The sequence below is a fragment of the Neolamprologus brichardi genome, chromosome 17 (genome assembly GCF_056152115.1).
Source record: "Neolamprologus brichardi isolate AB-2024 chromosome 17, ASM5615211v1, whole genome shotgun sequence".
NCBI lineage: Eukaryota > Metazoa > Chordata > Actinopteri > Cichliformes > Cichlidae > Neolamprologus > Neolamprologus brichardi.
In genome coordinates, this window is record NC_142120.1 from 13,399,048 (window position 1) to 13,459,995 (window position 60,948).

At 38.4% G+C, this 60,948-nt stretch overlaps 2 protein-coding genes and 1 long non-coding RNA gene across 3 annotated transcripts; 2 read left to right on the forward strand and 1 right to left on the reverse strand.

Moving 5' to 3' along the window:
- Nucleotides 1–41,036: 41,036 nt before the first annotated feature.
- lepb (leptin b) lies at nt 41,037–42,113 on the forward strand. The gene is made up of 2 exons (XM_006780761.3): nt 41,037–41,409; nt 41,555–42,113. The coding sequence occupies exons 1-2, from the start codon at nt 41,236–41,238 to the stop codon at nt 41,864–41,866; spliced, it is 486 nt and encodes a 161-aa protein (XP_006780824.2). The 5' UTR covers nt 41,037–41,235; the 3' UTR covers nt 41,867–42,113.
- A 3,869-nt stretch (nt 42,114–45,982) lies between these two features.
- On the reverse strand, nt 45,983–50,710 carry LOC102797687 (transmembrane protein 53-like). Its single transcript, XM_006780762.3, has 3 exons — nt 50,546–50,710; nt 48,475–49,106; nt 45,983–47,603 (listed from the first exon to the last, which is right to left on the reverse strand). The coding sequence occupies exons 1-3, from the start codon at nt 50,569–50,571 to the stop codon at nt 47,242–47,244; spliced, it is 1,020 nt and encodes a 339-aa protein (XP_006780825.2). The 5' UTR covers nt 50,572–50,710; the 3' UTR covers nt 45,983–47,241.
- Nucleotides 50,711–52,248: 1,538 nt separating this feature from the next.
- On the forward strand, nt 52,249–53,526 carry LOC148097875 (uncharacterized). The gene is made up of 3 exons (XR_015716657.1): nt 52,249–52,603; nt 52,767–52,947; nt 53,318–53,526. It is a non-coding gene; the product is annotated as an uncharacterized LOC148097875 (long non-coding RNA).
- The last annotated feature ends 7,422 nt before the right edge of the window (nt 53,527–60,948 follow it).

Below are 60,948 nucleotides of genomic sequence, written 5' to 3' on the forward strand. Positions count from 1 at the left end.
TGGAAGGGAGCATATGTTGCTCTAAAACCTGTTTCAAGCATTGATGGTGCCTTTCCAGATGTGCAAGCTGTTTATTCTATACTGTAGGAACTAAGGCACCCACTGTAATAATCATAACATGTTGGATGCTCCTTGTCCTCTTTAGTCCAAAGGACCAAGTGTCCATGTTTTCTAAAAGAATTTAAGATTTCGACCACAGTCTGACAAAACACAGACTGTGGTCAGACAAATAGTCAAAGTTTATCTAAAATGGACTTTGGCCAACAGAATTTGACAATGTTTCCTGATCATGTTCTGGATTTCTTTGCATTATAGAGCTTTAACCTGCATTTGTGGATGGTACAGTGAACTGTGTTCATAGATAATGATTTCTGGAAGTGTTTCTGACTCTATGCATCAATTTCAAATAGCAGAATTATTTCTGTTGGGAAGCATATCTGTAACCGGAAGGTCGCCGGTTCGATCCCCGGGCTCTCTGTCCTGGTCGTTGTGTCCTTGGGCAAGACACTTCACCTACCGCCTACTGGTGTTGGCCAGAGGGGCCAATGGCGCGATATGGCAGCCTCACTTCTGTCAGTCTGCCCCAGGGCAGCTGTAGCTACAACTGTAGCTGCCTCCACCAGTGTGTGAATGTGAGAGTGAATGAATAGTGGCATTGTAAAGCGCTTTGGGTGCCTTGAAAAGCGCTATATAAATCCAATCCATTATTATTATTAATAATAATGTCTTAGGACCAAGGAATGCTAACTTTCACCCTTGAGACAGAAATGTCTCCATTCTGTGAATTCTGTGAATATTTTGATATTGTGCACTGTAGATGGTGAAGTCAAAATTTTACGTTGAGGAACAATTTATAGATGCTGGGTTTTTGGGGGTTTCTTTGTTTTCTTGTTGGTTGGTGAACCTCTGCCATCTGTACATTTAAGAATCTCAACTCTCCAAAATGCTTGTTTTGTACCTAATGATGTTGATGACATCTTGGCAGTTAATCTAATTACTTTACAAAATGCTCCTCCAGCAGTATCTTCTTAGTAACACTTACTTTTTTCAGCGCCTACCCAACCTAAATAGAATCTGGGTTCATGAGATTTTCAAATCATTGCATTCGGTTCTTATGAACATTTTACACAGTATCCCAGCTGTTGAACTGAATTGGGCGTATTTGATGCTGGTACTGCTTTGAAATTATTTACCTTTGCTAACTTATTCAAGTACCAAAAACACAAAAAATGTGTTTTTGGTACTTGAAGCCCTGTACTGGATGTAAACTGAATACTCTTCCTTCTGAATAGCAGTCAACACAATTTTAATATGTGAGCAGCAGTCTATTAACTTCAGATTTTGTCAGAAATAAATTTTCTTCACACATTGCTTCTTCCCATCATTACTTTCTGCAGTGCATTCCTCCTTTTTCATTAAATTGCATGTTTGAAAAGAGGGGCAAGATATACCCTTTTCAAGAGCTGCACAGCAAACTGCAAACCTGTGAGAAGTGATAAAGTTCACAGAGTTTAGCCCACGCTCTACTCTCTAGTGTGCTTTCAGCAGGAAGGGACAACGCAGTTTGTTCTGTCAATGTTCACACAACTGGCTTTAGCACAGCCAGTGTGTATTGACTCTGTGGCCTTCATGTCCATTGTGCACACACTTTACTGACTCATCTCACCCACAGATGCATTCAAAGACATTGATTATTTCCGCCGCAGCCCATCCATTTTTCTCTTTCTCTCAGCTAGTTTCTCACCTTTACCCTTTCTATCAAAATGTTATATGTTTATACTCTTAGTCCAATTCTGTGAACAGGGACATTTTGCAAGTGAAAGCAGCCTCCATTCTCCAGCCTTATCTAGTCTTTCCTGTTCAGACTGCAGATCCCTGAGGTCTGATCCAAGATGGGAGTGTAGATTCAAGAACTGAACAGACAAGTTTTCTGGCATTCTCGGAGGGTCAGTAACGGATTAGGGGTTATAGCTTGGGGTTGGAGCGGGTCGGGGAATTGTTGCTGTGTCACGTAAGTCCAGACATACTCTACTTATTTGCTAGCAGCCCAAAGCTCCCAGCGGAGCTCCCCTCACAGACAGTATCCTAAATTAACATTCTGGAGCTGCAGACAGTGGCAGCAAAAAAACAGATACCCTGGTCAAAGCCATTGAAAGTTACACACAAGCACACACTGAAGTCTGAAAAAACTAGAAATGTAGGTTCACTCACAAAGACGAATTACGCTGCTCCCACAAGTGCGATAACTGAATAATTATATGCATTTATAAGGAAAACTGGCACAGGCCTCCAAGTGTGTGATGATATACTATTGCTACAGGTGTTGTCAGCATTCAGGGTGCCATTTTACAAATGCTATTTACAAAGCACTGTGTTTAAAAACACCTGCTATTCTTAAATTATTGATATGAAAAAATGTTTACCTGGAACACTGTAACTCCTAAAACCGATGAGGTGAGGTGTGATTGGAGGTGTTTGGATAAGTATGGAACTGTAAGTTGCCCACATTCTTGTGTACTAGGTGCCCACAGCCTAGTGCACAATGCAAAAATAAAGAAAAACAAGAATTCCGCTTGCCTTTTTATGACACCACTAAAATGAGCAAAATCAAAGGAATTATATTTTCAAGTCATGTCATCACTAAGTGAAAATTCAATATTAGAATTAAATAGAAAAGTGACTTTGAATATATTTTGCCTGTCCTACTGACATCCATAAGTTAGCAAAACAATAGGAACACAGTCCTGTATTGTTTCTACCACCTACACCTACTACAACAACCCTAACCTGCTCTTAAAACCTCAATAATAAACATAAATAACATTAATCACTTTTAATACAAACTCAAGGACTGAAAATGTCTAACCTTCTAACTATATTGGATTATATAATACCTGAGGAGGTCTCTGTCATAAAGTGCTTGCTGAATGCATATATCATAAACAGCATTTATCATGATGGAGGCAAACTGTAACTGAATGACCAACTGCTACCTTCTCTGAAACACCATGGCACAAAACCACATCAAGCATTTCACATAAGTTCTTTTTTTTAAATCACAGATTTGCAAACATTTGAAGAAATATATTTGTTTGGAGGATATTCATTATATAACACTTTTCTATTACAAACGTACCATATGGCGATGCAAAACAATACCAGCTGTGGATAGAGAAGGGTCAGCAAGCTGACTGCAGGGGTGAGCAGTGAAACAAACTGACTGTTAGATTTCAAGTTTTATCTTTGAAAAATATCCACTGTCCTCACAGAAGTTAAAACTGTTTCTCGCCAGGCAGGCATCAAAACAAACTACAGACCATCTTGCAACAAGATCGCACCAGCTGCTCTGCATGCTTGACCTTGACTACTTAGCAGTCATTACTAGATTATTACTGCTGTTTGTAGGCTCTCTGCGCTCCTCTTTTCTGTCTTCTCTCTCCCACAACTGGTTGTGCAGTTGGCTACCACTAACTGGGCCTAGTTCTGCCAGATGACTCTTTCTATTAAAAGGGAGTCGCCAAGCACATAAAGGACAGTTGGCCATTGGGGTTCCACCTCAAATATTGAGAGATTTTTCCTTTACCATATAAACTGCCTGTGAAGACTGTTGTTGTTCACTGGGGCATATCTTGAATACTCATGCACTCATTAACATTCATTTCTCAGACCACACCGTCTCCGAGCCACGTCTTATACAGTTGTGATGATATTGTCGACAAAAATCTGTCAGGCAGACTGATGGGGTTGGATTTTAAAAATGGACCTCAGCCCTGAACTTTCTCTATATAACCCATCGGAGATTCATGTGAGAATAAGTCTTTAACCTGCAAGCTCTCTAGTGCAAAGGTTGAGAGGTACCCGATGTGAAAATAGATAGAATAGATAATCGTCCAATGAATTCACAGTGATCGAGTGGGTGTCATGCCTCTCTACTGCACGCTCTACCCAGGCAGCTCCGTCATCCCAGCTAAACAGAGCATTTCTATTACTGGTGAAAATGTTTCTGAAGAGGTTCTATCTCCTGCTGTGTGCTACATGCATGAAAGGGCAACTTTGGAATGAATTTCTCCTGAGTTTGTGTGGAAAAGGCTAAATAAACACCTGCACCGCCTTTGTGGTAGTTCCAACAACTGTAGACGTCTCCGGGATTATATTTTCCCGAGATGTCACATAAATAAAGACAGACTGGCAGAAAGACTCACAAGGTGAAAATGATACCAGGCACACCATTGTTGCTAGTAATCACACAGATCAAAAACCTAGACACATGCTTATCAAAAAGAAAACGCACACACAGACACACCTGCTATCCACATTCTATGTAGCATGGTAGAGAGAATCAATGTGTCAACACAACAAAGCCAGGGTGATGGCCTCCTCGCGGCATGACAAGGTGGAAGATATTGAGTGCCTGCCCCCTGATCCCAGTGTTGAAGGCAGACCCTCTAGGGAGGAGAGAGAAAAAGGAAGCAAGGAGATGGACAGACAAGAGACGGCAAAAAGTATAGAGAGGGGAAGTAATGATGGGAAAAGAATGAGACAGGCAAGACAAAAAGTCTAAGAGGCATTGTGTAAGAGGCAGAGAAAGGGTGGGGGGAGAGATAGCCATGAGGTAAGACAAAGGTAGATAAACAGTACGTATGAGGGAGTGAGAGCAACTGATCATGATGAAGTTCAAAGAAAGACAGCGTGTATGTGCTTGGTGTATAGCTGTTCCTTCAGGTAATGGCCTGAAGTTAGGATGATGACAGACACAACACATATCACCAGAGCTTTTATAAATTACTGTAAAGTCCTTATAAAGCAAAGTAAAAAGAAGAAGTGGTGTACAAATTCATCTAAGACTTTTGTACCCAACATAGCAGTAATATAAAAGAAGTAATTACTGCAATACTGCAGTTAATCATCAACAGTTATAATGGCTAGGTTCCCCTTCTTTTCTTGGTTTGCCATAACACATTATTCTTGTTTTTGATGTTGTAGCTTAGAGTTCAAGAACAATGCACCAAACACAGGACACACGAGTGTGGTGAGCCGAACAAAAAAGGCGAGCGTTAATCACTAAAACATGGAGTTGCTGGCAAAACCTTGAAAAGAAGCTCAACAAAAAAAAGTTTGAAAAACCAAAAGTACAAACCAGGGCTGTTGAAGACAGCATTTAGAACATGGGCAATGCAAGGAAGAACACAGGGAACACAGATGAAGTGGCACAGGGAGAAACAAACACACACACATACACACAAACACTGAGGCTCTTTCTGTGCCTTGGATCTCTGTGATACAAGAAGAGCATTGCTGCTGCAGTAGGAATATACAAGTGCGCTATATCTAGATATCTATATGAATTTGCATCTGAGGGATATAGGAGCTCACTTCCCACAACAATACTGCATTGCAGAGGATTCCCCTGGAATCCCTCTACTCTGTCCTAAGCACACGTAAAGTAAAGATGCAACTCTCAACCAATATGTGCTTTTAAATGAAGACTATGAATTAGTAATTACAGTCATATATATCATATAGCATATATTTTGACTTGCATTTATTATTTAGTGTGTATGCCTCCATTGGTGTCAAAATTCGTTTCATGTAGAGTATATGCTTGATCGTGTATGCCTACAATATTTGTATGTTTGCTCTGGAATAAAAAGTGTGTGCGCCTGTGTGTACACGTGCCCATGTGTGTTCACTGAACACGGCTGGCTTCAGATCCCTGATACCCCTGCTCTGGGAAAAGAGGGAGGCAAGGATAAAAAATGAGCGGGTCCAATCCTCTGAAGTGAGGACTGTGTTTGTCAGAGGGAATTTATTTATCAGAGAAATTAGCATTGAAATGATTCTGGTGACAGACTTGCCCCGGATATCTCTGATAACAGACACCCAAAATGTTTATGTTTATGTTTACAGAACTTGCAAGGAGAGTAGAAAGGGACGGCGGTGTAACAAAGAGCGAGGGAGTTTTTAGAAAAAAAAAGACGACTAGGGGAGATAATAAGAGAGGTAAGATTAGGAAGCATAAAAGCCAGGACAAGAAAATTGGAAGGAATGCCGAAAAGAGATAAAATATGTACGAAGTCAGAGAAAAAGAACAAGACTCTAGAGGACAAGCTTCACTGTAGAAATAGTTGAATTGTGAGTCACACTTGATAAGGACTTCAGCTAAAAAAGAGTGCGCTCCTCCTACACAGAGGGAGTGAGAAAAGAAGAGCATACAAAAAAGAATAACAGAGAAAGATACTTGTCTTTGTAGGGGAGAGATATTGCCTGTATAGAAAAGATGCTATAAGAGACAAATATGTAGGGAGCGAGGGTTAAAAAGTAACGGCATTAAATGCATCAAAGAAGTCTGGAGAAGAGAAGCAAAGAAGCGTGGTCAATGTAGCTAAAGACCTCAAGATGAAAACTTGTAAGAGGACGTGACAGAGAAACCAAGGACTGGACAAATTAGGTTTAAAAAATGGTGTGGAAAAAACGAGGCAGGTGCATGTATATAAAGTATGTACGTCTTCTTTTATGTGCAGAGCAATTTAATCCCACCTATCAGCCTTTTATTATTAACCTGCGTATCGCAGTATGCCTACCTGCTGAGCTTCACCGCTGGCTATGGCAGACAGCTGAGAGACAAATGCAAAAGAATAACAGTGTCAGAAGAAGAAACAGATGAAGAGTTGAAGAAAAGGGAGGAGAGGGGGGAGAGAGAGGACATTTGCAAATTTGCTTCTGGAGAGTGTTGCCATGGTAATAGATACACTAGTGGCTATGTGTGAAAGTGTGCATATAAATTGATGTGAATTTCTGCTATTTATTATAAATAAACATCTCAATTGAATTTTCTCATTTATCGCACCTAAGCTTTTAATGTCAGGTTCTGTCATCATAATCCCCACCTCTCAACCACATTCATGAAGCTTATTATGTGTGCAGGCATCCCAGTCGGCATCAAGGCAATCTAATTGCTAAATCGAATGTGTGCTTTCATAGAAAATGAATCAAGTCAAAGTTTCTCTTAAGATTTATAAAGCTTAACAGAGTCTTTGGCTATGATTCATTAATAAGAAATGGAATAAAACTCTGCAGATAAAAGTTGAATTGCTATGATGTCTGACTGTGACTAAACAGGGAAAGATTGCAAAACATTATTCATTATAGGAGCTCGACTGTAAGCAAATCCATAGGGGATCTATGAAAACCTTATTAAATCATGCAATACAGCTTCGAATTAACTACTTAGCCTCTTCATTTGTGTTGATTATTCAAGAAATCAAAAGCTTCAACTAATGCTGTTTTGGGCCAGGCAATCAGGCAAGTAATTGTTTGCTGTACACTGGCCAATATCATCATCCAAATTTGCACTAATAACATAATCAGTGCACACGCTAATGCAGATTTACCCCAAACGCAGACTTAAAAGTGAAGCGAAGCCAACAAATTTTAAATGCTCGCACAGCACCGCATTAAGTATGGCTTCTTTTTTTTTTTAACTAATCATATCGTCTACATTTACCTTAGGTTGTTTTTAAAAGAGATAAAGCATAAGTAGCAAAGTAAACAATCTGGGCATATAATCTTCTGGCGCTGAGATGCTACGTAAATCCCTCACAGGCTCAGATATACAATTTATCCTTCTGTTTACCTCTGATTTTGCAATTAAGCAGCATAATAAAGAGACAAAAAAAACCATCTTGAATTGTTTTTATTTAAAAATGCATGCATAAATAAAATAGTACAATGAATAAACAACTCAAGGGGGAAAGATCCACGTAGTTTTTTTTCCCACTGCCTCACATTGGGCCTCATTTTTATTTATTTATTTTGTGGGTGCTGGAACAGAGGTAAGAAGTTGCATAAGCATTCTGCAAGTTTAACTCTGTGTTTTTTGGCCGTTCTCTCTGTTTATTTTCAGTTTCATTATGGTTGGCTAATTAACCGCTATCTTACGAGTGGAGGTTGGATGTGTAGTCACTCTCTCCCTTTCACTGCGGTGATTGCAGCAGTGCTTGGGTGTTGGGAAGAGGCGAGGATGTTTCTGGGTCACCAGCTGCCTATGTTTTCTGCAAACACAGCACTGCTAGACCTCACCAGCTGTTTTCTCTCACCATGTCTATCCCTTCGAACTTCTTCTCATTCTCTCTCTCTCTTTTTTTTCTTTTCTCGCTACATGTTTCTCCATGCTGGTTCCAGATGCCTGCCTGCGGCTAAAAGAAAATTAACTGTCTCCTCTCTTACTACGGCCCTACTACTGTGTGTAATTTTGTTTGCATAGTAGAGATAAGAGAGACTTAGGCAAGTCTGAAACATTAGGACACATCGATCATTAGTAAGTGAGTTCGGGAGAGAGAGAAGAAAAGAGACACACAGAAGAGAGAGGCAGTGGAAATGCCTCCTTTTGCTATAGCGTCATCGCTGGGGTGTGTTGATCATACAGACATTATGATTACTGTCTATTTTCTAATTCATTAAATAACAGCTGTCAAATGACATGGAGATTCAAAGAGAAAGAGAGGAAAAAAATTTAAAATATAGTAAGGAAGAAAAGGGGAGAGAGCATGAATGCAAATGAAGCTGGGAGAAGAATAATAAAAGTGCGATAAAGTGTGGTGGCACATGTGTGAAGCCACAGTGATAATAAGTGTGTTTTAATGTATGTCCCATAAAGGCTGATGTTTGATTATATACAGTCTGTGTGTGTTCTCGTGACCCACATTAGTTTCGTGGGTGTTGAGCAATTAAAATTTAAATGCCTCAACTAATGAATGTGGTTTGTTAGTTACTGCAAGTCTGCACTGCGAATGTAATCTTGATCAATAAGTTCTGGGCTCTGAGCTAATCTCCTCATGGGCCGCACGTAGAGTCCTATTCAATCTTTGTGTTTTAGCGATAAAAGATCAAACACTGTCACGCACGACAATTTATGCTTGGAGGTCACAGGCATCCCTCATACACTGATATCAAGTCAAGACGAGCACACATTGTTAGACCTCTTCCAAAAGCACACCAGTAGATTAATGGCTTCTCTATTTCTCTCTCCCTCTCTCTCATTTTATATCATTTAGAACACTATGATCAATATATACACACGTATACACACACAGAGGATAAAGCCATATGAAGTCATCTCACTCACTTGCAAACTTCTGCACTGTACACAGACACATGGAAAGAGGAGATAGTAATGCTTAAAGGCAACACTAAAGGCTGATTTGAATTTAAAAAACAAGCGATCAATCACTTCAAGCAAAGATTATCATTTCACTCGCACGCTCTGAGCCAAAGCTGGTAAAAAAATGTTAAGCACTCTGACAGCAGCCAATACGCCCTTGAACACACTTCACACTACCACAGTTCAGTATATCTACTGGGAACAGTTAAAGTGTGCTCCATCAGCCCCACCATACCATCACATGTATCAGCTCTTCAATAAAGAAATATAGAACTTTTTAACAACTCAATATCTCAACCACATCAAAGCACTCTGCTCCTGTGTGACCCTGAATACATATTTTCTTATCAGACTCAGAATTTCTACAGGTATTTTTCTGCTGAGATAGCGAAGGTTTAACACTATAGCTATTCATCCATCCATTATTTATAGTTTCCCTCTAGCCAAATCTTAACCAAAGAGGGTATTCATTAAAATGTGCATGTCTTTATATGATCTTATATAATATCCTACTTGCTTACAACTATATGAGAAAGCGAGTTGTATGTTTAGAGTTAGGTGCCTTCTATCACATAACTCTCAGATAAACATTCATAGCATTAAAGAAACATAGCAACATAGCATAGCAGACAAACATAGCATTAAATCAACTAACTGCCTTTTAAATATTTATGTATTATATACATACTTTACATTTATTTGTTCTCATGTAAATACGTGTAAAGGTGCATCTCTCTCTTATGCTGTCAGTGATTCTCATTCTTCACAACAGGTTTTAAGTCAGCAAATAGAAATAAACTGATTTACTTCTTTTTAGCTTACTAGATCTATTTTTTCATCCTTGTGTATTGCAGCCACTAAATGCACTTGTTTGTTGATATTCCTCTGCAAACATTTTTTTTCCCATTCTAACTTAAAGTAGTTTGGGCTTCACAATGAAGATGTATTCGCAGGGTTTGCTTTCACATCTGCTGAAGAGGGAAATAGAATTGCAATTACAGGAAACTTGAGTGATAATTTATTTTTCCCCCTATTATCACTGAATGATAGGTTACAATGTGAAAGACAAAACATGTCATAGAGAAAATTGTATTCTGAGTAGATACAAACTCTCTGGCCACTTCATTGGATAAACCCTGCTAGCATGTTAGACGACCTTTTGTTTTCAGAACTGCTTTAATTTTTCATGGCAAAGATTTGAAAAGGTGCTGAAATCATTCCTCAGAGATTTTGGTCCATATTGACAATGATAGCATCACACAGATGCTGACAATTTGCTGGTTGTTCTTCCATGATATTAGTCTATGTTCCACCACATCCCAAAGTGCTCTTCATATCAGATCTGGTGAGTGTGGAGGCCAATGCAGGAAACTCACTGTCATCTACAATAACCAGTTTGAGATGATTTGAGCTTTGTTACATGGTGTGTTATCCTGCTGGAAGCAGCCATCAGAAGATGAATATACTGTGGTGATAAAGGGATGGACAGCAGCAATAGTCAGATAGGGCATGCCATTTAAATAATGCTCAGTTGGTACTACGGGGCCCAAGAGAGTCGAAATGTGCCAACACCTGCCTAAACTGTTCATACAAGGCAGAATGGCTCCATGCTTTTATGATGTTTATGCCAAATTATGACTCTACCATGTTAATGTTTTCAATAGTTTTACTGTCCAGTTTTAGTGGGCCAGTGTAAATTGTAGCCAGTGCCGTTTTTAACTGACAGGACTACCTGATGCAGTCTTCTGCTGCTGCTACAGTCCATTTGCTTCAAGCTTCAATGTGTGCTGTGTGCTCACAGATTTTCTTCTGCATGCCTTGTTTGTAATGAGCTGTTATTTCAGTTATTGCTCCTACCAGTTCAAAGCAGTCTGGCCATTTTCCTCTGATCTCTGACATCAACAAGCTATTTTCACCCAGAAAACTGGTGCTCACTTGATAGTTTCTCTTTTTGGACCATCCTCTATAAACCCTAGGAGATGGATGTGCAGAAAATAGCAGTAAATCAGTAGTTTCTGAAGCACTGAGACCTGCCAGTCTCATGCCAACAACCATGTTTTATTCAGAGTCTTTATAGATCATCTTTCTTCCAGATTCGGATTCCTAGTTTAAACTTCACCTGGTCATCTTGACCATGTCCACATCCCCAAAAGTGCTGAGTTGCTGCCATGCGATTGGCTGATTAGATATTTGCATTACCCATCAAGTATACACCTCCATGCAAAAGTCTTGAGCCACTGCTAATTTCTTTATATATTACTTCCAAGGAGCTACACTTTTTGGTGGCCTTAAATATTCTTAAATATTTACTTTAATGTTGAAGAAGACTGCAAAATAGATTGCAAAATCAAGGAATGTGATAATGGCAAGGGGGTAGGCAGAAATGACACGGGAACACAGAGGAATATGAAGTAACATGAAAGGGGTGTGGCATAACAGGAAGCATGAGTAAAGATTGGAATTAGGAAAAGACATGGCGGATGAACTGTCAAAACCACATAAGCTCCGTTACCATGACATCCACACTTTTACCAGCTCACTTTACCGCTTAATCAAAGTCTAGCCTGAGTGATTACATGGCCCTTTTTTTTCCATGAAAGTGTCACTATTTTAAAAAAGCTCCTAATACTGAGCTCTAGGAATCATTTCTAATTTATTCTCACCAGTCCTGATCTGCCAACCAAAGCTATTATAGGAAAGTCAGGATGATGTGCTGTCAGAAGCCAGAGAAATAGATGTCATCCACAGCAATAAGCCTGTAATAACTACCGTCAAATTATTTTCAGGGACTAAGTAACTTTTCCCTCATCTCCCCATTTGGCCCCTGGCGCCTCTTTTGCAGCTTGTGAAATGCTTATTATTAAAATTGCATAACTATGCATATAGCATTTGAGTTGTTGAACTGAGGCAATATAGCCTTTTTGCTTATTAATGTCTAACAAGATTGCAAAATTTCACTCATGCACAAATGCTACTGACACATGTGGACATATTCTTTCATGGTCATATCTCCAACACACATCTGCATATACTGTGTACGGTACAGGAGTGGCGACAGTCAGGTGCGGAACATTCCGTTTGGCATTCTGAGTCGCCTCTTTTCCTCAAGAGGATGATTTAGGTGTGTTCGAAATGGGAATGAGAGAATGAGTGGAAAAGGACAAGAGAGGGAAGGAGTGCAAAACACAAAGAGCACTTGCTTGTGTTTAGGGTGGCTCACAGTAGTTAAAGTGACATTTTGTTGAGATGTGCACTTTCCAAAAAGCCCTGTGGGGGTGCACAGGGCATGCCCAGCCATGTCAGCCTACTCTATGCAGTCACACTGTATCCTGACACTAAGCACACCAGGCAGGCTAGGCCATGCGCCCAAACACATTATACTCTTTCCTATCTAACACTCAAACAAAAACACGCTAATTTTATCATACCTGACACAGATACATTACCCTCTAATCTAACATGAAAATGTCCTCACACAAACCGAATTTTATCTACCGCACTGTAAGATTACATAAATAGGGACCGTTTTTTTGCCCTCAGGTAGTCCATCTGGGTACTCATAATTTGAACTCTGTTTGTTCCATATACAAATTGCATAATGAATGCTCTGTGCTATAAGCAGCCAGCGCCCTGTGTTCTGCATATGACCTACAACGCCTTAGACCTTGGTCTAGCAAAGGATTTTAGGCAGGGTCTAGGCTGGGTGATGGAGCACGGATGGCTGCAAAGTGATGCAATTGGACAGCACAGTGGTTTTGTGAAAAGACCGAGCAAGAATATTGTCTGATCTGAACTTTGACACTCTTGTTACAGAGTCATCTTGAGTGGATTTAGAGGAGCTGAAAGTCTACACGGTGCTTTCATTCCCAGTGCCACACAGCAGGTTACAGGACTGAATGAAAAACAACGTTGCTTGGTGCAGAGAAATCACAAAACACACATACCTCGCAGACAGAGTTCTATCCTGGGGTGTTATGGGGGGGACGGTAAGGGTTGATTCTTTCACACTCTGACAGAGCCACTAATGCTAAAATGTCAGCACGCTGTTGGAAGAGCAGGCAAAAAGAAGCTGTAGAGACAAAGACACAAAGAGAAAGAGATGGGAGGGTTAACATGACAACTAAAAGTCACAAACCTTCTAAAACCAGGTGGGGGTTAATTTTACACCTGCGCTTCAGTGCCCTGCCAACATTAGTATTAAAACAAACTGCATGCAGAGCTACTGACCTTAAAAATGCAGAAATTAACCGTGAAAGAGAAAAGCTCCAAATCTCCCTCCAGATATCCCACAGTGAATGTAAGATTAACTCAACTTTACTTTGTGAACTGCTCCAACTATTTTCTGTCTCAAAGTATGCAAGATGTTTTACGCTACTGTATGTCAGTGGCCAAAGCTAATGTAACCAATTAATTATGGTGGCAAACTGTGACATTAGTGACTGCCAGCAGGTGCCAGTCAAATCACATTAGCATTTCTGCTGCTCAAGCTCAAGCGGTTTTAATGGTGGCACTGAACTGGAACATACATTGAAGGCATCAGGTGAACTGTACGGCACAACAAGAAGCAACAAGGCAGGTTCATCCATCACTACAAAAATCACAGAAGCCACAGGACCTGGTCCAGTGCCAGATGGATATGCTGCGCCGTGCTGTCAACAAGAGCAGTTATTTCCAATTGATGAGAAATAAAGCCCAGCTTACTGGAAGATGAATATTATGCAAGGTGATCTCAATCTTAGTATGATAAATGGTGATACCATGAGAACAAGCTTTACATTAATGAAAAAGTAGGTTCTGTTTCAAATTGGCTTTGCGCCCTTATGCCGTGTAGTGAGGCAGCTCAAATAGACAGGGCTCCAGAGTGGAAGCATTTTATTTGGATACGCGACTGAAAACTGATATCGGAATGAGAAAAAATTTTGGGGTGCACCAGTGCAACTAACTGAGTCTAATACAGGGATGGTCCCTAAACCAGATACGGACTTGGAAATGCATCTAAATTATTAAGAACCCTGGCTTTTTTTAAGTTTCAAGACTTTTTTTTAATCTGTACTTGAGAAGACGGGAGCGAGATTAGTAGAGCGGAAAACTTGATTTTGGTGTAATTGTCGTTGCACAAGGGGCTTCTCCTCTCTATCATTCTCTTCTGCGCTCTCTTTGTCAGTGTTTGCCTAAAGGAAGGGCCGAGCACACACAAACACACACACACAGCCTCTTACACACAGGTACAAGAGGTCATGAAGAAGTAGAAAATATAGAGTTTTACCAAGCTAATAAACGCATGCGCATCACCTTCACAGATGAAAAGCCATTTTTAAGATTGTTTCCCATACATCTGTTCAATAAGCATAAATTGCAGGTGAGTTTTCACATTCTTTGCTTGAAATCTCTTGCACAGTATAAACTTTGTTTATGAAGTAAAAGCAACTTCCTGCGTTGGATGACCACACCAATGTGCAACATGCAACAAGCTACTGCAAAATGTCAACATTATCAAAAGGCTCTCCAAAAGGTTGATTCTGCTCATCTGGACGTAGCGTTTATCAAAATATACCTATTAGGTCCCAAATACATTTTAATTTTAAAAAATAGCTTTATGTTTACAATAATAATGATGATATCACATTTGATTATGTTTCGTTTCATTATGATTCATTCGTCTTTGTGAAGCCTTTCCGTTTTTTCACCTGTGTGCTGTGCTCCTTTTACACAGGTGCGACCCAAATAATTAAGCCAATAAATACTATGTGACTGCATGCTGTGTCTGGAAGTTCAGCTTAACTCTAAAATGCTTGGGTCACAAATCAAAATCTGCCTTAAAAATGGTTTTACAGTGCAGCCAAAGATTTATTCATGATCTGGTTGTCTGTTAGACTATTTTTTTGACGATACAAACCATGTAAATTGCTGTCAACTACAACTCTGTCTGTTAAAATGTTAAGCTAAGAGCAAAGATAGGAAACATGGCCAAGACATTATAACCCGTTTGCATAAAATACTGTTTAACAACAACAAAAAAAATGGTGCTACAGGATATTCTCTGTTGGGCCGTTTCTTTTTTTGGCCAGTCTGGGATCAAAATTAAAATGGAAAACTGCGGATTCTTGGTCTGAAGCCAAGCTATGGTCAAACATTTCTTTTGCTCCATTCCATTACATCACAGCTGGCACAGCTGATATGCCGGCCTGAGCTTTGTGGTATGGAGAAATGATTTACGGTGTCAAAAAGATCCAAGAAATTGACATAAATGCTACCATTTTCACTAGCCTTGTTGGAGGGAGAAAGACTCCTTAAAGTCCAGCTACAAGGAAAAAGGGCACCAATGAAGGCTGTAATGTAATGCATTTTCAACTAAGCCTAAGAAAGTTCCTCAATACTAGTAATGACTGTTGCTAGCAAGTGGCAGGTTCAGCCTCTGAGTGCTTCGGCCCTCAGAAGGGCACAGTAATAGGTCAGAGTAAGCTAATTTAATGTAGATTATCAAAGATGCACAGTGCAATCTATGATTTCACACTGGGAAAGAAGCTGGTGAGCCATTAGGATATTGATGGCTTTCATTATCACAAAGAGCACACTGTGAAACAGACAGGTGGTCAGTTAATTGAATTACAACCATGAACTACGTCAGGTGTTGTGTCTCAACGTTGCACCGGAACAGCTTCAATGCACCTTCCTCCAAAGGATATTTCTTCATTTTTAAAGATAATGGTACAGAGCTCTTTGAAACACGTTGGTCTAAAGTCCTGCATACATGTCAGATCAGATTCACCTCATTTCCATACTGTTATACATTATCATCAGTGTCGATATACATCTATATATTAGAGCAGAAATACTTCAAAGGGTATGGTGACTCAGACTGACTTTGTATTCATGAAACCAAGCCTTTCTTCTAAGGATACAAGGGGCACAGGGACAATACCAGATCCACTCATTACAGAAGTCAAAGGTTCAGGAATTATCTTACATTTATTGCCTTCTATATGTGTCAGAAAACTCCCCTTGCTGTGTGGTGATTGGACAGAAAAAAAACCTATCCTGCCGTGTTATTTTATAGAAGCTGGAAAAACATTGCTTTTCGGATAAAGATCTACTGCTTGCTTTGATCTTGCCAATGAGTGTGCGATCTGTCTGCCATTTCAAACAGCTTTCTGCTCATAAGTCCATCAAAATCCAACAAAATGTCTTTCTTGCCCAAGAACATTAAGAACTCATTAGGCCGAGCATGATTCAGCTAAATACATCCCAGCCTTCTGTCCAAAGAAAAGGGGAGGGGGAGGAGAACTTGCATCCCTTAAATCCTGTCTGTAACAAAAGTAATAATACCAGTAGAAGCTTTTTTACCCCCCAGTGCTGTGAAATTTGCATCTTTATGTTTGTGAGTTTGCTAACTTTCTGAGAACCTGTTTTGCAAATGTTACTGCTGTACCTCAAAAAACACGTGCCTCAGATTTTTTTACTATCATGTAAAAGCAAGCAAATAAACAAAAGAAAGTGCATTTTTAAATCCATTACCAACATGGACAAAAAAGAAAAAATTCTCTGTAATGGAATAGGCAAAGCGTGTGTTTTTAAGTGAGACCTTCTACTGTACTGAAAATAAGAGGGAATTATTCCTGCCAGATATAAAAATCCCAAATACACTTTTGGTCAAAGAAAATACAATTTAACAACCTTTAAAAGCAGTTTTTAAAAGGAGAAAATAGTCATAAAAATAATTTTTAAAAAATGTTACTTATTTGAATTATCCTTTTTACGGCAGCATAAATAAAGGTGTTATCTTGGGATCAACAGGAAAAGTTTCGCATTCCTATTTTAGCTGTTGCGAAATTGCAAAAATGTGAGGGAAAAGTAAACATTCAGCTCTGCATTTCATGAGGCTGTAAACAACTTGACTAACCTGTAAAATGAAATCAGACGGAAAAGGACAAATCTTCACTATATGCTTTTAAAGTTTGCTGGACATAACAGAACCGGCAAAGAAAAATATAACCTCACATTCAGTGTTAAATGCTGTGCAAGGACATGGCAAATATCTTATATTTAATAGAAACAGTTTCATAGGTCAAGAAGCATTATCAACTGTAACTACATTGCTGACCAAGAATGTCCAATTTGTGCTTCTTATTTTTCTTTATATGTGAGTCAGAGGTGTATACGCCACACACCGGCACGCTCACAGACTCATAGTGTGAGGCTCCAGAGACCCAGAATGCCCTTTCTCGCGCCCTCTTTTTTTTAATCCTGGCAATTAGCGAGAAATAATTAATGATAAAAAATGAAAAAGTTGAGGGCAGAGAGCCTTGAAGATAGAGTTCTGCACCGTAAGCATTCAATTCCCCCTCTCAAGGTCCTCAAGGTCCACTGCTCTCTGGCTGTGATCCTTATACAGCTACTGGGAGAGACTGGAACAAAGGCCTCTTTGATATCTGCCCACCCTCTCTCACTCAATTTTATACTCTCTCTGCATCTAATACACTCTTTTCTTGTTTGCTTGATTGTGCTGGCATAAAACCCAAACCCTACGCACCCATGATTTCACTCTCCCTCTCAACAACAAGGTTGCAGTATGCCTGCTAAGTGTCCATTTGAAAATATTGCAAAGGTTACACCAGACATCTGCTGCTCCACCCAGATAAGACTTTGTTTGATCGCCTCCCTGTGAAATTAATAAGAACAGCCATTAACAATCTGGTAGAAATAGGAAGTTGGTACACGTGCGGCTGCGAAGAGATGGGTGATGTAGCTGAACCTTGATAATGCAGCGCAGCAATGGAGCCATCAGTAGGGGGAGAACTGTGGAGGTCGTGACCTTGTGAAGTCACTTCAGAGCTACATTCAAGCGTAATGTGGATTTGTGATCAGAGGGAAACTGCACGCACATGCATATGCATGCGTAGTCTGAAGAGACTGAAGAGAGAGTGATTAGGAAAAAGAGAGAAGGAAGGAAAAAACATTCCTGAGCACTTCTGCCCCCTGGTGGCAGTTTGCAGTAGCATCTTGCTGTACTATGTAAAGAAGGCTGCAAGAGAGTTACAGTAGAAGGGGGACTTCTGCGAAAATAGTCTAGGGGTTTCTGCTTATTGCACCACCTCTGCCTCCCGAAGGGTGGCTTTGATCTTTGCATACATTTAAATTCCAAAGAGGCAAAAAATACTGAGGCATGATAGAGCTCATTCATTCATAAATGCAGCTACTGGGATTAGATCTGGAATTACAGAAAGAGCAGACATCATTTCATAATACTCTTCAAGCGAATTGCATTTCATTTACTGGATATTTTAAACACTCATTTCAGACTGAATACAGCCTTCACTGTGGTGGTTTTATTTGCCAATAGCACAGATAATTAAGTACAATTCTGAACTACACAGACGCACCAGGTCTTATTAGCATCATGTTAGACAAATCTGTTTGTTTAATCCTGCAGAAACGGCTGTGCACTTTAAGTTGTGAGCACATAAATTTGATTGATGATTCTTGAGCTCCAAAAAGCAGAGTTAACAAGGAACGGATTATAATTGCACAGAAAAGCTAGACAAGCCTGCAGACAGGCGTTTGATCTGATGAATGTGACTGAACCCTGCATCTGTAGTTTATCTCTTTGGCCAGCAGATGGCATCAGCAGTTAGTGCAGTGTGCTGTGGCGCAGTACAACCACCCCCGTTTTCTGTCCTTTAGGGCAGCGGCTGCAGTGAAGCAACTACAATTTGGCAATCTGGTTGTAGCAAATAGCTTTCTTCCTTATTTTGATCAGACACCCAGGGGTCTAGATTTGTAGAATACGCTACAATTTCTGGCACTTTTGCACTGCTGGCCTCACTCCTCTCACGTTTTCACCAAATTCTGCTCGATATTTAAGCCCCTTTGAACTGTACACTCTCCCACACGCTGGCATACACACACACGAATACTTACCCCTTTCAAAGTGCCTTTGACCCAGCAGCACGGCAGATGTTTTCATGTGAAACAGACAAAGAAAGAAAGCAGTAGATCATTAATACACATGCTAAGGAGCATGGTAAAACTTGTCTGGAGAATCAATAGAAACATCAGGAGGAGGAAGAGGATGATTAGATATTGACTGAGGTAATGGGGTGAGGTGAGAAAAAAAATTGCAGTTAGCCAACTGGTGTTTTCATCTTGCAGCTCTAATATGGCCTGTCTAAATGGGTGAGAAACTTTTATCTGCTAATATCCATTTAATGTACATAGAGTGTCACTGTGGGAATTAGGAGACTAGGAAATATTACGTGTGACAGAATTACAAGTACCGTATAAAATGGGTTTATAGAGGTTTAACATTATAAGCATAAATCTGATGGTTTAACACCTAATTCACCACGTTGGTTAAACACAATCTGTTGGGGTTTCGTCAGAGCACTAAGGACAAGCTCTCATTTCCTTGATTAATTATAGGCTTTGGGATTTACATGTAAATGTTTATATTTAATAAGCTCAATCTATCATTCTAGGTTCAGTTATGAAGTGAATTCTCGAGTAACGCCAGTGAAACACAATTTCTGAGCCAAAACTGTTGTTTACGGTAACAATAACAATGTGTCGTTTACTCCACAAAGAAAATCATAAAAACAACTGAACCATTTTAAAGTTGTAAAGCTCATCACATTAACATCGAGTGCAAAATTGATGTGACCCTGCTATCAATAAACGGACATATAATATGCCAAACACAATCAACTAGGTTGATATCAACCCATATCAGTGTTCTGCTGATGTAATATTGTTTCGTCCTTTCATGAAAGGAAAATTACCAGGACTTTGATATTTTTAATTTTTTTTCTAATTTGGCTTTTAATTTACCCAGGCTTTTTAATTCAGTTTTGTTTAGCAAATGGCCAAAAACTTAAAAATAAATAAAACAGTGTTAGTTAAAGTAACACTGAGTGTTTGTCTTAACTACATGCAAACCAATTGTGCTTACATGGGTAGTCACTCCCCAAAGGCTCATTCTGAGCTAGGAAAACACCTGCTTAACACATGTACCACCAACTGGTTATCCTGTTCACACACAGGAAACTCAAGGAATTCGAAAGAAAAAAAAAAAGTTCAAGAGGAAAAAGCTATGCATTTCATAATGATTATATGAAAACTGCAAATATATATATATAAATTAGCTTCACAGACCACAGCAAGCACTACAGGCTTCCCAATCCATTGTGTTGTTTCAATATGAACATCAGAATTGAGGTTTTCAATTGCCATGTACTACATCTGAGGCCAGCCTAGGGTAGAAAAACATACCTGCAAACCAATTTTAGGCCTGTTGAAAGTCCACATACCATAGTTCTAAAGATAAATTCAAGACCATGGAAACAATTTACTATGGTACCATGTTGCTCTCCCATATTGCATCTTTAAATGTACAACAAACCTATATGACTATACATACAGTATAATACTAGTCATTGAGTAATGCAAAGCTTTACAATATCACAAAGGTAGCACGTATGGCTAGAGTAAATAGTACATTTCCTTTATGTTTTCCATAATGCTGACCCTTTAATGCCAAGTCTGTTAACATACCTGAAATTTACACATCCTGACTAGGAAGGAAACGTTTGCAACGTGGCAAAGGAAGTATGACACTCCCGGTCACGTAACAATTATAAATAAATACAAAAAAGGCAAACATTCGTGACAATCGCTTACATAATACTGAACTGACCTCTGTTCTGCGAAAACGTACAAAACATTTCTAACTTGCAGTGAATGATTGTTCCATGACACAACATGCAGCTACAGCAAGCTTTTATTTTGGTAGGAGTGACGTTAGCTTATAGCTAGTGCATTGACATCAGCCAATGCGAGCTAAAAGACCGACAAATACGCCATTTAAAAAGCATTTAAAGTTAGGTTAAGCTAGTGTAAGTTAACGTTTCATGACGACCTATTCGCGAATTAATTCGTAGCATTTTTACCATTTTATTTACTCCTTGTTTGCAATCTTTCTCAGTAGCTCACTACGTAGACTTTATGCTAATGGAACTGGAGAAACAACAGGTGTGGTACATCACACAATTAAGCAATTAAATTAGAATCCAGTCAGGTTGTGGACAATGCTTATTTACATTTTCTGAAGCAAGATTATTTAATGGTTATGTATAAAACGTAAATATATTGTGAAGGATTAAAAATCAGAGTGAGAAGTTAAATTTATCGTCATTCTGCCTGTTTGGCAGGAGCCTGTTTTTCAGTCGCATACAACAAATTTAATTTGAAACGTACACATCCGGGTTACGTTACAAACGTAAGATACGAGACTACATACTCCCAGCACACTTTTAGTTTAAAAAAATGAAATTTAAACTTAGTGCGAATTATTTAATGTACAATATTAAAACATTTTATTATTTCTCTTTTCTCTGTACTTAAAAGGTTAGTATTTAGTTAGTTTAAATAAAGGACTGTGCCACCATCACTGTGATGACTACCTTAATTATTTTAATTGCACCCCAATAGAGTTTGTTTTAACAGCCTATGATTCTTATAAAAATCATAATTTTAACTACAATGCAATGCCCATGGTTAAGGTGAACCATGCAGGATGGATACTCAGGGGTAAAAATAAATAAATAAAAATAAAAAGTCCCTCACTTGCTGATCCACTTATCTATCTACTAACATATTTCTCAGATGTAGTTTCCAGTGTTGAAAGGCATGCACCACACCTGCATCACTCTTCATCAAGTCATTTGGGCACATCTTGTGTTACTCACGCTGGTGCATCCTCAGTCAGGGACAAATTCATTAAAAATGACCACACAGTAGAGAACATCATGCATCAGTCCATTAGGGTTTTTTCAACAGTCTAGCTAATCACATCTCTTTTAGAAACAGTCAAGAGAAAATTGTAGCACTGCTGAGAGGAAAGAGCTTCAGTTCATGTGAATCCCATCAAGTGTAGGATTGACACTAAAGAGGTCACCTTGAGAAAGGAAGGATTTATAGGAGGAAACCGGATCAAAGGAATACCACAACAAACTTTGAGAAACTGTTTGGCAAACTAATCAAAGAAAGAAAGAGGTACGCTACATCTAAAGCCAGTCAAAGTTAGAAGTGACTTTAAAGTGTAGACTGGTGGAATAATCACAGTCTTCTTGGTGGAATGACTAACTCATAAAATTGGTTAAATGTTTCAGAAGCCTATTGCTGTGATGTCCATCACAAAATGGTCTGAGGGAAGTACAGAGGAGACGCTTTTACAACAGCTAAAACAGGGTGGTTGAAACATGGAGACATTGAGAAACGCAGATTAGCTTGAACACTGTGTTAGCAGTGTATTTGACCAAAGCAAGAAACAAATGTGTGTCCAGGTCCAATAAGGAAATAATCCAAGACAAAAATGGTGACTTGCTAGAGACTGGATACGGATATGCTGTTCAAAGCATCAATTTATCTGTAAGTGGTAATGAGTATTAACTTATAGAAATCACTTGTATTAGTTGTTTTGACGATAGAGAAATAAAGAGGTGCCCTAGGGGAGTAGTACCTACCTTGAAAACACAAAAGTAAATGTAAATCGAACACAAGCTTTCATAAAAAAACACAATACAGGAAGGGTTTGGGCTTGTTAAAGCTTTATTTATAAGCAATGAAATTCATTCATCCATCCTCTTTTGCTTATCTAATTCACTGGTGCAGGGGAGTTGGAGACTATCTCAGCTGCTGTAGGGGAAGTACATCCTGGACAGAGAGACAGACAACCATTCACACTCGCATTCACACCTACAGCCAATTTAGAGTCGTCAGTTACCCTAACCTCATTATCTATATGTCTTTGTACTGCAGGATGAAGCTGGAGTGCCCAGAGAAAACCCAGTAAACATGACGAGAATGTGCAAACTCTACACAGAAAGAGTCTGGCCAGATGGTAGATATAGACCCAGGACCTTCTTGCTGTGAAGCAACAGTGCTACAACTGTAACAATTTCATAATGGGTTAGTTACTTCTGTGATCTGTGGTTATTAATAAAGATGACATTATTTGAGATGGGGTAGGGTTACTTGAAAGGCTATATGGCTAATTTGAAGGAAAAGTCAAGCTGAAATCTTATGAAAAAAAGCTGACCACCAATGTTCCCTCTAAGCTGCGCGCGTGCGCAATTGCGCACTGTTGGCACAGTCTCTGCGCACAGAAAATCTGCGTTGCGCACAAAAAAAATCTAACCTGAATTGAAATTAAAATTAAAACTTTAACAATTCTGTTTTGCAGTGTTAGTCAGTAAGTGACTGGCTGCTCCCGTATGGGATTAGAACGAACTTTAGAACCTTATCCTATAGTCCAGCCAATAATGGATTCACATTCGTATATACGCAGCTTATGTCAGCTTATGTGCTGACACCGGTGTTTTAGCCAGCGGCGTGGCTGATGAGGAGTGAAGCCAGTTAATGACAACGTGCACAACCATTGTGAGCAGGACAGACGGGACAATTGACGGAAAAACTGTGGACTTTATACCAGTTTTTAAATTGTGTTGATAGGCCACGTAAAACCAGAGTTATGATAAAAGATATATGCAATGTTTGGTTTTCTTCCTGAATACTATCGTTGTTTATATTTACTGCGGGAAGAAACGGTAAAAACGACGTTTTATAAGGAAAACGCTCGAAAGCACTCTCCGCCTGTGAGCAAAAACAAAACCAAAAAAAAACCCACCCTTTCCTATTCGTTGAAAAATGTACCATGTCGACCAATCAAAAAATGATATGGCAACATGGTATTTAGTTGTTTAGGAAGGGGGGAAGTTTTAGGAGTGACAGCGATGTTTTGAGATGTGAGAGATTTGCGACGTTCTGGTGTAGTTAGTGTGTAGTGTAGTCAATAGTTTTGTTGTGTGTGTCAGAACAATGAGGCGACTGCTGAATGTTACAGGTGTTACAGGAGTGATACATCTCCTGTTGTCAGGCCTGCAGGTATCAGGCTGTTGTTCTCCTTTATCTCATAGTGGACAGAAATTATTTTTGGAGTGGCACAAATAATTTGTGTGGCATCAAATTTGATGCAGAACAGCTGATTGTTCTGTAAATAGTTTGAAATGTTTATTTAAAAAAACGCCTTGGCTGCATTTTTAGGTAAACAGCTGCAAAAAACTTTGTCGTTTGCATAACTCAGTTACTTTTTTGAAGAAGTAACTATATAATTAATTGGCCAACATTGGTCTTTATATACTGTATTTTGCAGACAGAGAGTTACAGGACTGTCTCCCAGACCACAGACTCACACTCATAATACAAGTCAGAGCTTTATAAAAAAAAAATTTAAAAAAGAAAGAAAGTTGTGTTTTCAAAATTGAAGTTCAAATTATTTTTTACTTCTAATAGTGTTAACATACTACACAGGTCATGAACAGTTAATTAAAAGTAGTCACACATAAATGTAAATGCTGTAATTTGATTATTTTAATAAACCATGTAACCTGGGTGGATTCAATGCTGGTGTGACCACAGTGCACACGTCTAAAGTTGCTCACAGTGGCCCAAGGGATTGCTCAGGGAGTTTGTGTGTTCGCTCAGACACATGAAAAATTAGAGGGAACATTGCTGACCACATATGAGATCAGGCAGTGCTAAATAGTAAAGGTTTGATCATTAGGTCTTCTGTCTAATTTTGTGACAAGTTATGTAATCACATGACAAACACATCTCAAACAATGACAGTTTTGCATTGGGAATGACAAAACTGGACAAATGAGCTTAAATAACAGCAGCCAAATTGTTCTGAAGGAAAGTTGTCATTTTAGGGTTATGATGATGACTTGCCGGGTTTGTGTACACCCCTTCAAGTGTGAATAAAGTGTAATTTGGGACAGCAACAGAAAGTAGATTTTGCTTTCCAGTGGGAAAATATATTTCATCACTCATCCAAGTGATTTCTTTATAAGGCCGGGAAAACCTGCAGTCAGCTGAGACTCAAGAAGTCACTTGAATGAGTGATGACACAGTGAAAACACTGCATCCATATGAACAAAATCAACATTTCTGGGATTTCTTTACTTGGATTATTTAGCACGCATCAAGACATTTAATTTGACATTGTAAAATAAGAAGATTTACTAGAGCATGACAGCAGTAACTAACACAGCATTGTCTTCTTTTCCGGGGGGTGTTGCATTGAGTTCGGCAATAATGGCTGTAACTGCTTTGGATTTTGGCCAAAGTACAAACATTTAGCACTGTTTGTAGTCTTAGAGTGTATGTTTTAACAAATTTGTTTTGTGCATTCAATTATTTCTTTGTGATTTTTTTTCTTTCATTAAAGCTATAACATGAATGCAGCATCACCACCTATGTGCCAGTGTGCATGGGAGCAGCCAGATCTCACGAGGTTGGAGAGTGCACGTGAACACGTGCCTGTATGTGAGCGGTGGTGCACGGTGGGTCCGCATTGAAAAGGGGGGAGGGGTGCACGCAGCGCTGCATGTCACTTGATCTCGAACATCAGAGCAGATAGATATAGCTAAAGCGATTAAATGAGAGGAGCGCCTTGCGTCACTGGCAAGGTGGCTGCCCTGGATATGTGAATGGATTAAGAAGGGAACTTGAGTGCATGAATGGACAATGAATGAATATCACAAAATTTTATTCCCTCTTTAATAAATCTAAATCTTCCAGTACGCACAGAGTACCCTCAAACTGATATGAAGATATTCAATGTTCTTTTTGCAGTCCCCCAGACTCCCTGACATTAAAAGTAAAATCCTGATTATAAAGTTTAAATTAAAAGCAGCAGCGCTCTGGGCTCAGAGTACAAGATGTCAAAGAAATGATCTACTGTATGGATCATTCATACAGAGCGAGTCGCCAAAATTTTGATGACTAACCAAAACCCAGATCCCCGCAGACCTCAAGGTTTACAGCCTGACTTGAGATTAGTGAGTTTGTGTCGTACTGTTAAAGCATTTCTGGTTTTGGGGCTTTAAACATTTCTTTCTTATGGTGGGAGAAGTGATGGTTAATGGGACCAATATTTGTTCATTCACATTTTTTCTGACTTTGTGCGTTTTTTATGTGTTTTTTTTTTTTTAAATAGAGGTCATTTGGAGTCCAGTTCATGCACTGAATCAAGTCATTTTTGCTCCTCCAATATTTAAGTTGAGTTATTATGATTTTCCTCATTTTTTGTCACACCTACTGTACATCTACAGTCACCAGCTACTTTGTTAGATATGTGAGCATGTGTTCATCAGCTACCCATTACGGTAAATATCTAAAGCCAATCACGTGGCAAAAGCTCAAAGCATGAAATCAATGTTAGTGCCATACGGGCTGGCCTGAATATTTCAGAAACTACTGATCTACTGATTTCCCCACACAGCTGCTGGGGGTGTAATGGTGTGGAGGATATTTTCTTTGGACCCCTTATTATAAATTAAGCATCATTTAAATGCCATAGCCTACCTGAGGATTGTTGCTAAATACAGTGTCTGTTGATGAAAGCTTCCAACTGATTAATATGGCATGTCACAAAGCTCAGATGATCTAATACTAGTTTCTTGAATATAGTAATGAATTCACTGCACTCAAATGGCCTCTACAGTCACCTGATTCCAGTCTAATAGAGCAGCGTTGGGATGTGGTGCAACAAGCGCTTCTTGTCATGGATGTGCAGCCGCAAATCTGCAGCAACTATGTGATGCTATCATGTCAGTATGGACAAAAATATTTCCAGTACATTGTTGAATATATATATTATTAAGAATGAAGGCGGGTTCATTCAGCAAGCTGTACTTAATAAAGTGGCCAGTGAATGTATGTTTTGCATATACTGTACATTTAGGTCTCCCTTTGCTGGTGTTGGCTCTCACCAAAACATATGGTTGGGGGTTATGTCAGTGGGTCTTAAAAGCAACCCCTACAAACCAAAGTTCAGCTCAATTTCAGAGGAGTTTTTTTTTCTGTCTTTTGCTCTTTATGATCCCATAAAGAGCCAAGGGATGGGAGGGGGTGTTTTTAATATGATCATTTCAGCTGACTTTGAGTACACAAGCCCCACCTGCCTTCTATTTGTTAGGCTCATTGAATTAGAACAACACTAGTTTGGAAATAAAATGAATTGTTTCATAAACTGATAAACTGTCCACAGCTACTCTAGTACAACCTAAGAATAAAAAGACAGAGCTGGAAATGAGCATAAAAAGCCCCCTTTAAGGCCACCCTCCCTTTAGGCCCTCTTTCTTCTGCCCCTTATGGGTGGGGCCGCTGTGCTCACAGCCAGAGCTATGTGTCAGAAATGGTCATTCATGGGATATTCCCTCTCAATGACATCATACAGAGCCAAGAGTAGAATAAACTATATAAACTATATAAACCTCTAAACGTTTAGAGAGATCTGACACCAGAGCTTTAGATTAAATTTTGACCATTTTTGCTGTGATACGGACATCTACCCATGTGATGTAAATGTGACTGAAAAACAAACATACAATCTTCATGTTCATAATAATAGTTATTTTCACTCAAGCAATATTTGTGGCATCTCTCATTGAAATACCAGTTGGAAAAAACAGACAAATAAAAACAAATGTAGCATAGGAATATATTTAAACCGGTAGAATACAAAAACAGAAATATATAATCCTCAAATCCTCAAATATATAAAACAAACAGGATTTTTAACGTTATGTAGAAGTAAAGACCTCTTTTATTTACTTATTGTAGCTTCTCAGGTTCACTGCAGAAGATTATACAGAAAAACAGAGGTTGTATCAAAAAGGAAAATAACCCCAGTGTATCACATTGTGTCCTGGAAATGCGACAAAAGCTGCAAACAGTGCGTTGCTTCCTAAAGGTGGGCATTGACCAAATACATTAAAAAAAATCTTAATTTCTCATCTTGGGACTCCACAAGAAAGCCAAGAGAAGGGTGTGTGTGTGTGTGTGTGTGTGTGTGTGTGTGTGTGTGTGTGTGTGTGTGTCCAGCGAGGGTCAGAATATGGATTATTTGAACGAAATAGTCGTCGAAAACAGCCCCTTCCAACTACCCCTTACCCCAACCTCCTCCCTCCCCCAGCTTGGGGTCTGAATTAATGTGCTTCTATTTTTGGTTCTCCCGTGTTTCCAGGGGAAACCTAATGACGCAATGACGTCAATGCAGGTCACCAGCAAGAAGCAGACTGGAGGAATTGAGTGGCTTCCATTAGAGGTTTTGCAGCATTTTCCGGAGAGGAGGGAGGAGGACCAAAATGGATTAAGATTAAGAAATGCACAGAAATAAAAATAAATGTAGAGCGAAAATGAATGGGAGGCAATGCGACTGACGTCTGGCGAGAGAAATGACTGAGGGAGGGCGAGAGGGGGGTGGAGGGAGGAGGAGGAGGAAGGATGGAGGGAGGGGGGGGGGGGGCTACTGCTGCATATCAATGGATGCCGTTCAAATTCCCAGGGATTATTGGAGGGAAAAAAGAAGGGGGGCGGGAGGGCGAGAGAAAAATGATGCACGCTTCCTCGGATCGGTGATGACTTGGTGAGCCCATTCTATTTTTATTATATCCTCTTTGCTTATTGTTGAAGTGAGTAAAACAACAACCTGCCGTTCTGTTTTCGTGGTTATCGACTGTGTTGCTGTGTACAGAGCCATTGAGAAATTTACACCACCACCACCCCCTCCCTAGAGTTTGATGGTGAAGCGTGAGTGGCCGGTGCTTCCTCCGGAGGGGAGACGTGTTGATGTGTGATGATAGGAGCGAGAGGTGGGGGGTTGGCTTGGGGGGGTGGTGGAAAAGATATTAAACTAAAAGTGTCTTCGTGTTGACTTCCACCGAGTTGATTGCAATTCTTTATCATTAACCGCAACGGTGGACGTGCTCTGTCTACAGTCCTGCTATTCCGATGCAACAGCAATTCTGCACATATTCACCGCTGACAGAGAGCGTGCACCGGGAGGAAATACATTTTACTATCTATAATTACAATTCCGACGACTGGCCGTAATCTTTCAAACACTGGAAACACCATTAAAAGGATCAATGCGATACTTGCAAGCGGTCTAATTGCAATGCCAGTCACCCAACATCTTGCATCAGTTTTGGAGAGTGAATGTAAACGATTCCGGCGAATTTCATTAAGATCGAGCTATCTATAGAAATTGAGCTGGCTGATCGTCGTTTACCAAGAGGCTACTTTTCATAGCCGCGCGTGTGTGTGTGTAGGTGGGGGGGAAGGGGGGGCAGTCGTGCGCGTGGAACCTAGAATAAGTAACGTTACTTCTTTTTTTGGCTCGGAATAGCAAAGATTCCCTTTCCGCCGATGCACGCGCTCGCGCACGCATACAAATATTGCCCACTTTGCCGGCTTTCAAATGCGTTATGGCAACAAGTGCCAGTTCATGCACGATCAGTTCGTCCCGCAGATTACAAATCGACATGTTGGCTCTTGTTTGCCTGCCTTTTTAAATTTATTTTTCTTTTCTTCTTTCTTTCTTTCTTTTTCTTTTTCTTTTTTTTTTTTTTTAGTTTTGATCCTTGGTGTGTGTGGGGTTTTTTCAGCCTCGTTTTTAACCAACTCCACTTTCCAGTCTTTCCACAAATTGAGCTCCGGTGCAGGGCGTTCACCACGCGGGGAAGAGCTGGTTTCAGCACCATGGACAGATCACTTGTACATTTCAGGACCATGGAGAGCGCTCTTCTTTCACCCATCGTTTTTAGGCGCTGTGGGGTTTTGTTGTTGTTTCTGTGAAGACTGGACTAGTCATTCTTTGCTGTAAAGGTCGGCTTGCCTCTGCAACTTTTGTTAAGAAGGAGATCCTAAAGTGGCTGAGGGCCTGCGCAACCGACACTACGAAAATGAGATAAATGGAGCCCACTGAAGCCATCATCGTTGCATTCATTAAGTAAGTAAACGATCAGAACGCCCTATCTTCCATCGCTTTCAATCGTATATGAGATTAGTTGGGAGAAAGTAAGATATATTTAGAGAAGAGCAGAAACTGTGACACTTTTTCCCCCCCTCACATATGACGCATGTGGTGAGGTAAGTGTGGCAGATGCCTACGTGTGCAGATGGTCCAGTATGCTGGTCCCTATCCGCCCTGGGCTTGATGTAACACCCATAGGCAAAGGCCCTGTCGTCCAGATGTGGTCGTGTGCTGTTCGTGCCTTCTCAGTACACACCACAAAAGCCGTTTTTAAAGCACCCCCACCCCCTTTTTATGAACTTGTTCTTTACTGGAGCGTGAAATTTTATGGTCTACGGAGTTAGACTCATAGTTTAGCTTGTGTGGACTGTCTCAATAGACTTTCTCTTTGTTTTTTCTAGATTTGAGGTGAATCTTTATTTCAGATCATTTTTTCATGCTGCACATCCAAGTATATTTCCTGTACCGATCATTGCATGCACATCTTCAAAATATTTCCCATAGTCTTTGATGAATATGCATTATTATGACTATTATTATTACTACTACTACTACTATTATTATTATTATTATTATTATTATTATTATTATTACTCTTACTATTGTTGCTACATTCATGAAACTGGCAATGCTGTCTGCATGATTTGAGCTGTGTGAATTGTTCATATTGTGTTTACATTATTTCTTACTTTTTCAAACTAAAGTCTCACTGTGTTTATAGGTAATGAAATTGACTACAGCATGAGACTAGTGTTAAACAAAAATGGTGTGAAACAGGATTTCATTGTATTTTGTTGTTAGTAAATGTTGAAAACCAGAGGATCAAACCAAACCTTGACCAAGAGACTGTATATAAAAAGGTTTATGCGATTAGCCCTGTTGCACCATGTTATCTGTAGCCTTCAGCAGGAGCAGTTATGAGTTTCAGCAGGTGGTGGCAGGTAGTTACTTAGTTTCAAAAAGGGTGTGGCATATTTAAATCAGCTACCTGTGTACCTGAATACCACTGTACAAAAAAATGCAGCTAAATTATTACTTTTACCACTGTCGTCTTCACATAGTAAGGCATACTGATATAATATGGTGGCTGCTGTATTATATTTCATATAGGTTTTTTATATCTCTGAGGTTTATTTGTCTAATTTAACCTTTTAGAGCTTTTTGATAGTTTGTTATGGTAGTTTGGTCTGAGAGGTTTGACACATTTGCAGCTGATTGAAGCTGAATCGGAGATTTATTAGTGATGGTCATTTTTCTGTGAGTCACATGGGATAGAAAAGAGCTATTATTGTTTCTGCGTGTGACAGAAATGTAATGTTAAACAATAAACTTTTCTCAAAACTAGACTGTAGTCTTTATGATCAGACTACATAACAATGTTCACTTCAGACATTCTGTTAGTGGGCGGCTATATAAACGCTGACCTTCGTTTTGAGAAACCAAACTCAAAAGAAAGTGATGTTCACTGAACTTTTTGCTCTAAATATAAGGAAAACGTGAATGTTTTCATTTCCTGGAAAGGCATGTGCGGGATTATCGAAAGCTGAAGATCTTGAATGTGGAGATAGTGGGATTAGTTTGAGGAAAAAGAGATCCCATTGTTCCCTGAAGGACGGGACTATGTAAGCTCACTAGTGTCCAGCTGAGATTAGTCAAAAGTTATGTGGCGCTGAAGGCCAACAATGAATACTTGACTTATCAGGTGACAGAACCGAGCAAATATGCCGACCCGTGTCCTTTTTGGCCAGAGGGCTAAAGAATTAGTGGAGTACAAGATGGTTGCACACCAGTTTCATCATCACTAAGCGGTGACAATGTTGCTCTTTGAAAATGCACCAAGAACATCAAAGACCACGCCAGGTCCACAGTTACAGTTCCTGTCCCTTGCGACATCTGTGTGAATGACAACCTAATTTTCAGCCACTGGGGTGCCACGTTGCCCTGCTTGCACTGAAGTGAAGGGGTGGTGTCAAAAGCTCATTTAATTTTTCGTCTCTTGCAGTGCCATCGGGAATTCTGAACTTAAAGTCTGCATAATATTGAACCTTTCTCCACCTGTCATCTCCATCTGAGGAAAATTTAGAGCTTCTTCTTTTTGATCTTTTGCTGATGGAATAAGGGAGAGACTGTGTGTTATTAGAAGAAGATTCTTGTAATCAACCCTTTTGTTTCATTTCTAAAGCCATATAAAGCTTCTGGTTGTACATAAATACATACATATAGTTTTAACTTATGTGTGTGCGTGTATCTATCTATCTATCTATCTATCTATCTATCTATCTATCTATCTATCTATCTATCTATCTATCTATCTATCTATCTATCTATCTATCTATCTATCTATCTATCTATCTATCTATCTATCTATCTATCTATCTATCTATTTATCGAGGAGGATATATATAGAACTTGTATTTTTTTACCAGAGCGCCCTGGCCCCCTGGTTTATGTTAAAATTAACAAAAAAGGTAGCTACTTAATTTTCTTTAAATTAAACTCTATTAAACTCTAAAACTGGCAGTATAAAATTTCCACAGTGGAATTCATCAGAAATCCATAACCTTTGCATGCTTAGGATTCTGCATCTATCAAGATCTCCAGCTACCTATTTAAAAAGAAATCATACATTAAATGTCCAGTTACACACTGAATCTTACCCTCTTAAATGTAGTCATGTTAGTGTTGGTCGTACACTGTGTTGCTACCAAAGCAGAAGAGATTAGATTAAGAACTGACCAATAGGCAAATTCAGCTAGTAGTTTAACATTTGATCAAGCTGATACAGAATTGTAGAGCTAGACTAGAATGGCTTATTTCAGCTCCATCTCCCTGTATGCTTTACTAATGTGGAAGACATCGACTCTACATTTTGTCATATTCTTTGTCATTTTCCATCATTCAGGGCTTTTTACCTCAACCACCTTTAAAAACACGAACATATGTTTTATAAATTCATGACATCCAAACCACTTCTTCGTCAGTCTGGGTTTTGACCAAGACTTGTTAAACAGAAAGCGTGCGAGCAGTGGTCTTCCCGACCATGATGACTGAAACTGCTAACTGCTGTTTGCTTATCCACACAGTGGAGTGTTAAAGTCATTTCTGAAATGCAAGTCTAAAATCACCAATTCACAGTTTATTGTTAGTGGACACAAACCCACAGTTGTTCTGCTTTCTGCACAATATTCCAAGACAATTAAAAGAACAATTAGAAAGATTTTTTTGGTTATTATGCAGAAACTGCACTTTTTGAGGGAGACGTGTCGTATAGTCTTCTCTCATATTTGTTTTTTGTTTTTTTTGTCTTTCTCTAGATGCTGTGGACATTCTCATAGGGAACAAAGGATCAAAACTGTCCTTTGTGGGTCTTTTTGCGGTCTGGGCTTGCTGTTCCTAAGGCAGTAGCCAGGAAGCCCTTACCCCAAAAAGTATCTGCACTGGATTCTGGCATCTGAAGCAGAAATCACCCTTTTTTCTTTCTGATAAATCATTGCATATCTTCCCTGTGAGTTTTGAAATGAGGACACTCTATATTTATTGTATTGAGTTGCTATAAGAACCTAAGCAAGGTGTGGCTTTTGATTGGTTCGAAACAGAAGAACTTACCTTTTTAAATTGGAAGAATTTTAGAAGCTTAATGCAGGATGTGGCACAACACATGTCTGCAACCTGAGAAAAATCAGATCAGAAAGAATCTTATTACAGTAAGAAACAGCAAGAAAGAGACACCAGCTTTATTCATCAGTCTGGTAAAGCTCCACTTTCCAAAGTGAGCTTTAATATCAAATTTCTTTCTAGGAAAAATCTTATAGTGTGCCAGTTTAGACACACCAGGCAGTGTAATCCACGTAGCAACTTATCTTACTTTGTCAGATTTGACAAAAAACCCCAAAAAATTCCCACTTAGATCTGTCTCATTAATGTGGAACACTTTTACTTTTTCTTTGTCATGCACTGCAAATAATGCATTATTTCTTTTACATATGTCGGCACTTACAGGATGTTACTAGAAAAATCTTACAACAGGTGCTGTCTTCATACATTCCTATGTAGACTGTGTTGTACACGTTCAATGATTTTGTATCATCTCTGCCCAATCAGTTGTTTATGAAAGTGCATAGTGAAATACAACATGATTGGGTAAGGCATTTATGACTGTCTGATCCTTTGTACACTTTAAGTGTATTCCAAGTGCATCTATGCCTTCCTCATATTTTGATGCTACCGTATAGTGGTGTACTATCGTAGAAAAAACTAATAGGATGGCATTTTCTCATTGAGACATACATTTTAAAATGTAACCCCTGAAACCGCATTAACAGGATGTAAATAGTGACTAAATAAGCTAAGAGGAAATGGTTGTGTAGCTCCAAGGCTTTGACGTTCTATGTGTTACATAAACATGATTATTTATCCTGCCAATGCCACAAGCCTTCACAATGTACTTTTTATACATCAAAACCCAAGGCACTTTCTGTGCACTTCACTGGCCATGTGACTTCATCGCTTGGGGAGCGTTTTTTCTGCCTGCATATAGCACACGAGGGTGCATGAGGCATTCTTTACGGTATCATGAGCAATTACAATTAGGAGCACATGTTAAGTGATGTTATGCTGATGAGCTTGTCCCTTATGGTTATGGCAGTGATCAACTTTTTGCACCCTTCTACTCCTTTGACACTTTTCTATTTCTCTCTCTTTCTCTTCCCTTCAAAACCTCTAGAAGCTTCCTTGTAGTAACGTGAATGTTCCCTGTTAAATGTTGTGCCTTGTTAAATAAAGCTGAAATAAAATTTTGATGGAGTATTGTGTTGTGTTTTTGTCAATCCAGTGTCCAAACTGTAAGCATTGCGTCGTTTTGATTAGTTATTTCAGCAACATATTCATATGTGCAGGATATTAAACTACACTTGTTTATCTGTTGGGGATTGATGAATGAATGGGTTGTGATTTCTAACTCTTGTTTCACAAGGTGTGTCAGTGACTTTTAAGAATCCAGCTCAAGAATTAAATTTTATTTCTATTTTTAAGCCTGAAAGAACAACGACAGCAAATTCCAGATGAAGTCATCCACTCTTCCTGCCTTGTGGGTTGTTACAGTATCAAAAAGACTAATAGGAGTGACGTGCTTTTGCACAAGGGCCTCTGCAACTACTAAATGACCAAACAAGTCTCTGACTGACCTTCTGATTGGAGCTAGAGATTCACAGTTAAATTTGTGTGTCACACATAGCCTTGGGAAATAGAGCAGTGCCTCATCCATGATAGGGATGTAGGTTGGTGGATGCACTTTGGCTCCTTTCAGTTGTAATGGAGTAAATTGAATTGGTAACCACAGGCAAGAGATGGTAGATAGGGATTTTTTATTTATTTATTTATTGTATTGTTATACACATTTTTCTTTATATCAGTAGCTTTGGATAATCATATACAGAAGAAAATGCCTGGAAAGTAAATGTGTGGCATTATTCTTGTCTTTACAATAGTGAACCATAAAGCAATTTTAATCTTGCCTTCAATAAAGACTAAAAGTCACATGTAAAGATTTAAATTTCAATACATTAGACACTGAAATTAGTTCTTAAACCTGCACAGTTACAAAAAGATGTTAACACAGATGTTAAAAAAACGAAATGAGTGCCATAGAAAAGTTAACCTGGTGGCACATGATCTCTGGTTTGGGATAAAATTTATTCTATGTAGCTGGGATTAGTTGGACCTGATAAGTATAAAAAGTTAGATTTATCTAGGAATAGTAAATTGCTAGGTTGTTACATAGTTGCTACAATTTTTTGTTTAAAATGTATATCCTCTTGCAGAGATAATTGATTTGTTTTATAGCATAACATAAGAATAGTGTGCATAAAAGGTAAAAAAAAATCCCAATAGCAGGTTAAGGTGAAATACATTCAAACTAACTACAGTAAATACCTGGAAAACACCACACAGTGGTTTGAAATGTAGTTTATTGTAATTCACAAGTAAGACCCTTTAAAAATTCAAGGCCTTAAATGCTGCGATGTTGTGTTTCATAGAAGATTTAAAGCTCGAAAGGAAATTCATAACAGAGGAAGAATTTTACACTGTGCCGAGAGTCAAAACAAACTGGGAAACCGCTCATCTCTGGGTGAGTATAGCCATCCAGAGGATGGATTGAGAACTGCAAGACATGGATCTCTGTTACAAAGACTAACGGAAGAATTTTTAAAAGCACAGAATCTCAACAGTAAAGTTTCTTCCTGAAATGTTTTCACAGGGATTAAGGGTTGATAGCAACCTTACTCAGTTAAATGTCCAAATGCATACTGGCAGTCTCCTCCCTATGAGGTATTCAATACAAGATTACGGTAAAAGGCTGTAAATGTGAACACTTTCATGCCTTGTTTAATTTACCCAAACATACTTTCAAAGATCATGTCTGTGTTTTTATTCTCAATCTTGCCAAGTACTATCCATTTATTGTGAGTTGGCTCAGCAGAAAAGAAGTCCATGTATTTGTGCTGCTGGCAGGAGTGGAAAAATTATTGTTATTCCAACCTCTGGAAATGACGCAAAAGAAAGAATCATGCACATCTGTTAGTTGTCTTTAGCAGTTTAATCATTATCTTTCTGTAGTTTAGGATTTCTGAAATCAAAACACACAAATGTAGTTACATGAAATGTAATTAAAATGTGGATACCACAGGTAGAGTTAGGAAGAAATGTATGCATAGAGTACACAGGTGTGATCTTGTTTTCAGAGAAGAAAATTACACACCAGTGGGTCACAACTTTGTAACTTTGGTATAATATCTGAAACTGAGAGCTACATATTATCAAGGTACGAAAAAAAGAGATATTTATTTTGTTCTAAATGGGAGAACAAAATTAAAAAAATATTTATATATACAGATTTCTTTCAGGTTTTAAAAGTAGGTAAATACAACCTCAGATGAACAACATTACATCATGTATTAATCTGTCATAATGTAGTCAACAAAAACTAATCTAAGAATGAAGAATGCAGAAATGTGTGAAAAACTAAGGGGATCACATGATACAATAGGAAGTAGAAGCACCCTGAGCAACAATAACTTGAAGTAATTACTTCATCAGTAGCTCACATCATTGTGGAGCAATTTTGTCCCCTCTTCTTTACTATGTTGCTTCCTTTCATTGAGGTTTGCAGGCATTCATTTATTCTTTCATTCAATCTGGTTAAGATTTGGACTTTGACTGGGCCATTGAGACATCTTAAATATTTTCTTTTTCACTTATTCTTTTGTATGATTTGTTGTTTTGAAATCAGTGTCCTTATGATGACCTGTGCTGTGTTCGATTTTCTGCAAAAACTGGTGTGGTGCGTTCTGGCCAAATATCTCCACTTTGGTCTCATCAGTCCAAAGGACATTGCTCCATAAGTCTTGTGGTTTGGTCGAAGGCAACTTTGCAAACTTAACCTGTGCTGCCATATTCTTTTTAAAGGAGAGGGTTCTCTTCTGGCAACGCTTCCAAACCTTCTAATGTTATTGTCATGAACTTTAACATTAACATGCTAACAGAGGCCTGTAGGGTCCATGATTTAGCTCTTGGGTTTTTTGCAGTTTTTCTGAGCATTGGACAAGCTGACCTTGAGTCAAGGCTGAATTTGCAGGGATTTCCACTCCTGGGCAGATTGCCAACTGTCTTGAATGTGTTCCACTCATGAATAATCTTTCTTACTGTAGCAACAATTGCTTCTCTAAGATCTTTACTGGTATCTTTCCTCTTTGGCATTGTGCTACCATAGACCTGAATGCTACTGACCAAACTAGCAAAACTTGTGCTTTTATAAAGCACAATCTGAGATTGTATTTCACTAATTACATGACCTTCTAAGGACCATGTTATCTTTATTATGTCCTGATACATAAAACATTACAATTGAAAGTGGGGGTACTTTCTCATGACTCTATACTTCAGAGAAATATTCAAATTTAAATGACAAGGCCAATTTTTCCTACTGATCTTTGATCATTTATTTTAATCTATTAATAGAGGTAAAGTTAAGTGAAGCTTTAGCTTTTTAAAACAAATTGAAGTAAATTTTAGTATGTTGCAGGAACTCTTAGTATGCTAATATGCTAACATGTGATGATGTTTAGTATGCTAATATGCTAACATGTTATGATGTTTAGTATGCTAATATGCTAACATGTGATGATGTTTAGCATGCTAACATTGACTACTACATTGTGTTGGAACCAACACAAAGCATAGCTGAGGCTGATGGAACTAACATTTGCTTTCCAACTGCAAGACTTGGAAGTCGAGGCATAAAACTCAAAAACAGCTTTATTGTAAGCCCTAACAAAACACAAAACAATAATACTTGATTAAAAACACAGAACACAGAGAGACACAACTAAGAGGGACAACACAGCAAAGAACAAACGGAGAGTAAGACTATATGTAAACACCAGGTAATTAGGGAGATGGGAAACAGCGGGGAACACAGCTGAATGGAATCTGACTAACACCTCGAGGGAAGCAAAACTAAGAATTCATACAAGACAAGAGCCTATCAAAATAAAACAGGAAGTAACAAACACTGAGACAAGGACTAAGAAACCAAATAGGGACACGACTGGTTAGACAGAGAGGTAATGTTCCATAGCAGACGCAGAGGACAAGACACAGAGACAAAGCTGAGACACAAAACTAACATTATAACACAAGAAACTATGATAAAGGAATCTAGATAACAAACTCAGAGGCACTTATGAAGAACTAACTAAAGACTAAAGAGTACAAAGTATAAACTTCAATCATCTCTTAATGCAGAAGAAATAATCACAAGATCGCAACAAAACTCAAAACATCCCAAAACTCAAAACACTGGGTCAAAGACCCAGGACCATGATATTAAATGTATATAAAACTGTGGGAAAAGTGATGTACAAAGAGCAGGCTGAAAGTGAGCTAAGTGAGGTAAGTGATATCACATATAAAGCTGACAAAAGGAGGCCAGAACATTTTATTTTAATAGCTGATTTCTTTTTAAAGGTCAGTCCTGTGAATCCTGTCTGCGATGACTAATCTTTTGGGAGGTTTAAATCCTCTGCAATCATGCAATAATGCTTTAGTCATGTGTATTAAACCACAACTATTTCCTTTGTAGACGAGTTACTTGGTTTCAAAAACGCAAGTATGGGTGGTAAAGGTCAAATTCAGTTGGTGCTCTGCCATGTTAACTTACTGGAAGTGACCTGAATACACTTTCCAGTTTTCTCCTCCCACTTGCCCATTTTTGCCTCAATGTATCATCTACTTCAAAAACAAAGTATTTCCATCTGCACTATGTTATTTCTGTAATACAAAGGAGCAACGTGGAGTACATATTATGATACGTACCATCTCAATATATTACCAACAACAACTAAAATTATGGGACTTTTTTGCATCTTGCACAACTAGGCATCAGCAACTATAGGATCGGCTTGGTATGACCTCTGAGTTTAAGGGGAGATTGATGCATGATGATAAATCCAACCAAGCTGTGCTTGTGAAAAGAAAAGTGAACAAAGCAAAAAAGAAGAATCTGTTTAGTGGAATATGTCATATAAATTAGCCACTTTTCTGTCAGGAAAAGATGGGAAAAAAACTGAAAAAAGTCCCTTTTTGTTATTTTCTTTGTAATTTTATAATTTTAATATATATATATATATGTATATATATATATGTAAAAAAAATTATATATATATATATATATATATATATATATATATATATATATATATATATATATATATATATATTTATATATCAACATAAAAATTATAAAATTACAAAGAAAATAACAAAAAGGGACTTTAAGAAGTCCACTGAAAAAAGTCCTTTTTTGTTATTTTCTTTGTAATTTTCTTCACTGTAATATTTTTTTTCTTGTTGACAGAGAAAGTTTCTACCAACAAAGGATGATTTAAGGATGTTTTAAGAAGTAAGCTAAAGTGAATGTGCAGGTTTAGCAGGGTTTTATTGGGACAGGGTTGAATAAAAATATTGTTATTACCCACATTTTCCTAAAACTGCAAACCCGGGAAGTTCTGCTCCAACTCGCAACTTAAATATTTAGACTAAAGCAGATATCAAATGCTTTTTAAAAAAATATCTGAAACACTCTATTGCTCAGTTCTTTTTCTATACCCCGTACACAAATTTACTGGTCAGCCAGAGAAGTTTTCAGTGCATTAGGAATAAGTCATATGTATGTTATAAAGATTGTTTACAGGTACAGAGAAAATGATTCATTGTGAATTAAATTAGTTACAGACATGCTATCCCTGCAATGACGCATCTGACTTAGAAAAAGTATGTTCTGTTGCATTTTTTTGCTTTTTTGGTTTTAAGCTTCTGTTGTGTGGTACATAAAAAGAAGTATAGGTATATTTACATGTATAGAGAACACGATTCATTGTGAATTAAATTAGTTACAGACATGCTATCCCTGCCTTACAAAAAGACGTTCTGCCATGACCTGAGAACTTAACTGAGAACCTAAACAGACAACCCAGAAAATAGCTTGTCAACATGTAAAATAGCTATCAAAAAAGAAAACAAACATGGTAGCAATCAGATAAAACGGTCGATTTAGCTCGACGGTACCCTGTAAAGGTTTGAAGTCCAAGATTTTAGTGGTTTTCCAGTCATCGGCAGATTCAAAGGTTTCAGTGTTCAAGGATCTTCCACACAGTTCCACTTAACTCTCATGCCGTCACTGGTTTTATTACTGATTCCATTCCTGATCACGGCTAGTGAACTCTCAATGAAGTGAAGCTCTGACTGAAGACAAAGCATAATGAGAACACGTGTGTCTGAGTCAGAGTGATCTGTTTTCTTATTGATATTTAATGGGAATTTCCTTTTTAATCAGTGCATGTTAAGAAGTTGACCTACAAGGGTCAGACTTAGGTTTAAGATGTATCGTGGGGGGGATAGAGGAGGAGAACAGACTGAGGCAAGACTCAAGTTCAGGGCAGACTATTTAAATGTTGGAAACCTGCAAAGAAGCCAGTAAGAGGAGCACATTTCAAGAAATACAGGTAAGAGATTCGATTTTTTTCCCCCACAGTAAATGCAAAAAATATCCAGAGGAAGACGTTATTAAGGTTATACTTTTTTTTTTTTCTGCATGTTTTAATTATGTCTTTGTTTATATGGCTTTTTTCTTTTTGTCTATTTAATGAATTCGTTTTTCTTTTTTAGGATGCGTAACATTCTGGCCCTTCTCTGCGTCTTTCTTATGGCAGCTCATCAGAGCACTAGTCTTCTCACAAAGGGAGAATCCATCAGAAACACCATACACAACATTGCAAACATTGCTCAGATAACCCTTGTCCACATTAAGAAACTAAAGGTACCAATATATTGATTATTTTTATGTTAATGCGATTTGCTGTTTGTTTTCATTGCGTATACTGTTTTCTGCCTAAATTTTCTCATTGAGGAATGTTTTTATTCAATATTAAACTAAGCTTACGTATTATTTTTTTTATTCTTAGTTGCTGGCTTCACCGATAGGTTTTTCCCCTCCTTCCATTGTAGGACTAAGTAATATAAGCCATGAGCTTGGAGTTTTGGATAATGAACTGCAGCAGCACCCTTTCCTCATCCAGATTCAGGCTGATGTTTCCAGCTTGGAAGGAAGGGTGCGCTCCCTCGCCTTATCAATGGAGTGTCCCCTTAAGCCCAAACCAGCAGTACAGATGGATGAGAGTGTGTTCCCAGACAGCCACCTTTACATGACAGTGACAAAGGTGCAGCACTACCTAGAGGAACTTCTTCTCAACAAGGGCAAACTCAAGCTCTGCTAACAAATTTAAGCTTGATGCATATATAGTAAGGCAGGACTTGCTATATATATCGGGACAAATAACCCAGTGTAGGCAAAGGTTAATTTGTCTTTGTGATGCATATTTTCTATACATAGAATTACTACGTGGACAACTGTCAGTCGTTAAAAGCATGCAATTAATTCCAATAATTCAGCGATTTGCAATATAATGAAAAAACCTATAAAGGGCATCTTTTATTTCATACAACAAATGTTTTATAGGGTTTTACAGATAGATTAAAATGCTCATATATTTTTTAACAAAATACATTTTTTAATACTTTATGGCAAACTGTTTTACACACGTTTGACATGGTGTGTGTTTTGAGGGTCAGGATGGGAAAAATGAGACACTACATAGTACTTGGAGGTTGTGTGAATAAGCATGATTGTGGTCATTTCTGCCAGTAAATAAAACTAATGCAAAGAATTGCATTGTGCTATGAAACTATTGCCAGAGAAAGCATATAAGACCTTTTGATGACTGTGCAATCTTAACTGTTTTTAGTGGATGCTTGTCTCAGTGGTCTATTGAGCAGAACCATTAAGCTAAAGGTTATTAGGATGTGTTTAAAAATGAAATGTGTTATTGTTTTGTAATAAAGTTTGCAATGACAAATTCTGTCATGACTGATGCTCTTCTAAAATTTCAAAGATTTAAGTCGTACATTTAAGACTTTTTTTCACTTGTGTGTTACTTTGATAAGAAATCTTTATTAAAATATTATGTATGACATAAAATACAGCTAAACTTAATGGTACAATGATACAGTTTTATAAAATAAAACAAGCCAATAGATATAATTTAAATTTCATATATAATAATCTACAATAATTGCATTAATGAATATCATATACTGGGAGCAGCATTTTAAGCAGCATAAAGAATTAAGTTTGTTTTTTATTATAAAATGTAGTTTTCAGCCATCATGGCTTTATTTTATTTTATTTTATCAAATCAAGCTGACTACTGGGATGATAAAAATATATTTACAAAAAGAAACCCAACAACAATCCTTTGCTTAAACTTTAAAGAAAAAATTATTATTCTTATATAAGAATTTCTACTAAATTGAATTTAAAAAAAAACATATATCATTAGGCAATAATTTGTTCACAATTACCCATAATTCAATCTAAGGATTCACTTTCTTCATGAGTCACTCCTGATCCATTCCAATCTAAACACCAAACTACACAAAAGCAGAAACTAACTTACTCATTACTGATTACCCGTGAACTACAAAAGAGCTAGAAGACACTTTAATAACATGCAGCTGTTCAGCAATGAGGAACTACAGAGCAGCCTCTTAGTACGACTGTCTGAAGTGTGTGAGTTGAAGTCTGCACTTCTTTGAGGCTTTTGAAGATTTTTCACTTCTCATCCAAAAGCCACTTTCGAAGAAACAAACAGAAAAACAAAATTTAACCCTCTAATTTTACGGCCATTAAACAACACTAAGCAGAGTATGCTACACGTTTTGAAAATGTTAAAAACTCTGTACCTTATAATGGAAATGTAACACAAGTCACCACAAATCGATGATGAATAATCACAGCACGAGTGTATGTGTGTGTGAAACGCTAACATAAAAAAGTAAACAGAGTTGAAATCCAAGAACCTTGATAAGGTTTTACAAGGTAAATCAACAGTAAATTCTTACAGATCCACTCTTTTACATTCTAAGAATAAGAATAAGAATAACTTTATTTATCCCGAGGGAATTCTTTTGTCATGTACATGCTCAAAGCAGCAGAAGAGACAGAGGAACAGATGAATAAGATATACAATATATACAATAAGAATAGTAGTATACAGTAATATACAGTAGGGAGTCAGTAGGGAGTTACTATGGGATTAAGATGGGGTTTTTTTTAACATAGACTTATTGGTGTTCCTCGCCCTTTACAGTTATCTACACTTGGCCTTCCTCAGACGAATGACTGCCAGAAATACCTGTGTGATATGGAGCTGTTTGAGAGCAGTTTGTTGGAACCTGCAAAGAAGCCAGTTAGAGGAGCACATTTCAAGAAATACACGTAAGAGATGAGATTTTTTCCCCCACAGTAAATGCAAAAAATATCCAGAGGAAGACATTAATAAGGTTATACTTTTTTTTTTCTGCATGTTTTTATTATGTCTTTGTTTATATAGCTTTTTTCTTTTTGTCTATTTAATGAATTCATTTTTCTCTTTTAGGATGCGTAACATTCTGGCCCTTCTCTGTGTCTTTCTTATGGCAGCTCATCAGAGCACTAGTCTTCTCACAGTAGTTCTTCATACTGCTCAGACATGCAATAAAAGATTACTACATACCTAAAGTGATGGCTAAACACAAAAGAGGCGGTGCTTGTAAGCACTTTATGGTAAGTCTGCTTTTTGTGAATTCCAGCTGAGTTACATGAGATTCCAAAGAAAGTCTAACAATAACATTATAGGATTAAGATGTTTTTTTTTTTAACATAGACTTGTTGGTGTTCCTCGCCTTTACAGTTATCTACACTTGGCCTTCCTCAGACGAATGACTGCCAGAAATATCTGTGTGATATGGAGGTGCTTGAGAGCAGTTTGAAAGCATGTTTATTCTATTAACTTATTTATTAAATTTCCATTGATTACTTAGTAAAATTCTCTTTTTTGAATCATACATTAGCCCATGCTAACAGAGCGTTTAAATGTTATTTCCTGGAGTGAGAGAAGCTTCTGTAATTAGAGAGGAAATGCAGGGTTATTTTTGTGTTAGATAACAGTGGCAGGGAGGAAACAGTGGGTTACTACTAACAGCTGTACTGAAATGCGGTATATACTTCTGTGGACCTGTTTTTTAGTGCTTATAATTATTAGGCATTCTTAACGTTACATTGAAGTTTCTCAGTTATCTGGTCTAATGTGCCTTTGCTACACTACAACGGCAACAACTGTAAGCTATTAAGATCATACTACAATAAGAGTGAATAACAGTATGACTTTTTATCAGAGAACATCTGGGATGATGTAGAACATAGTTTTATGAACAATGCCAGGAAATAATCAAGCACTTCTGGTTCACTTCTTGTGAGCGTGGTCCCAATATATATGAACAACTCTGAGTAACTGCAGTACATATCATTCCTCAAATGTAACTCACACAGAAGTGAATGAAGAGACCTCAAAACACCATTATAAGCTCCTTTTCACACAGAGAGGGTTGCAGATTGAAATTTTAAAAAAGAAATTCAACTAAAAATATTAAAGTTTTCAAAATGTTTATCTTTGTGTTTTCCTAAAATAAACAGCAAGGGTTGAAACAAACATACAGACTTCAAAGATGGTTGGAAAGAAGTTAAATGACATTAGTTTTATGGAGTTTATGTTTTACTTACCAAGAGTGATTGTGCTTTCATAACATGAGTTCATGTGAATGTTTGAATTACACTGAAAATAAAACAGAAAAGACTAGAAAACAGGTCTAATCCTAAGCAAAAGTTATTGTAAGTCCAAATTGCTAAAATAGATTAAAAGATATGGTCGGAATAAACATGTAGATAAGCTAAACTAGCTAAGTTAAGCTCGGGGTAAGAAAAATATTTTTGCTTTAGCACATATATTTTCAGCATTTCTTTAGTATAAGATTTAACTTTGCTACCCTCCTTTAGTTAAAGACTAACAGTAAGCCTTTGGTTGCACTTATACACACATTATAAACCCATTTATATATTGTATTTTTTTAAACTTGGAATAAATTTCCCACTAACTTGCAGGTCCACCCATTCACATTCAAAGAAAACTAGCCTTTTTCCACTCTATGAAGTACCCGATTTCAATAAAGAAGATCATTAAAAGGAAAAATTTGGAAAAGAAATATCAGATGGAGTAAATATCATTATAATAAAATAAAATAAACAAATGTATATGTGTATAAAAGTAATTAAAATGACTTAAATGATAAACCCGTTACAAGACTTCCAAGTAATTCTTTAGATGGACACAGTGTATAGAGAACAGGGAGGTGGGGGCAGAGAGAGAGGAGAAGGCACGTGGCAAAGGGCCGCGGGTGCTACTCAAACCCAGGCCGGCCGTTCTCAGCCGTATGGCATGTGGTCGCTCGCTCAACGCACTGAGCTAAACCAGCGCCGACTTTCAAGAAGTTCTTAATAGAAGTGAGACCATGTTGGCAATTTTTTTATATGGAAAAAACTCACAAGTAAAAGTCCTGTTCCAAGCAGCGTAATTGAAATATTTTATTTCACTCAATGTGCAGCAACCACATCTCTGGTAAGAGTACCAACAGTTTATCAACTAAAGCTTTTGAATTGTTTAAAGTGCAAAATAATCCATAACATAAGCACACAGGTAAATAACATCAGTTAGTTTTTCTTTTTAAATAACTTAAAATACAACTTTAGTTAACAGCAAGCAACAAAAATTCAAACAATGAATATGCAAAAGAGTGTTATGGCCCTGGGCCTTGGAGGAAGTGAGACTGCCCTTTTGTTTATGCCAGTGGTTCTTAACCTGGGTTCGATCGAACCCTTGGGGTTCGGTGAGTCGGTCTCAGGGGTTCGGCAGAGCCTCCGCCGTGACATGCACGGCTCATTTTGTGCACCAGTAAAAAACATATCTATGTCTTGAATTTGAAAAAAATCACATTTTATTTTTCAGCAAAGAGGGGTTCAGTGAATGCGCATATGAAACTGGTGGGGTTCGGTACCTCCAACAAGGTTAAGAACCACTGGTTTATGCAAATCTAAGTGTGCCAGGACTCGTGGATGACTGGCTGCTGGGAGTCCTGTGCCAGCCTTCTTTTATGCAGATGAAAGTATGCCAGACCATGTGGACGCTAGGCTGCCTGGAGATCCAATGACACTCCAAGACCAACTGACTGGCTGATTGTCTGCACCTGGGAGTATAAAAACACTGAAGATTCTTCACACTGAGGGGAACTGCTGCTCTGATGTGAACATGCAGTGTCCTCCTCGTCTGCCTAGCATTTGAACTCTGATATACAGCTGACCTTAGTTTTGTTAGAGTCTTGTGTTTGCTGGCTCAGCTTAGTTAACCCTTAGTTTTTATTCTTGCCTGTTCTTTTCTTTGTGTATTAATTATTTGCCTGGTGGTCTGTTGAACAGCCCCTTCAGTTTTTAGTTTAACGTTTGCAATAAAACCCCTTACTTTGATTTCGTGAGAGGGCTTGTGTATGTTTCTCCCCACCTGTCGCCTAGCAGAGGCGGTCGTAACAAAGAGAGAAAAAATACTTCTCATTTTAATTAATGACAAAGCTAAAGGAAAAAAAAATCAAAGTGCATTCTTTTTTAAATCGTAAAGCTTATTTTGTTTTTTAATATTTGGTGGTGGTGTATTTTTTACCTCCCCACTTAGATTGTTTTTTTACAGGAGGAAATGGGCAGTGAGTTCAAAAAGTGTTGCAGGGTGGAGAGGTAATCATCTGGGTGGCAGCGCAAGTGGGCCGCATGTATCGACTTCTTCCACTTTCTGCTGTGCACGTCCACTCCTCTCTGTCTCCAGACGTCAATCAGCTTTTCCATCACTGCAGTGTTGCACATTGCATCGTTTTCACTGAAGAAGAAGAGAGCGGGAGCGGTAACTGGGTTGTTGTGGAACACTTGGATGCTGGTCTCGTAGAAGTCTGCCGTGTGGGTTTTGAAAAGCCAGAAGTAAAGCATGGCAGTGTTTTTGACGAAGCTCTCAAAACGTGGCACCAGAGTTCTAGCAATGCCTGAATGAAAAATGTAAAAAAAAAACCAAAAAATAAACAAATTGACAAATTAAAAAAAAAAAAAAAAAAAAAAAAAAAAAACACAAGAGAGTAAATAGTTTAGCTTTAAAGCTTTACATGTACACACTCTTATGTAGGCTGTGTCTCAAAAATAACCTACACCTATATAGCTAAGTCCTAAAATGGCCAGCTGTAGGGCAAAATCAAATATTATTACCTCCTTTTTAGTGCTTTTGTTGTGTTGAGGATCCAATCCAATACCTGACAAGTAATGCCATGGCTTACCCTGTAGTGAAACACACCAACAAGTCTGTGCTCCAGTTCTTCTGATTGCAATTCTAGCCTTTTTCTTTGCAACCTAACCTAACTCTAATTACCAGGTGCTTTGTGTCCATGTTGTCAGAAGTTTACATGCATCATGGGCATGAATTTGATGGAAATTTTGCACTTCTAACAGACTTGATTTCTTCAAAATGTTCTTTTTCCTCTTTGGAATCTTTAAGGACTTAAAAAAAAAAAAACAAAAGAAAAGAATTGGGTGCACATGTTTGAATTTATTTTAATTTAAATAAATGAGGTTTTAGATGGTAGTACAGTAACTACACAGTGTGAATGCCAGTTTGTTTGTTTGTTTTTTTAGAAAACTAGACAAAACTAGCGGTTTAGTTAGAACCTGATAAAAATCCCAGATGTTAAATGGATAAACTGCTTGCAGACACAGCCCTAAAGCAGATTAAAACAAGCAGCTAGAGAGAACTCCTGACAAACTGGAGCAGTGGGTCGATCGGCTAATAAATTATGTAAAGATCTGACACACGTATCCAACACAAAAGTGAACTGCAACCCAATATACTAGATCACACTCACTCACCTATCGCCATGTGCTCCAGAGTGCCGACCACTAAGCTGTCATAGATGTGTCCCATCATCCTCTGTGCCAGGCCCCCATGTTTTTTTGGTTCTTGGACAATGTGGGTGAGGATTTGAGTGAAAGTGTAGCCACCGATGGAAGAAGCATGAACCAGCATCACCCTCCCTGCGAAGGGAGGGTTCTCCAGAATTTTCAGAACCTCCAATCCATACTCGAGCCCCCATCGAGGCCACAGGAAGTGCATCACACTGCTCTGAACCAGGAGGACATCCATGCCACGGTCCAGATAAAGGTCCCGGTACTTAGCCATTCCCCCTGGTTGGGCACCAAGCCAGGAGAAGAAAAGCAGAAGTGGACGAGAAGTGGACGAAGAATATGATTGTTTTTGGGAGGAGACAGATGTGTTTGATGGTGAATCTGAGAGGAGTGTAGAGGAGGCCTCTGCAGATGGTGAAACAGGGAACGTGGAGCAAACAGCTGCAGAGTCTTGAAATTTTTTGGCAAGACATTCTGTCTCGCAACCTGTACCAGTGAGTGGAGTGTAATAATAGGTTATGCCATTGCAGATCGTTTTGGCTATTAAATGTCGTCTGTTAACTTTATCCGACTTGGTTGCGTCAGTCCTTATGAGGCTGAAAAAGAGGCCAGATTGAAACATGAATACTTTCCACAGTTCACCAGAGAAACAGCACACAACAACAGACTATAACATTCACTTGGCCAAGGATTTGCAAACATATCCTCAGAGGACCCAGAGAACTCAAAGACTGATTATTGTCATTATATGTTGTGACTGTCATCACAAACAGTAATTCATGGAGAATTCTTTGAGGTTAAATTAACTTTAATTCCCATCGTAGGACTGAAATTATGGACAAACAAAATGACTATAATAAAATCATCAGTATGGTTTTAAATTTGGAAGGAAGTTTATTTATTGTGCCAGATGGCCATTTGTTTAACTTCAATGTAAAATCATTTTTACCTTATTTAATGCCATCATTTCCATTTTAATGACATTATCTTAGCCTGTGAGTGCAGTGGTTCACATCAATTTTTCATGCATTAGACTCAACAGACTATTTACATGCGTTTTTAAAAGACTTAATTTATATTGGAAACATGTTTACTGCATTAAGTTTTATTTCTAGATGATGATGTTGAAGCCATGTAATCATCATTAGTGGACTACATGCAACTGAGATGCATAGCAGGCCAAGGTTTTTGCGTGTCAGTGTGCACTTCCTATTTGAGTCTGGCCCATTTTATGTGTAAAATTATGAAGTTTTAAAGGAAATAATACAAGAAATCAAATAACTAATTGGAGGTTGTTAGTTATTTGATTTCTTGATACATGATCGCTACTATGGATGACGGAAAGGAAAAGTCAGCTGTAAACCATCTTCTCGCCTCACCTGAATCAGTGTAACTTTACCAGGTTGTTAATTTGACCTACACAGAAAACACCTGATTGAAGTGACACATTCACCCCTTCATTTCATCGATGGATCCATTTCCGTGATCACAAAAACTTCACGCATGGCATTTAGCTATATATTTGGCTTTATTGTGTCACCTCCTTGTAATTGTACTTTTGTTAACACCTTAGACTTTTATAAACCGTAGTTTAAGTCAATTTTGCACCATCTTTCTTGGCTCTTTACTGGTGGTGCTCTATAGCGACACGCTGGCAAAACGAATGCGTGACCTTGGTTGTTAATATTCTTACTGCGTTCTTGACGCACACCAGGAGCTCCACGCCGATCCACTGATTACCGTATTGTTTGAACATGTGATTAACAGACTTTATGATCCACACATAGCTTTACAGCTCGCTTTATACCTCTGCTGCTTTTACCAACGCATGCACTGAGTGAAGTGAATCCTGGGGGATAATTTCAGAACATTACTGGGTCACGCGAGGACACGTCACATCTTTTGTCTACCTTTGTTTCAGTGGATATTCGTGCAAAGAGCAGTAAGCAGGGCATGCACAAGTAATGCCAAAACGACATGATGTATCTGTCTACATATATATAGATAGACACATATGTAGATATTTATATTTTACCCTGTGGAGAACAGCAGGTTTCCCATTCTGAGAGACTTAGGTGTGTCCGTCTCCTCCTGGTATTCTGAAAAAAATTACTTCCGAGAGTCGTTTAGATCTGCTAAGGCGTTATATCGTAGCAACGGATAACCCCGGATGTATGACTGACAGTCAAGAGTCCGCCTCTCTTCCACCGGCTCTCGCCGCCCCTTTAACTCCCGCAGTCCTCCGTGAGCGGTTTCTTGTCCGCGTGCTGCAGTACGTCTGCTCGGTGCCATCAAACAAGCTGAAACAAAACGCATAAAAGATCGCCTAACGGATAAGACACAATGTGAAAGCAACAACTATTAGTGATGAATAATATAAGACGAGGTGTTCAATAAAAATTCTTGTTTGACCCTTTAACATCGGAACACGAAGGTATTTATAGCGTCAAGGGCTCAGTGCACCTGGATCCCGTGGCGATAACGCATGCCCTAGTCACACTGACCCGACAGGCTTCATGCGGCTAAATAGGGAAGCACAGAAAGCCACAAGGTTATTTGTTCTGACATACCAACCAGTTAACGCCAAAACGTCTGAGGGGCCACGAGATGGAGCCAGAGAGCCACATAGATTTCAGAGAAACAGCTTTGTGCTGATGCAGTGGATGACACTGACACAGCAAAAAGGTTGTATTATAATATATTAAATATTCCCGGTAGCTTCATGTTGTGCACAGTTAGTTGTATGTGTGTGTCATGATGTTAGTTTCCTGTTCGGGATTTTCCTGTTTAATTTTGTAATTCTTAGTCCGTTTACACCAGGGGTCCCCACCCAGATAGCAAGGAGACATTGAACAGATGTTGATTTTCCATCTGAACCATCAGAATCGTCATGCTTGAAATGTCAACACAAAACCAATGTTGAAACAACATTGAAATACTGATGAAACCTGACACTGACATTGAAATAACATTGATTCACTGTTGTTCTGTCATCGTTGATTGTTGATCTATTTATAGTTGACAAGGTGACAACAATCACGTTGAAAAACCATTGATTTATGGTTTCGCGGGAAATTAAAGCTGCTACCACTTGGACTATTCCATAGCCCCCCCTCTCACAGTGGTACATCCCTTCAGGTAACCATTGTCTTGTACGGTAGAGCGGGACATTAGATTTACTCTCAGCGGAATTGACCGGAGAAGGCATCAGTTCATGCACTGCACTGGCCTGCACCACGATTAATATAAGGTAAGAATGAATGACTTTTGTTCTATTCGTTATTTCCACGGTTGCATTTGAATAACAGTAAAAAACAAACAAACTTGTTAATGTAAAGTTTCGGACAAAATGTGGGAGCCCGAAATTGTGTCTACTTTCATCTTACAATCCGGCAACAAATAAACTGCACTGCGAACAAAGTCAACAAAGAAAACATTTTCATTTCATACTTTTCCGTTATATTCCCTTACAAAGCTAGCTAGCTAGCTGTAACGCTTCGAGGGTTCCTTTGTTCTTGCCGTCGCCTCGGCGCTTGACCCAGACTTTCGCTCTGCAGTTGCTTTTTAGCATAGTACTACAAAAAATTGTAAATCAGTGATATATGATTGATAAACGTAAAGGTAACTGTATAAATGTGTTCAATGACTTTGTTACTTTTAATGATTGGAGAGCACCCGCTTCGATTCGCACTCAATTCAAACTTTACGTTGCACGCTCACCTAACTTTACGTTGCACGCTCACCTAACTTTACGATGCACGCTCACCTACCTTGCGTTTGCACCTTTTGTCCACACGTAAACTGCGTTTTATTATTTATTTATTAGTTTTTCGCCTCTCACTGCTTAAGCCATTAATCTTTCTGGAATTGTTTTTTTTAAACAGATGCGACCTCACAAAAGATATTAGCTATGCTGTCAGACCTGACGACAGCTGTTAACGAACTCCGTGAGGAGGTCAGAGCCATCCGCCATCCCTGCTGAAATGAATCGGTAGATGCTGGGGTACTGCCTCTGGATTTGCCCTTGCACAACATTGAGGAGCTAAACAATGCAGAGGCAGCTCTTCAATCATAAGAGGCAAATAAGGCAATGGTAAGTATATAAAGGTTATGTACACTTTGTAACTATAAAGTGTAATAGCTGTCAGATGTGATTTAAATACATAACAACGGCCTGTTGATTAAACACACAAGCACTTGCATACACATTTAAGACATGAGACACGCTAATTCCATCTCTTAAAATGTGTCTATAGGTGAGACGCTTTGCCTTGATTGGAGGGACCACACTGGAGGTGCGAGTCCGCCGTGTAATGGCTTATGCCATTACAAACGAGCTGGCCTCGGTACTCAACTGGGCAGGGAAAAAAACCAAGGACCAGACAAAGCAAAAAATGGCATTTAAAGATACAGCGCTCTGCAAATGCATATATGGTGGTAAGTTTTACAGTTTTTTTGCTATATTACTTTCTTTCTTAATAACAAGACTTTCATGTCCGGTTAATCTGGAGATGGAGTCTTTGGTCTTTGGCTTGTTTAGTCCTCGGGTTGTAGTTGTACAGCCCGAGGACCCCATGTTTATTTTGTTTTAAAGGATACACGGCACACCATGCTAAGACTTATCACTTTTTCCACTCATAGCTCTTTGGGAATCAAATGCGGCAGTTTGCAGATTTACGCCTGGTGACTTTCATGTTTATCAGCCTAGGAGTTTACATACTTTCTCCCCGCTGAAGACGGTTAACAAGAGCTTATTCATGTGCTCTAATTCACTTTTTGTGTTTGTGTGTGTGTATTTTTTTCCTAGATGGCCTGACGCAGCAGTTAGGGGCAAACTCTATGTCCGAGTTTGTCTTTGCACAAGCAGTGCAGAAATGGCTCCGATACGCCCCAGATCGTATGGGTATGGGTGGTGCAGGACGCACATCATGTATCCCCATCCCAGAGTAAAAAATTACAAACTTCTGTGAAACATATAAATGTAAATAGGAAACTGTCTTTTAATAAAGTATTTAGCAAACGAAACATGCCTATTGACCTTTTTTTTTTGTTTATTTTTTTTCTCTGTTACATCACATGCAATGCTTTCTTATTTTAGGATATTAATATTGACATGATACATTGTGAGACATTTGTTGTTGTTTTTTTTATAAAGGGTGTCCAATTTGAGGAATAAGTACAATTATGTGTTTAGGTGGTTTAAGTATTGATGGAAACATGCAGTAGTTTAGTATTGGTTAAAATACTTATAAAGAAAGGTAGATTTCCAGTCATGGTTTAACTGTTGTTTTAATAAAAAGCAACTGTGCGAAAGAGGTGGAAAATCAACACCATAGCTCAACAGTGTTTCAATATCAGAATCTGACATTGTTTCAATGTCAGGTTTCAACATTGATTCAACATCAAAACCTGACGTTGTTTCAACATTAAAAAAGGGTGCAAGAGTGACGTTAGGTCAACGTCACACTTCAACGTTGGTTCAATGACGTCGCCTGATATTGACTCAACGTTGTTTCAATGTTTCCTTGCTATCTGGGCAATTCCAGTCCACGAGGGCCGGTGTCCCTGCAGGGTTTAGATGTGTCCTTGATCCATCACAGCTGATTTAAATGGCTAAACTACCTCATCAACATGTCCTGAAGTTCTCCAGAGGCCTGGTAATGAACTAATCATGTGATTCAGGTGTGCTGATCCAGGGTGAGATGTAAAACCTGCAGGTACACCGGCCCTCGTGGACTGGGATTGGGGACCCCTGGTTTACACGCTTGCCAGTTTTGCTTCCTGTATTTGTTGTTTTTTCTCCCTTTTCTGGTCGTTTGTCCTCAATACCTGTCACCTGAGTTTAGTCTCCCTCACCTGTTCCCTATCAGCTGATTGCTCACTTGGGAATAAATGTACTCCCAGTTTTAATTTGTTTACTGTGGAAAGTCCCCTCCCGTGTGTTAATTTGTGTGTGTGTGTGTGTGTGTGTGTGAGAGAGAGAGAGTGTGTGTGAGTGTGAGTGTGAGAGACCTCTGGACTATGTCAGGGACTTTACCTTTTGCCTGCTCATCATTTTGATTGTTTGCTACATTATATGATTCCCCATGTATAACCTTTGCCTGTTTTTTGTTTTTGTTCTTTAATTATAATTATTTGGACGTTAAACTTTAACTCTGTTCTCTGTGTGCCCTGCATTTCCACCCTCTTCCTCCATGTCTCTCAGAATAACCTGCTATATATATTTATTATCTGCTGTCGTCTTTGCCTTTCTTTACGACAAATTGTTCTTACAGCAAAATCTAATTGTGTAGAGCTGTTTTAGACAGTGGGGAATTCCAGAATCTAAAAAGCTATGCCAGCAACATGTTGATGTAATTCATCCTTTAAGAAGCTTCCAGATTATAATTGTTTCATCCTGCACAGTAAGACAGTATTACATATGTTTTATCTACACAAAATATAACAGATATACCAAACTCAGGCATAAATGCCTGAATTCTAAATTATGCAGAGTTCAAGAATCTGAGTCTATGTTCTTAACTTTAAGTTTACATTGGAGATCGTCTCAATGGGGATTCCAGAGAAAGTGAGCCATGGCTGTCCTCTGACAGTGCTTTATATGTAGGTAATTTTAAAATGTCACATTTATGATCAAATATTTCCATTCTGTCAGGCAGCAGAGTGAGTTTTAGGTAATTTTCTACAGTTATTACCCCATCAACACACACATACACACACACACACACCGCTACAACACCTTTAAATTTTCCAGGATTTCTGCTTATGTTTGAAACCCTGGTTTGGGTGTGTTTACTTGTGGATTACTCTAATATTCCGATCATTATTGTCCCTTTGAGCTAACTGGCTATGAATGGCATGTAACAAACAATGTGAGAAAATGTTGCCTTAACATAACTGTAATCAGTCAGAGCAGGGTGGTAAATATAGTCCATGTAAATAGGAAACAAATTCATTCATCCTCAACTACTGAAATAACTTCCAGAATGGCAGAAACACCAGAAATCTATTCAATATTAAAAATATAAACACACTCAACTAAATACCTGAGTTTCTCATCTGATGGCAAAATAATAATATAAGATTTTTGTTCACTTTTACAGACTGCTCTCTTGTTTTTGGCAAACAAGTAAGCAAACAGTTGTCTGCCTATACAGAAGGCAACATTAGTTTCATTTTGCTAAATATATACCTGTGATCAGAAGCTAGTCCCTAATATTCCCAATAGACTCTTTATTCCTGCAGCACGTGGTTTCATTAGAGTTTGTTTGTTGCCTGCTGTGACTGGAGTTGAAACCAAAACAGTGAAGCTGTAGGCCCCAAAGGTCAATGAGCTGAAATATATATTTAAATTCCAGTATATAAGAAAGAAATTACCCTCAGGAGTCGTCAGGAACAACAGATTGGACTTATAATTCTCTACTCAATTAACTGCACTGACTTCAAATGACTCGCACTCAATAGTTAATATAAAAATATTGATTAATGCAGTTTTAATTTCTGCTCTGTTTGTGAAAACTTGTGTGCAACAGAAAAAGGCTGCATTGCTTTTCCTGCCTCAGCACGATCACTTTCAGGCTCAGTCAGGCAGAAAAATGTTTGAGTCCCACAAAAACATAACCCTCACCCCCCAGGCCATGTGTCTGTGGTATTCTCATCACTAACTGGCCTCCATCTACTCTACACCTCTCATTCCCATCTAATGACATCCTCTTAGGACCCCACCCCCCCATTCCTGCTCATTTTCTATATGTTCCCCCTCCCCAAAACTCTCCCTACACATAAAAAGAGATTTGCAAGGACCACCCCCTATTGCAGCCATACAGATTCCCGGCCTTCCCTTTCTGAATTGTTTCACCATGGGCTCTATTGTCCGGGCAAAGACAGAAAGTTGGGAGGAAGAAAGAGAGTGAAGAGAGGGGAAAATGTGCCCTCTCTATTCTTTGGGTTGGAGGCGTCCACCCACATCAGGGTGTGGAAATTCCGTTTCAGCTTCCTGCTTTCTCTCCAAGCCCTTTCCTTTTAGTCCCCTCACTCAGTCATCGCTGTCATGGGTTGTTTTTGGCTTTGTGGAACGTCCAGATTTTAATGCAAAGCGTTATCTGAGTATAACCCAGGAACACTTTTACTCGTAGTAGGTATGAACATGTGGCAACATCATTCAAACCTAAACAATCACAATAGAAAAACAATACTTATAGGAAAACCTGTATTTTTCACACACACACACACACACACACACACACACACACACACACACACACACACATATAAGATGCTAAAATTTTCTATAGGCCTGAGGGGATTGGTGTAATCATCATATTTGTTGCTACTTTTGTGGTGCAAGTTGTGTTACTTAATCCATGATTAATTATGCCAAGAAGGCCGTGTTAAACAATATGAACCTTTATTTCCTTAATTTCCATCAGTCTCACTCTCCCACCCAGGCCTTTCCAGCTTTCAGGATTCTTGAAGACTGTGATTTGCATTCACGCCATGCCCAAAGGATGTTATGGTTACTGTTACGATTTAAGACACCTGTCCTTATTAACCAATTACATACCAAGAACCAAGGACATTTGATGGGATCAGTCTTCCTCACTGGTATGGAAACCATGTGAAATCTCCAACCATACAGTCACTGATTACAGATACCCAGCAAACACTGAGTACAGCAAAAAAAAAAAAAGAATCCATTTAAAGGTTCTTGCTTGTGTGTGTGTGTGTTTTCTTTTTTAAATCAGTAGACTATATTGTTAATTTAGCTGCTGAAAAACTATAAAGTCAAAACATTAACAGGAAACCTTCCAAATTCTTGATACTACCTAATACCTAGTGTGAGGCAGTTGCTAATGATAGTGAGTTACATGAAGCTAAACTTGACCCCTATCAGCAGCCATTATCTTTGAAAAGTAATCTCTCACTTTCCCCTCCTGTCCTGTCTTTCAGCCATTGTACGCTTGCCTAGCAGGGATACTGTGAGACAAGCTGCACAGAAACAGTTTGTGTTTGCTTATACTTTATATTACTTCACCACTTTAAAAACATACTCTGTTTATCTTCAGACAGGTTGTTAAGTGTTTGCTAACATTAGCTTTGTTGCAGTGCCTTCAAGTGTCCATAAAATCAGTTGTCATTAAATGTAAATTGAATTCTGCAACTGCATATGAATTCTAAAAGACTAACAGTTGTGAACAGATGGCGCATGGAGCTATATGGCTCCAGGAGGAAAAGCAGCCTGGTTGATAATGACACTAAAATGGGAGAATTAAAAGTTCTGGAAACAGCCTGAATACAGACTGTATATAAAGAAGTACAAAACACTATGATAACAGCAACTACTGTTTTCAAGTATACAGTTAGAATCTTTGGTTGCTTCCATCTTGCACTTTTGAAACCAGATGGTGCATGAAAGAGTAGACCTGATTAGCTAATGCTAACACAAGCTAGATAGCTTAGCTAGCTGTCGCGGTAGTAGGGATTCAAGTTTTGGCTGGTAAAAATGAAACATATCCTGCTTAGTGGGAAAACTGTAACCATGCAGAGAGCAAGCAAGGCTGAATCTGACTGACAAATCAAGCCCATGCAGTAACACATAGCCTGCATTATTATCTATTTTACTTGTTACAAACTAAACATTTAGACCTACCATAGAACCAAGTCCGCCAGAGCTTATATTATATTTTTACATGTTGTAGTGCCATTTTGGGAGCATTTCAAGTTGTTATACATCAATACAACCATTATAGTCCAAATTTTAATAATATGTATGCATTAAGTGCATAGTAATTACATAAACTGCAAAAAAGTGCAATAAACTACAAAACAAGTGAAAATCGTTTTTGTTTTTTTAACATATATTTCTAGTTAGAGAAATTTAAGAGGCTTAATCCACAAAACTGTAAATACAAAAAAGTTGCACAAAATAGTTTCCCACCACAGGAAATTTATTTTAAGTGTCTTCATAGTTTTATTTTTGAAATACACCAATTTTTATATACTGCAGGAAAAAACGAAAATAAATATTATAATGCAAATTTGTAAAAAAAAAACAGCATATGCATCAAAATAAACTATTTCCAGCAGTGCAATATGAGTCCTAAGCATCCCAGAAACGACACAGAAAGTCATAAAGTCAAACATAACTTTTAAAAACACCAGTATAGGCTCATAAGGCCCTGATGGTAAAAAAAATGACAGTTTTTGCAAAGCTATATGTGGAAGGAAACCGTGACCTAGGACAAGCTGATGGCATAAGATGTAAGTACAACTCCTCCGGTTTCATATGCCAAACAAATTATTGCGCTAGCTTACTTGGTCGCAGTGCTACCGGGATTTAAAAAGAGTTACACAAAACGGAGCTTGCCCCCACCAGCTTTAATAAAAAGAAAGAAAATAATGATTTTAGCAATATATGCAATATGCTCTTGGGGTATTTTCAAACTTCTATCCAATCAACCTGATTACACTGGTTTCACCTCCAATCCTTCGACTACATTAGTCTTTTGCAGACGTAATTGAGGTATCACACTGGCACAAATTGTTTGCTAACTAGTCTGTCCCAACCAATTTCTTTACAATAAATACGTTTTTCGTTTGCTTCACTTTAAGCGATCTTTAAATTATTGATGTTTTTCTGATTGTCCCAAATGCTTTGCCAAGGGCATACATTATAACTCTGTGAGCCCTCCAGTGAAAGTGAAGATAACACATTATTTATCCCACAGGCTTGTAGCAAAGAGTGGTGATTTGTCCACCAAGGTCATCTCCGATGCTCATCTAACAGCTCTAATCAGCCATATCAAATCTGGAGCAAAAACTGTGAACATCATAAGAACACACATGAGGATTGTACACACACACACACACACACACACACACAGAGCTTGATTATAGGTTGTATTGCATATTGGACGTCTTTATATTGGACTTTTCCCTCAGTCAGATTGTCTTTATGGATTATTTCAAAAGTTGTACTTCATCAAGACTCAAGAAAATAAGCACAAGTTCAAAAATCTAAATTTAGTAATTGTTTATGTGACTAAAGGTTTAGGGAGCTTTAAGATCTTGACCTTGGCGTGTAAACACACCAAGGAACCTGGGCTGGGTCCGTGCAGATGGTAGAGCCTCTAAACTACTCAGAGTGTCAATTGTTTTCTTTTTTTACGAGACAAAGAAACTTTCTTTGACTCTCACAAATAGCTATTGTCCGGCACTTTCCGTCTGCTGGAGCCAGCAGACTGGTCAAGGAGAGGACCTCGGTTTGCAGTTACATGCATAACATGCTGAATTTTGAGTGTTTTTAAGACACAGGCTAGGCTTGGAAAGAGACAAACCAGTCCCTTTAACACACTAAAGGTCACTATCATTAGCACAGGAATATGTGTAAAAGTACATGATGCTGAGAGGTTGTCTTAAATTGGAAAAGGAAGAGTATTTCGGTATCACAACAGGATACTAACAGACGCTTAAAGATGTAACAACAATGGACAAAGTGGGAATAAATAATCTGAGCTTACACAATTTTTATTGTTATTCATTTCTTTTAACAACAAATTTTCTGATTACAGTTAACTAGAAGCAAAATTGTAGAGTATGGTTAAAAATTCCTTTTAAAGTTTCCAGGCAGCTAGAGAAACATCTTCACGTCTTATACAAAATATGGTTTACGATCATATTAATTTTGTGTTGGACCTCCTTTTGCCTTTGCTTGCTATAATTCTTTGTCATATATATTCAAGAAGCATTCCTCAGAGATTCTGGTTCATTTTGACATTTTTAGAACCTCATATAGTTGCTGCAGATTTGTCAAGATTTGCTTTGTGACATGGAGTGTTATCCAGTGTGGTGATAAGGGGTGGACATGGTCAGCAGCAATACTCAGGCAGACTGTGTCATTTAAATAATGCTCGGTTGTTTCTAAGGGGCCCAAAGTGAGCCAAGAAAATATTCCCCCTGCCCTTACATTACCACAACCAATTTAAACCATTGCTACACAACTTACTGTTCTTCACTGACAGGACTGGTGCAGGTGTGGTCTTCTGCTGATGTAATTCATCTGCTTCAAGGTTTAATGTGATCCTACCAGTTGTTTCTGCGCATGTGCTGTGTATGCACACAACACAAAATTAGTTGGCAAACCGTCCTATCTTTGTGAATATGAGCTCCAAGTATACTTTGATGGGTAAAACTAAGTGGAAAACCATCCTGCCTTCATTAATATGAGCTAGAAGGATACTCTGATGGGTAAAGTTAAGTGGCAAACTGTCCTACATACTTAAATTTATGTTGGAATTATTGTGTGACAGCAGAAATGTGCATAAACTACGAATGGTTGGACAGTTTGCCAAAGTAGGATGGTTTCTCCAAACCTTGATTGCAATGAGTTTCTTTTTTTTTTGTTTGTTTGTTTTTTAGTTATTATTGTCTTGCTTTGAA

Bases quoted from the DNA above. Each gene is read 5' to 3' on its own strand.
- lepb (XM_006780761.3), top strand. From the start codon at position 41,236: ATGAATTCGTTTTTCTTTTTTAGGATGCGTAACATTCTGGCCCTTCTC. The intron at 41,410-41,554 runs GTACCAATATAT...TTTTATTCTTAG, and splicing joins TCCACATTAAGAAACTAAAG to TTGCTGGCTTCACCGATAGG.
- LOC102797687 (XM_006780762.3), bottom strand. From the start codon at position 50,571: ATGGGAAACCTGCTGTTCTCCACAGG. The intron at 49,107-50,545 runs GTAAAATATAAA...CCTCTTTTTCAG, and splicing joins AACCTGCTGTTCTCCACAGG to CCTCATAAGGACTGACGCAA. The intron at 47,604-48,474 runs GTGAGTGAGTGT...TTTTTCATTCAG, and splicing joins TCTGGAGCACATGGCGATAG to GCATTGCTAGAACTCTGGTG.